We start from the raw sequence: 72,089 nt of genomic DNA on the forward strand, positions 1-72,089 counted from the left end.
CATCTTGTTCATTACTTAACAGATTTTTATATTAACCTGTGCACATTCATATATATAATTTTTTTTTTTTTTTTTAAACAAGCAGGCCTCAATATTTTTATGTTATTTTTATTTTTTTTACAAACAGGCCTCTAGTTTTTTATATTTTTTTTTGGTTTTTTGTTTTTTTTAACAAACAGGCCTCAATATTTTTTTTTTTTTTTTTTACAAACAGGCCTCTAGTTTTTTTGTTTTTTTACAAACAGGCCTCTATATTTTTTAAAAAGAAAAAAGAAAAGGCCCAGAATGGGGTCAGCAAACAAGGAAATGAAGAACATGATCAATGTTTTTTTGGGTGAAAAAGGGCATTTATATTCTCCCCAAAACATTGATCATGTTCTTCATTTCCAGCTGCATACGATCCAGCCAATTACGCATTAAATCAATATCCCCATTCCAGGCCCTTATCTGACCAATTAGGCATTGTGCACTGTCTGTGCTAAACGGTTCAACCAGACCTAAAATTGAAGTAAAAAAAGACGTGTTTAGAAATATGCAGCCATACATAGATTACCTTACCATAAGCTGGTGTGTCAGACACTCACCTGGTGGGGTGCCCATGTGGCATACTTCGTAAACATCCTTGGGGGTGGTGCTGGTGCTTGATTCTTGCACAAACAGATCACCTAAAATAGATGTTAAAAAATGTATTGAAAAATATGCAGCCATACATAGATTACCGTAAGATGGCGTGTCAGACACTCACCTGGTGGGGTGCCCATGTCGCCCACCTCTCCTTCCTCAACTTCCTCTGTGGGGCTTGGACTGATTTCCCAATTCGGGTGTTGCGGTCGGGGGTCACTGGGTTCATCTTGTCTGAGTCTTTTCTCCCCTATGTGAATGAAACAAAAGATATATTTAGCACACAGATATTTGAGTCCAGGAATAGTAATCTTAAATATTGTAGTGAAGTGGTGTACAAATTGTCTGTTTGGGCAGAGTTCCTAGTTGAAGACATAATAAAAATTAAGTTTGAAATATCTAGATATATAAAGATATAGGTGTGTGTATATATGTAGCGATGTTTAGTAAGATCGTTTTAAACAATCTAAACTCGTACGTTAAAGAAAAGCACATGGAGCAGTATACAAGGTAATAAACAGAATATGAACACATGACAAGTACTTACTTTTTTTAAGCACTTTACGGATCCGTCTGTACTGATCCGGCTCCCGGAGTTTGAGGTCGGACCATCTTTTCCGAATCTAATCTTCCGAGCGTCGTACCCCAAAAGTAAGATGCAATGTCTTCACCACCTTCGCCATTATTTTTGCTTTTCGGAAATTAGGCTGGGAGTACGGTCCATACTTCCCTTCATAGTAATTTTTTCTCAAAATTGCCACCATCTCTTTAAAGGCCATATTGGAGGCCTTAAATCTCTGCTTCCCAGATCAGGACGTTCCGGGCTCTGGGCTTTCGTCACTACCTGAGGTAGTACACACCTGATGTGTCTCCGCCATTGTTCCTCCCACTATGCACCGTAGAGAGAAGGGGCAGAGAATATTCGTTAAAAAAGAACGTATGGGGCGGGCGACACAGGCGGAGTTTCACGCATGCGCAGTGTATAAAAAGAGGTATTACGCATGTGTCGTACGTACGTTCTGTGCGTAGAGACAAGGGGTGGAGAATATGCGTTAAAATAGAGCGTCAGGGGCGGGCGACGCAGGCGGAGTTTCAGACATGCGCAGTGTCAAAAAATAGTTATTACGCATGTGTCGTACGTACGTTCTGTGCATAGAGGCAAGGGGGCTGAAAATATGCGTAAAAAAAGAACGTCAGGGGCGGGCAAAGCAGGCGGAGTTTCACGCATGCGCAGTGTTTAAAATGTTATTACGTATTGTATCGCACGTACGTTCTGTACGTAGATGATAGAGGACCGGAACGCCATAAACGAAGGTAGTTTGAATTTTTAATTATTTTTTTAACTTTGTAGCAAACAGCCTATACGGCTTTACAGATTAATGAGGCCTATGTTGGGATAAGATGATGAGGGTTTAGCTGAAACATTAATGTTTTTGTCTTGTTTCTTCATCTTTTACAGAAAACATGAATGCAAAATTTAAAGAGCCTGAATTTCTGTCTGCATTTATTGCCAAGTACAGGGAGATGAGGAATCTGTGGGAGGTGAAACACCCTCAATATTACCTAAAACACGTAAGGAAGTCAACGCTGGAGAGACTTCTGACATTTGTCCAGACATTCATCGCAGAAGCAACCATGGAGATTTTGTTACAGAAAATTGGGATCTTGAGAAATATGTATAAGAGGGAGCATAACAAGATCCAGAATTCCCTGAGATCAGGAGCATCAGCAGATGATGTATATGTACCCAGGCTGTGATACTACAATAAACTACGTTTTCTTGATGACCAGACTGAAGCCAAGGCATCACTTCCAACCCTTCCATGCACCCTTCCCTCCACCCCAGCAGAGGCTGATGAGGATCAAGCTGGGTCTTCCATCCTGGAAGAACCGAATGTGACCATCTGGAGTCAGGTAAATTAATTTTATAAATATTTAGTGTCCTAATATTTTAATGATGTTAACTAGATGTTATAATTGATTAAGAATTTTATCCTCAAAATGATGTATACATATCAATTGACAGTAGTGGCCAAAAATGTTTTTCACATGCTTTAAAAAGCCACGGATTGGCTTTCCTATACCGCTCCTGTGTGTCCTAGCTTGCCATCGCCATAGTAATTGTGTCTTTTATGCATTTTCTCTTAATAAATCCTTTATACTACACTATGGGATCCCTTTGTTGCTTTCTCCCGTGAGGACTATGTTGTCTGCTGGCAAGGTGGAGCCCTAATTTGAGTACATTCTGGAACCCCAGTGACGAGACATACAGCTGGCGGAGGGACAGACGATCTAATATAGCTACCCAAGTAGAAAACCTGGATAGAGCTGCCCACTCTATGCCTATTACCCCTGTAGAAAACTACATCCGGTGAGTGGGGACACATTGGGGGAGCACCAAGTCACCATACCTGATGTGCACAAAAGTCACCTGATCCTGTGGAATCTGTGGAAGGCTTTTCCCTCCAATATATTGCGCTTATTGCTTTCAAGCTATTACGTTTGTTCAAGGACTTGGACTATACACTGGACACTTACTTATAATATGCAATCATTGTGGATATTTTACATATATATTTTTTGCACGTTTTATTAGGGTGTGCACATATCTTTAGTGCTTACATCTAAGGTGGAGAGTGCTGTACTTTAGATACTTACTTCTTTCATTGTAGATTTGCACTAGTGTTTTATACCAGGCACATATTTCCATCGTTTGGATGGATGGATGAGTGTGGATTTGCATCCCACAGTGAATTTAGTGGAGTTGCATCCCAACACTTCTCATCGCTATCCTCTTATTACTGTAGTAGTTCCTAAACTCACATACCTTATGAGCATCTACAAGGTGCCACCTTTCTCTTTTCTTTTGTACACGATATTTGTACATGATTTATTACACAATTATATTTAAGGATCACTTTGTTTACACGATTTACGTTAAACGATATTTTGAGACCCACACTCTGATTATATGAATTAAGCTTGGAGGTGAGCTGGAATATTTTAAATCCTAAATTAAAGCCACAGAGGGTAGCGCCGTTTCCCCAAACTACTCTATATTATTCTTGTAAGTTCCCTTGGGAACCCATTAGGGGAGGCTGCAACCTATTTTCCTAAGCACGGATTTTTTGATATAAATAATAAGATCCAGAATTCCCTGAGATCAGGAGCATCAGCAGATGATGTATATGTACCCAGGCTGTGGTACTACAATAAACTACGTTTTCTTGATGACCAGACTGAAGCCAGGGCATCACTTCCAACCCTTCCCTCCACCCTTCCCTCTACCCTTCCATGCACCCTTCCATGCACCCTTCCCTCCACCCCAACAGAGGCTGATGAGGACCAAGCTGGGTCTTCCATCCTGGAAGAACCGGATGTGACCATCTGGAGTCAGGTAAATTAATTTTATAAATATTTAGTGCCCTAATATTTTAATGATGTTAACTAGATGTTATAATTGATTAAGAATTTTATCCTCAAAATGATGTATACATATCAATTGACAGTAGTGGCCAAAAATGTTTTCCACCTGCTTTAAAAAATGATGGTGTCAGATTTCTATACTCTTATTAATATATGTATTAACATTTAATTTGCAAGTCATGAGAAGAAAATTGTGTGTCATTGATGAACCAAAAACAAAAATATAAAACTATGTCCCTTTTTTATACACAGGATGAGGTCAGCCAGGAGGAAAGTGGGGAAAGTGGCAGGCAGGAGGAGGCCGGGCCCAGGGACAGCCAGGAGGAGGCAGGACCCTGTGTCATCCAGGAGGAGGCCGGGCCCAGTGTCATCCAGGAGGAGGCCGGGCCCAGTGTCAGGCAGGAGGTGGCCGGGCCCAGTAGGAGCCTGACACAATCACAAGTGGCTCTCCTCCGCCTTCCTGCAAAAAGGGCCAGGAAGGGGACGGTGACACAGGAGGCATCACTGCCCCTAATGAGAGAGGCAACAAATTTTCTGAAGAGCCCCCCTGAAGCTGAAGAGGCCTATGGGTGTTATTTAGCCAGCAGGCTGCTTCAAATGGAGTGGGGCCAACGCCTCATTTGTGAAAAACTTTTTGCTGATACTATACACAAGGGGCTGAATGGCGAACTAACTGCCCACACCCAAATAAATGAGGCAGCCCCTCCTCCTCCTTCTCCTCCTGCCACAACTCAACCACCAGAGCCACAGCCTACAAGGAAGGCTGCAGGGAAGTGTGCAAGGCAACGTGGAGGGAAGGCTGCAGGGAAGAGAAGAAAGTGATGACCTGGGTTCAGTCTGCTGCTGCTCTTGATCTCTGGGATTCCTGGACCAGATTGTGCTCCTTCTTATATGGACTCCTCAAGATCCCAATTTTCTTTTCCACAGACTTTTGCCAGCGTTGACTTCCTCTTTATTTTCTTCTTCTTTACCATAAATAAATGGATATTTTAGTTTATGAAAAGACTTTATGTGTTTTAATTAACATCATTTATTTAGAGACAATGTCAAATTAACAAGGGACAACAACCTCCTTGAGGTTGCAAAAACACTTAACAAAAATATAATGTTCTTGTGGTAACGTTACCAAAATAAATTAAAAAAATAGATAACCAAAAAAGGTTCTTTGTGTGAACTTTATATACAAACAAAAATTAAACATTTCCAAAAGTAATGGTTCTTTGTGGTAACTTTACCAAAAAACATAAAAAAAAAAAAAATTATTTGTGGTAAATTTAAGAACTACAAAAAAAAAAACAACAAAATACTAAATGGTTCTTTGTGGTAACTTTACAAACCAAAAAACAAAAAAATATGGAGATAAAGATAAAATAATTTTGCCAATAATCATAACAAAAAATCTTGATGAAATCAAAAATAAAAGATGACTCAAAAAAAAAATTGTGTAAACATTAGTATGGAGATATGGCTTTTAAAAGAAACACAATATCATTCATGAGATCAAGAGAAATAATCCAGAAATCAGTTTGGGAGAACTCTGTGTGAATAGGTACAGCAAAACATCTTCGTTCTTATAGCATTATTAAAGAAGACAATTAATGCGCTGCATTCAATGATCACAGAATTTGCAGCGTGAGGAATGTGCTACCTACAATACGAACACTAGTTTTACTAGACCGAGTGCTTCCGTTTAGTATTTGCTTCTGAGCATGCGTCATTTTTTTGTCCACCAAACTAGCATACAGACGAGCGGATTTCTGGGTCCGGCGGAGTTACGACGTAAAGATTTGAAGCAAGTTCCAGTGGAAAAGTCTGCTGAAAGTCTGGTGAAGTCCACACACAATCGGATTGTCTGCCGGATTTGGTCCGTCGGCGTCCATCGGACAAGTCCGGTAGAAAAGTCCGACCGTGTGTACGCGGCATAAGGGTGTAAGTGTTTGATTTTACTTCTCACTGTCTATCACAGTTTCGGAGGCCGTGAAATGCCAAGATAGCACAAGACCCCCCCCCCCCCCCAAATGACCCCATTTTGGAAAGCAGACACCCCAAGGTATTTGCTGAGAGGTATGTTGAGTTTTTCTGCAGATCTCTTTTTTTGTCACAAAGTTTTGAAAATTGAAAAAAGAAAAAAAAATTTCCTTTTCTTTCTTCATTTTCAAAAACAAATGAGAGCTGCAAAATACCCACCATGCCTCTTAGCAAATACCTTGGGGTGTCTACTTTCCAAAATGGGTTCATTTGGGGGGGGGGTTGTTTGTGCTATCTTGACATTTCAGGGCCTCCGAAACTATGATAGGTAGTGAGAAAGTGAAATTACCATTTTACGCCCTTAGAAAGCCTGAAGGCAGTGATTGTTTTTTGGGGTCCTGTACGTGGCTAAATGCCCAAACTAAATTGACGTCCTTTTTTTCCCACAAATAGAGCTTTCTTTTGTTAATATTTGATCACCTCTGCAGTTTTTATTTTTTGCGCTATAAACAAAAAAGAGCGACAATTTTGAAAAAAAAACATTATTTTTTACTTTTTGCTATAATAATTATCCCCAAAAAATATGTAAAAAAAAACAAATTTCTTTCTCGGTTTAGGCTGATATGTATTCTTCTACATATTTTTGGTAAAAAAAAATCGCAATAAGCGTATATTGATTGGTTTGCACAAAAATTATAGCGTCTACAAAATAGGGGATAGATTTATGGCATTTTTATTATTATTTTTTTTTTTTATTAGTAATGGCGGCGATCTGCGATTTTTATCGTGACTGCGACATTATGGTGGACACATCGGACACTTTTAACACCATTTTGGGACCATTGTCATTTATACAGCGATCAGTGCTATAAAAATGAACTGATTACTGTGTAAATGACACTGGCAGGGAAGGGGTTAAACATTAGGGGGCGATTAAGGAGTTAAGTGTGTCCTAGGGAGATGTTCTAACGTCAGGGGGAAGGGGCTACCACTGACATGACAGCAATCACTGCTCCCGATGACAGGGAGCAGTGGATCTCTGTCATGTCACAAGGCAGAACAGGGAAATGCCTTGTTTACAAAGGCTTCTCCCCGTTGTGCCTCTTCACACCACAATCGGGGGCCGCCAGAGAACATCAAGTTTCTGGGACCCCCAGGCATGCTCCTGCGGCATGCAGCGGCACGCACGCACCCGATAGGCGGCAAATTCAAAGGGAAGAACAGGTACACCCATATGCCTGCCTGTGCCATTCTGCCGACGTACATCTGTGTGCGGCGGTCGGCAAACAGTTAAAGCCAAACACCAGCTAACACTTTATAATCAGTTACATCAAACAATTTTTTTCTTTTGGGATAAGGGTTTTACATAAATAAATAAAAGCTGATCACTTAAAGTGTTACTAAACCCTGGACCCTGCATTCACTATATCTGGTCTCCCACAGTACACAGAACTCGGAAATGCAATAGTTTTAGTAAACATAAATTGCTAAATACCTTTCCTCATCAGCAGTTAGAGCAGTCTTTTGACTTCTATCAGTGTCCAGCAGAGCACTGGTTTACCTTTTCTCATCAGCAGTTAGAGCAGTCTTGTGACTTCTATCAGTGTCCAGCAGAGCACTAGTTAAAGCTTGTAGGAGGAGTTTTCATTCTCCCCTGATTGTCCTATGACCCGTGACCCTCTGTCTAGACAGTTCTGATTGGCCCTGTGCTGATCACATGCATTCTCCCAAGAAAAATAAAACTCTCTAACAATACACACCAAACCGAGCACGTGTAGCTTTGGTTTGGGCACTGTAGAAGAAGGGGAGGATCAGAGAAGACAAGATTAAACAGAATTTTTACACAATGCAGAGGAGTAACCCCTTAGGTTCCACAGTGAGTGTAACAAGCATGCTTTACTGCATATACAGACTGATTTTACTGTTGTGGGTTTAGTAACACTTTAAGAACCCCTGGCAGTGTTGAATGGTTAGTCTCATCCCTGTAAAAGGATACATCTGGAAGAGAGTTTGTTCTTTTTGAAAAACAAACCTACTGGCTGGATTACCAGATGAAAATAGAAGAAAGAAAGCCTAAAAAATAAACTAATGCAGACATCATATCTTATGCCGCGTACACACGAGCGGACTTTCCGGCATACTTGGTCCGGCGGACCAGAGACTGCCGGACAATCCGACCGTGTGTAGGCTCCGGCGGACTTTTCCGGCAGAATTTTTCCCAAAAGCCCGCCGGACGTAGAATTGAAACATGTTTTAAATCTTTCCGTCGGACTCAGTTTCTGGTGGAAAGTCCGCTCGTCTGTGTGCTGGTCCGACGGAAAGCCCACTCGTCTGTATGCTGGTCCAACGGACCAGATACGACGCAAGGGCAGGGTATCGCATTTCGCGCTCGCTGCAATAGGAAAAACAAATCACCCAGTGACCACGCCCCCTAAAACCGTCACAGTCCCAGCATGCCTCAGAGAGCAGTCCAGCCGGAGAGAGCGTTGTGTCAACATCTGGAGAAGAGAAGAGGGAAGAAGACAAGAAGCCCAGAAGTCCGGACATCTGCTGGCAAAAGAGCGGCCTGAAGACAGCGGAGGAGCTGGCCGAAGAACTGGAACACCGGAAGAAGAGGCCAGAGAGAGCGGAGAAGAACCAGCCGGACGCTGAGAGAAGAGGAACCGGAGGGACCCCAGAAGCCGGAAGAGGACCCCTGAAGCCGGAAGAAGACCCCCGAAGCCGGAGGAAGACCCCCCCGGAGCTGTTTAATAAATTATTTTAAAAATCTGTGTAGTGTGTTTTATTATTGACGCTTTTTCCCTAGGTGAATGGGAAGGGGTACCATGTACCCCATACTCATTCACATAGGGTGGGGGGCCGGGATCTGGGGACCCTCTTATTATAGGGGGCTCCCGGATTCCGATAAGCCCCCCCACCCGCAGACCCCGACAACCAACGGCCAGGGTTGTCGGGAAGAGGCCCTTGTCCTCATCAACATGGGGACAAGGTTCTTTGGGGTGGGGGGGCCCCGCAGGGCGCCCCCTCCCCCAAAGCACCCACCCACCCCCCATGTTGAGGGCATGCGGCCTGGTACGGTTCAGGGGGGGCGCTCGCTCGTCCCCACCCCCTTTCCTGACCGGCCGGGCTGCGTGCTCGGATCGGGGTCTGGTATGGATTTTAGGGGGGACCCCACGCCATTTTTTCGGCATAGGGGGTTCCCTTTCTAACCCATACCAGACCTAAGGGCTTGGTATGACCCGCGACGGGGCTCGCAAGGTGTCAATCTCGCCGATAAAAGCGGCAAGATTGACTTCCTTTTCTAGTCCCGTCGCACCTGAGTCACGTTCAAAATGAACGGACTTGTCCATGTGTGGGCAAGTCCGTTCATTCTGAAAGTCCGCCGTAACTCCGGCGAAAGTCCGTCGGAAAGACGGGTGGATTTAGCCCGCTGGAAAGTCCGGTCGTGTGTGGGCAAGTCCGTCTGTTTTTAAGTCCGGCGCACCTGGCGGACAAAGTCCGTCGGAAAGTGTGCCGGACCAAGTATGCCAGAAAGTCCGATCGTGTGTACGCGGCATTAGAATTGGTAAACTGCAATATAATAAATGTTATCTTTTGGGTTTAATACTGCTTTAAGACCTTGTTTAATCGGCCAGCAGATTTTCTGCATATGCCTCTTTGCCAGCCTACTGTATATGTAAAAATTACCACCACTTTCCTTTCTGTGGAGGAATTCTGGATCTTGGATGCCTTTTTTCTATCCGTGGATACTCTCCCTAAACATATGGTATGACAGAGCCCTTTTGCTATGCAGGCCATGAGTGGCTACCTCTCTCCCTATCTAAACATCCCCCTGTGCCATATGATCTAGTGCCTTCCTCTGTGGTGCTTCCTCTACCTCCTTTTCCCATGATGGAAGTATGTTATTGATACCAATAGGCAGGGCCTTCTTTAATATTGATTGGATCCTGGGCAAACATTTTCCCCCTTGCTGAGGCATACAAAAAAATAGCAGGTAGACTCAAAATCAGTTTACTGCAGCAGATCACACAGTGATTGCAATTGGTTGCCAGAGGTCACAACCTATCATTACTGCTCACTGATTGGTTGCTAGAGGTTACAGCGCATCTTTACTGCTAATTGATTGGTTGCTAGAGATTACAGCAGATCACTATTGTTCACTGATTGATTGTTAAAGGTTACAACACATCACAACTCACTGATTGGCTGTTAGAGGTTACAGCACATCATTACTGCTGATTGGTTGCTAGAGATTACAGCAGATTACTACTTTTCACTTATTGGTGGCTACGGTTACTGCACATCATTTCCACTCACTGAGCAATGGAGCAATCCCAACTAATTGAGCAAGTAAAGCAGGACATTAATACACATACTACAGGAGATGGTCAGAGACTGCAGACATACTACAGGAGATGGTCAGAGACTGCAGACATGCTACAGCAGACGGTCAGAGACTGCAGACGTACTGCAGAAGTCGGTCATAGACTGCGGACATACTATGGGAAATGGTCAGAGACTGCAGACATACTACAGGAGACTGTCAGAGACTGCGGACATACTACAGGAGACTGTCAGAGACTGCGAACATACTACAGGAGACAGTCATAGACTGCGGACATACTACAGGAGACAGAGATAGCTGACATACTACAGGAGATGGTCAGAGAGTGCGGACATACTACAAGAGACTGTCTGTCAGAGACCTTTTTCAGAACTGCACAGTTTTGCAGTTGAACAACAGTTGAACAACAGCTCAGGATTTAGAATAGCAGTCATGCAGTCTATGGGGAAAGTACATACCTGGCCAGCCGAGCTCATCATGCAATTTTAGAGGTCTTGGGGCGGGGCTCCCACTCAAATCTCCTGCTCTCCTTCTACAGTCGCTCCTTCCCGAGTACACAGGCTGCATGGGGCAGGGTCAGAGCATCAGTGGAGCTCCTGGCCCTGCCCCCTCTCTGCTGGCTGGGTAATACAGCGCTACTTCCCGTGTCCTCAGTGCGCTTTTTGGTACCATCATTGGGGCCCTAATTTGCAGACAGTGCGGGTCAAACAGGGCAGAACTTTGACAAAGCGCAGGCGCGTGAAACATGTTAGTCACGGTCGCCACGGCAACACAACGGAGCTTGCGATCCGCCCAGCATTTGGTCTCTCCTCACTTCCGGCTCTGATCGTGTCCTCCGGTCCTCGGATTCACTGTGTACCATCCAGAGCGCTGTTCAGGAAGCCAGGTCCCAGCTTGGCTGGTCAGCCAGTCGGACCGGTTGAATCATTTGATGCGATCTACAGGACACCTTCTGGTCACAGTGAGTCTGGCATTCCACGTTTAGCCACCTGTTGCACTTTAGAGAGCGGTGTCCCTCCCATTACATTTTTTGTGCACACTGGAGTTACAGAGTCTGCTACTGAGGCTTGATATACAAAGCACACTTGCTGACATTAACCCTTTGTTATCTGGAGTTACGGCGGCATCGCTTACACTAACATTCGGAGTACTTCAATCCTGACAGTGATTTGTTTTTAATCAGTTCGATTTCACCTTTTTATCGCCAGTTGTTTTTTTAATTTTGATGTGCATCCAATAAATGAACTTGGTTGTTTACAACATTTATAACAATCTTTTATTGCTAGTCCCATAGAGCGCTACATTTTTGTCTATTCAGCTGCTTTGGGCCCCCCAACAAACACTAGGCCTGGGGAAGTTGCCCTGTTTGCCCAGCGTTAAAGACTGCCCTGCCAATAGGATCTCTGGTGCACCCGCTGCCAATTACAGTATCCAAAATGCTCTGGAATATACAGTGCCTTTGAAAAAGAATTCATACCCCTTAAAATTTTCGACATTTTGTCATGTTACAACCAAAAACGTTAATGTATTTTATTGGGATTTTATGTGATAGACCAACACAAATTTGTGCGGTAGAAGGTAAATGATAAATGGTTTTCAAAATTTTTTGCAAATAAATACCGTATTTATTGGCGTAAAACACGCACTTTTTTCCCCTTAAAATCAGGGGAAAATCGTGGGTGCGTGTTATATGCAGATCCCCACTCTCTGTGTGTCAAAAAACAGCGAGCGCCGCGAAAAAAAACGAGCGCCAATGGAAAAAAACGAGCGCCGCCGAAAAAGACCGAGCCAAGTATACTGTGTACTCGGCTCAGCTCGGCTCGGCTCGCAGTCCCGCCCAGCTCCTATGATGGACATAACACTCTGTCCAATGGCAGGACTGGGCGGGACTGCGAGCGGAGCCGAGCTGAGTACACAGTATACTCGGCTCGGTCTTTTTCGGAAGCGCTCGCTTCTCATCCTCAGCAGGGAGGCGGGGCGGCGTGACGAGCGGCAGATTCAAATGGCGCAAAAGGCACACGGCATTGGGCAAGGCTGCACTGGGCAAGGCTGCATTGGGAAAGGCTGCACTGGGCAAGACTGCACTGGGCAAGACTGTACTGGGCAAGGCTGCATTGGGCAAGGCTGCACTGGGCAAGGCTGCACTGGGCAAGGCTGCACTGGGCAAGATTGCACTGGGCAAGGCTGCACTGGGCAAGGCTGTACTGGGTAAGGCTGCATATGACTAAGGGCAAGGCTGCTTATGACAATAGGCAAGGCTGAAAATGGCACTTAGCAAGGCTTCAAATGGCACTGGGCAAGCTGCAATGGACACTGATCATTCTGCAATGATGGACAAGGCTACAGATGAACACTGATGAGGCTGCATTGATAGGCATTTAAATGTACGTTTTTTTTCCTTAAACTTCCCTCCTAAAAGTTTTTTTCCTTAAAATGCCCTCCTAAACTTGAGGTGCGTGTTATACGCCGGCGCGTGTTATACGCCGATAAATACGTTAACTGAAAAGTGTGGCGTGCATTTGTATTCAGCCCCCCTGAGTCAATACTTTGTAGAATCACCTTTTGCTGCAATTACAGCTGCAAGTCTTTTTTGGTATGTCTCTACCAGTTTTGCACATCTGGAGAGTTACATTTTTGCCCATTCTTCTTTGCAAAATAGCTCATGCTCTGTCAGCTTGGATGGAGAGCCTCTGTGAATAGCAATTTTCAAGTCTTGCCACAGATTTTCAATTGGATATAGGTCTGGACTTTCACTGAATCATTCTAACACATGAATATTCTTTGATCTAAACCACTCAATTGTAGCTCTGGCTGTATATTTAGGGTCATTGGGGGTTATTTACGAAAGGCAAATCCACTTTGCACTGCAAGTGCACTTGAAAGTGCAGTCGCTCTAAATCTAAGCGGTAGATCTGAAATGAGTCTAAGCTCTGCTGATTTTATCATCATGTGCAAGCTAAAATGCTGCTTTTTATTTTCCTTGCATGTCCCCCTCGGATCTACAGCGACTTTACCTCCAAGTGCACTTGCAGTGCAAAGTGGATTTTCCTTTAGTAAATAACCTCCATTGTCCTGCTGGAAGGTGAGCCTCCGCCCCAGTCTCAAGTCTTTTGCAGACTCTAATGCCGCGTACACAAGGTCGGACTTTTCACCTGCAAAAGTCCGACGGACGCCGCCGGACCAGGTCCGGCGGACAATCCGACCGTGTGTGGTCTCCATCGGACTTCCGACGGACCGTTTCGGCCGGAAATCCGACGTACTTTAGATTTGAAGCCTGCTTCAAATCTTTACGTCGTACCTCCACCTCCGCCGTCGACCACGCCCCCTAAAACGTCACAGTCCCAGCATGCCCAGGGACTGTGACATCATATGGGGGCGGGGTCTCCGCCTATATAAGTCACAACGCAGCCCTCAGAGACCAGTCCAGCCGGAGAGAGCGTCGTGTCAACATCTGGGGGAAGAGAAGAGAAGAGAACACAAGAAGCCAAGAAGCCAAGAAGCCAAGAAGTCCGGACCTCCGCTGGCAATAGAGCTACCTGAAGACAGCGGAGGGGCCGGCCGAAGACCTGGGACACCAGGAGAAGAGGCCGGAGAGCGGAGAAGAACCAACCGGACGCCGGGAGAAGATGAACCAGAGGGACCCCCGAAGACGGAAGAAGACCCCCCCCCCGGAGCTGTTTAATAAATTATTTTAAAAACCTGTGTTGTGTTTTATTATTGACACTTTTTACCTAGGTGAATGGGTAGGGGTACCATGTACCCCATACTCATTCACATAGGGTGGGGGGGCCGGGATCTGGGGGCCCTCTTATTATAGGGGGCTCCCGGATTCCGGGGGGCGCTCGTTCGTCCCCACCCCCTTTCCTGACCGGCCGGGCTGCGTGCTCGGATCGGGGTCTGGTATGGATTTTGGGGGGACCCCCACGCCGGTTTTTCGGCGTAGGGGGTTCCCCTTAAAGTTCCATACCAGACCTAAGGGCCTGCGACGGGGCTCGCAAGGTTTCAATCTCGCCAAAAAAAGCGGCGAGATTGAATTCATTTTCTAGTCCCGTCGTACCCAAGTCACGTTCAAAATGAACGGACTTGTCTGTGTGTGGGAAAGTCCGTTCATTCTGAAAGTCCGGCGGAAGTCCGTCGGGAAGACCGGATTCCGGAAAGTCCGGCCGTGTGTAGGCAAGTCCGGCCGTTCAGAAAGTCCGGCGGTAGTCCGCCGGAAGTCTGGCGGCAAGTACGTCGGACCTAGCTTTCTAGAAAGTCCGACCGTGTGTATGCGGCATAACAGGTTTTCTTCTAAGATTGCCCTGTATTTGGCTCCATCCATCTTCCCATCAACTCTAACCAGCTTCCCTGTCACTGCTGAAGAAAAACATCCCCACAACATGATGCTGCCACCAGCATGTTTAAAGGTGGGGATGGTGTGTTCAGGGTGATGTGCAGTGTTAGTTTTCTACCACACATAGCATTTTGCTTTTAGGCCAAAAAGTTACATTTTGGTCTCATCTGACCAGAGCACCTTCTTCCACATACTGCAAATGGGACTTCTTATTGCTTTCTTTCAACAATGACTTTCTTTTTGCCACTCTTCCATAAAGGTCAGATTTGTGGAGTGCACGACTAATAGTTGTACTGTGGACAGATTCTCCCACCTGAGCTGTGGATCTCTGCAGCTCCTTCAGAGTTACCATGGGCCTCTTGGCTGCTTCCCTGATTAATGCTCTCCTTGCCCAGCCTGTCAGTTTAGGTGCATGGCCGTGTCTTGGTAGGCTTTTATAAGCTAACCCTGCTTTAAACTTCTCCACAACTTTATCCCTGACCTGTCTGGTGTGTTCCTTGGCCTTCATGATCCTATTTGTTCATTAAGGTTCTCTAACAAACCTCTGAGGGCTTCACAGAACAGCTGTATTTATACTGAGATTATATTACACACAGGTGGATCTTATTTATGAATTAGGTGACTTCTGAAGGCTATTGATTCCACTAGATTTTGGTTTGGGTTTTCAGAGTAAAGGGGGCTGAATACAAATTTATTCCACACTTTTCAGATAGTTAATTTTTAAAAAAATGTAAAACCATTTATCATTTGCCTTCCACTTCACAATTATGTGCCACTTTATGTTTGTCTATTACATAAAATCCCAATAAAATACATTTACGGTTTTGGTTGCAACATGACAAAATGTGGAAAATTTCAAGGTGTATGAATGCTTTTTCAAGGCACTGTACTATGTCATCTTTGGCTCCGAGACTTTTCCCCTCTGCTTCTAGGATTACTCCCCTCAGCCCCAGGACCGCAGTTTGGAGACCATTGCTCTAGAAGCTCACACTTTGAGATATCCACTTGCAGCACCCGAGTGAGCAATACATCTACAGTGCATACAAACTGCCTGTTTGTTCTATTATTATATTAGTAATAAAGTTGGTGCCCTTGGGTTTGGCTGAATGTGATGCAGTCCCTTTGTTTCTGTTTGCAGCATTATAATGGACTGTAACGTTTAGAGACACCTTCGATTATTTTTCTATTTATGACCCAGTAGGTTGTGTGCCTTTTTCTGTTTGGGGATCCAAGCATCCCATTGGGGTGGGGTTGCAGTTTGGTGTTGGGGGGTTCTTTTGTTGTGGCACTGCTTTAGAATGTTTACATTGTTTATATTCCTTTGCGATTTTGTCAGTCTACAATGCAGTGGATACTTGTTACCTACAGGTAGTCCTGCTCCCTCTGGGTCTTGAAGAGTTCACTCTCCTTTTGTTTTGGAATGTCTTTCTTTTAATGTTATGGCTCCTTTAACAATAGTTTCATGGAATGTTTGGGGCCTTAACGCTAATGTAGCACCCTTTAGTGTGCTACTAGTGTCAGAGTAGGTAAAACTACTCTGACTCATGTTTAAACAGTCTGTAATTGGGTCAGGGTTACTAGAGTTCAGGGCAGCATGACTCATACAGGCAGCTCTCTAGTGCCTCTCCCTGGTTCTGGAAAGTTGGAGAACATTCTGGAAACTAGAGAGAGTGGAGGCTAGAAGGGCATTTCTGCATATTTAGGGGTGCTTAGCCAATCCCCAGGAGATGGGACTGGCAGGGGCCTAAGTGAGCCCTTAAATAGGAATGAGTCATGCTGGGAGGGGAGTCAAGTGGAAGATGGAGATGTAATGCTGAGGAGGCTGTCGGTGTCCCTTGAGGTGAACCCCCTAGTGTAGGGGGGTGGTGCTCTGCCTCGGACCGGGGCTTGGGAGCTGGCCTGGGAGGATCCAGACAAGAGGAAAAGCTTGGAAGGAGTCTTCCCTGAGAGGTAGCGGGGGCGAGGAGGACAGTGTGAGTACTACAGCACGGTGCAGGGATCTACAAGGGGAGAGACTCAAGTTGTACAAGATAAAGGAGCAGAATCACATGGAGCTGTGTAAATAGGGAGGAAGCTGTCCATAATTTTGTCACTATCAAGTTGGGCATCCCATAATTCCTATCCCTATCCAAGTTATTACCCCCCAATAAAACATAAACTGTGTTCAGATGAAAGCTGAAGATGCTGTGCCTGGCTGTGCAAAAGTGGGGAACCCTGTTATCTGCAACTCCTAAGGGGGTAGTGCTACACTAAGAATAAACAAACTCTAGTGTTTAAATATCGTAAAACCTACTGTCCCTACATTTGCATACTGCAGGAAACCCACCTTGCGGGCAGTAGGGTACTCAGCCTAAAAAAGCTGTGGGTCGGCTATTCATCTTCTGCCACTTTTTCCTCCTATGCTAGGGGGTCCATATTCCTAAGTTCCTGGCTTTTACACTCTTGAACTTCACATTAGACCAGGAGTAAACATACCTTTTAATACGCGCCTTAATTGTGTTGCGTAAAAGTGTTGATATGTTAATACTTGGTAATACTTGGGGTGTACATTCCTTTGCCAGCCAATGTTGCCCACTTTAGTAGGTTAATATCTCTGATCTCTACTTAACCAACAGATAATGTAATAATTGCAGATGATTTTAATATGCCGTCCAGTTTATGGACAAACTTGCCTCAGATGCTGCTGTCTATTCTGATCTAAATGGGTAAGTCTGTTTGGCTTACAAGATGTCTGGCATTGGAATCACCCTTCTGCAAAGGGGATTACCTGTCACTCTTCTATGTATAAGATCATGTCTCACATAGAAATTATTTATGCTAGCAGTGTGATAGACCTAGCCGGGACAGGGGCTTTTGGAGAGAACTGGGAAACCTTTGTTTCGGCTCCCCATGTCCCCCTTATGTATAGGTAACCCTATGTCTATTAGGGGCACAGGGTGACCATGCAAATAATGGACAACTACTTAACCACTTGACGTCCGGGCCATAGCCGAATGACGGCTACAGCGCGGACCTCAATTTCTGGGAGGCCGTCATATGACGACCTCTCCTTTCCTCTCTCCCCATGCGCGCTCACGAGCTTGGACACAGCCAGTCACAGATCGCTGTAAATGGCAAATCACAGCGGCCGTTTACAGCACGATCGGCATGGCCAATGAGAGATGAACTCAAATGTAAACATGTTGCCAGCTCTCTCTCCTCACACAGAGACTGCGTGTGAGGAGAGAGAGGATCTGACAGCGATCTGTGTTCCAGTGAGTGTTAACAGAAATTACAGTGCTAAAACAGTGCCAAAACAGTGCCCAAACAGTGTCCCATCAGTACAGTGCCTATTTGGGATCTGTGCCCACCTGTGCCAATCTGTGCCATCGGTGATCAGTGTCCATCTGTGCACATCTTTGCAGTCAGTGCACATCTGTGCCACCTCATCAGTGCCCACCTGTGCCACCTCATCAGTGCCCACCTATGCCACCTCATCAGTGCCCAACTGTGCCACCTCATCAGTGCTCACCTGTGCCAATCAGTGCCCATCTGTGCCGCCTCATCAGTGCACATCTGTGCAATCAATCAGTGCACATCTGTGCCGCCTCATCAGTGCCCATCTGTGCCACCTCATCAGTGCCCATCTGTGCCGCCTCATCAGTGCCCCTCTGTGCAATCAATCAGTGCACATCTGTGCAATCAATCAGTGCACATCTGTTCCGCCTCATCAGTGCCCATCTGTTCTGCCTCATCAGTGCCCATCTGTGCCACCTCATCAGTGCCCATCCGTGCTACCTCATCAGTGCCCATATGTGCCACCTCATCAGTGCATATCTGTGCCATAAATCAGTGCTCATCTGTGCCGCCTCATTAGTGCACATCTGTGCAATCAATCAGTGCCCATCTGTGCAGCTTCATCAGTGCCCATCTGTGCCGCCTCATCAGTGCACATCTGTTCCACCCATCAGTGCCCCTCTGTGCCACTTCATCAGTGCCCCTCTGTGCCACCTCAGTGCACATCTGTCCTCATCAGTGCCGCCTCATCAGTGCCCATCAGTGCAGGATTAGCACACACCTGTGTAGTCGCATCACCACTAGCAACCATGTCCAAAAGATGCTTTTCCGCAGAGGGGGCGTACCAAATACTTTCCCAGGCCGACAAGAGCAACGGGGAGCTCTCTTTTTTGGATTCCAATTCAAACACAGATTCTGAGTCGGATGTAAATTATGAGCCAGTCCTCAGTAGTGGAACACTGAGTGACTCAGAGGAGGAAGAAACGAAGGCATTCTGGTGAGGAGGCAGTGGTATCCACCAGCACCGCAGTGCCATCTACCAGCACCGCAGTACCTCAGCAAGAAAGGCCAAGGACCCATGCCAGCCTTCCCTATGCTATTCAGAACCCCTTGTGGCTTCCTCCTAATTCAGGAGAACAACATTCCTCCTTTCAGTGCCCAGCCAGGAGTCCAGGTGGACACGGAGAATTTTTCCACAATCAATTTTTATAATTTAATTTTTACAGAGGACATGCTATCAACAATTGTGGCCCAGTGCAACCTCTATGCACAGCAATTTATTTTAAATCCAACGTCCTATTATGCCCTTCCCTACGAGTGGAGATGCCTAACGGTGGAGGAGTTGAAGGTTTTTTTAGGCCTCACATTTTGTATGGGACTCACCAAAAAAAACACTTTGAATTCCTATTGGTCAAGCCACCCCATCCACCACATGCCAATCTTCTCCAAGGTAATGCCCAGAACCGGATACCTCATGATAATGAGGTTCCTCCATTTCACTGATAATACCCAGTGCCCTCCCTGAAATGAACCAAATTATGACAGGCTTTTCAAAATTCGGCCACTACTAAATTATTTTTCTGAAATATTCCCCCAGCAAAAGGGCCCGCTATGGGGTGAAGGTATACAAATTTTGTGACCGAGTCACAGGGTACATATATGCCTTCAAAGTGTACGAAGGGAAGGACACCCAGCTACAACCCCCTAATTGCCCAGACTACTTGGGATCAAGCGGGAAAATTGTTTGGGACCTCATATACCCCCTACTGGAGAAAGGCTACCATTTATACGTAGACAACTTCTACACATCTCTGCCCCTGTTCCACAACCTTCACCGGAATAAGACGCCAGCATGTGGCACCGTAAAAAAGAACCAGAAGGGCTTTCCTCAAAGACTTGTCAATAAGAAGTTGCTAAAAGGAGAAACGGCAAGTCTGCAAAACAAGGAGATTTTGGCAGTGAAGTGGAGGGACAGAAGGGATGTCTACATGTTGTCTTCGATCCACAATGATACCTTCGTGGAAATCACCAGAAGGAATGGCCCTATCCAAAAACCAAAATGCATCTATGAATATAATTTGTTTATGGGGGGAGTCAACTTCAGTGACCAAATGCTCGAACCATACCTTGCCACAAGATGGACATACCATTGGTATAAAAAAGTCGCAATTTATTTTTTTAAATTGGCCATATACAACTCATATGTCATTTACCGCAACTCCACCCAAAACCCCAAACGATTCCTTGGCTACCAGGAGGAAGTTTTCACTGCCCTTATATTCCCGAACGGCCCACCAGAAAACATCCGATCAGATGTTCTTAGTCGACTCTCCGAACACCACTTTCCAGATAAAATCCCTCCCAGACCAACAGGCCAACGACGTAAAAAAAAATGTAAGGTGTGTACCAGAGCAGGAGTCAGAAGAGACACATCTTATTATTGTGCCCAATGTCCTTCCCAACTAGGCCTCTGTATAGGTGAATGTTTTCGCCGTTACCATACTTCAATAAATTATTAGTGAAGTATGGTATACGCAATCCTCAGTTCCTGCCTTCACACATCTTTACACCACTTATGCCGCTGCCTGCTCTGTAACTGACCCTGGCTTGTTATTTGACCACGCTTCTGTCTGCCGATTCTGTACATACCTCTGCCTTATCTGGAACTGACCCTGGACTGTTAGTCGGCCATGCTTCTGCCTAACGATTCTGTACATACCTCTGCCTGATCTGGAACTGACCTTGGACTGTTTGACCATGTTTTTTGCCTGCCTCATTAACTGATCTTGTACCCTGCTACTGGACTAGTGGGATTCAACACAGGGGTCTCACATATGTGAGGGGCTCCAGAATTGTTTTCTGGATGAAGAAAACAATTTTTTTTGTTTTCTCATTCCTAGATTACGGTCTGGACTCTGGAGACTTGGAGGCTTCAAAGAGATTTGGGTGGGAGAAGCCTCTACCCCGTCCCCATTCTGTCCTGAACGAGGTCCTACTTCTGCCTGCTGCCTGTAGGACTTACTGCCATTATGTCTCTGCCTGTCACACTGACAACACCACATGTTCCTGCCTACTACCAGGACCAATATTTTTGGAACTTCTGACAATATCTCTGCCTGCACCGACCCTGGACTGTATATTGACAGTATCCCTGCCTGCTGCCTGAACAATTGTGTTCGCCATTGCTGACTAAGTCTCTGCCTGCTGCCTGGACCAGTGCTATCCTCCTGTGTACAAATGCGCTACTACAACCACAGGTAATCTTTTGTTTACGCTTTGCTCAGCATAATGTATTTTGGGGTGTAATTCTTGGTATGTGCATGCTATGTGTCTCTGGAACACCTGACGGTGTTCCTTGCATGTTGGATCTCTGTATGTGGCCAGGCTGTGGTAGAAGTCGCACACATGTGGTATCGCCATACTCAGGAGGAGTAGCAGAATGTATTTTGGGGTGTAATTTTTGCTATTTATATGCTATGTGTTGGAGATATCTTATAAACGGACAACTTTGTGTAAAAAAAAATTCTGGAAAACTTCTGGAAAAAAATGAACAGTTCAAAAGACTCATTATGCCACATAGATTATACGTTGGGGTGTTAGCTTTCCAAAATGGGGTCATTTTGTGGGTGTTTCCATTGTCCTGGTGCTCCAGGGCCTTCAAAATTGTAATAGGTGGTTGAGAAATGAGATGTCTAATTTATGCTCCTAGAACACCTGATGGTGCTCCCTGCATGTTGGGCCTCTTTATGTGGCCAGGCAGTGAAAAAGTTGCACACACAGGGTATCGTAATACTCAGGAGGAGTAGCAGAATGTATTTTGGGGTGTTGTTTTTGCTATCTAAATGCTATGTGTTGGAAATATCTTATAAACCGACAACTTTGTGTAAAAAAAAATGCGTTTTCATTTTTTTTCCACATTTTCCAAAAACTTCTGGAAAAAAATGAACCGTTCAAAAGACTAATTGTGCCTCATAGATTATACGTTGGGGTGTTAGCTTTCCAAAATAGGGTCATTTTGTGGGTGTTTCCATTGTTCTGGTACTCCAGGGCCTTCAAAAGTGTAATAGGTGGACCCCCCGCTGGACTTTTGGAGTGGTCTCCAGTTACGTACCTTTCTTCGCACGTGTCTCAGGATACCAGGCATATCTCGAGAGCTCACGGAATTGGAAAAAAATTGTCACCGAGGGGAGCCGATCCGCCATAGTCTCTCAACAATCTACTCTCTTCTGATTCGACCTTGACCCCCTGTTTCTGTCCAGATGGGAATCGGACCTAGATACCCAATTCACCGAGTTCCAGAAAGAGAAGATCCTTCATTTTGCACAGAAGTCCTCCATAGCTACTAGAGTCCAAGAGACGTGCTACAAAATTCTGACTTGGTGGTACAGAGTGCCTACCACATTACACCAATTCTTCCCCCAAGTTTCTAGCCTGTGTTGGCGCTGTGGCAACACAGAGGACGCAGCCTGTTTGCTTCATCTTTCACCGCGACCGATTAAGAAATACAAGGCTTCTCTCACAATCCAACTACTGAACGCAGCTAAGGCGTGCATTCCCCTCTGTTGGAGATCAGAGAAACCACCATCCAATGCTCTGTGGTTTTCTAAAGTTAATGAACTAAGAGATATGGAAGATCTCACCGCCATCCTGCACAACCGGGAGGAGACCTTTCGTGAAACCTTGAGACCCTGGCACTACTTTAAGTATACTGACACATATCTCCAGGAGGTATTGTAATTTCTGCAGACCTCCTGGATTTAGCTCTAATCACCGGGGCGAGAGGCACCTATTACCTACTATCCGCTCAATTTCTCTCTTTCCTTCTCCTTCACCCAGTTCTCCTTCCTTATTAGGGACAACTGCTATACTTTTTCCTCTCCCTGTTAATTAATCCTCCCCCCACGCCCCTCCTTACTCAAATATTGCCTTAGTTATAGGTATCACTTTTTCGAATTCTTTTTTCTGTCCCTCTTCTTTCCCTTGTATGGTATATTTTATTTCCACCTGGCCATCGGGATGCATAGCATCCCGATACTGTTTGAACCTTATTTCTAGCATAGCTTGACATTTATGATTTTCTGCTAGGGTCACTATTATGGTCATTTGTGAATTCCCTCAGCTTTACCTGTTGTCCATCATTTTTCGAAAACTAGTATATCTTATGTTGCTCAGCTGAGTAGGGTAATGCTGGGACAACTGATTTGTATATTGGCTGCTGTGACCCTATTGTTTCTATTTCATAATGGTATTATATGTTACATGTTTATGTCAGTTACTTGGGATTTATACCTTATCCTCTTTGAAAAATAAAGGAATTACAAAAAAAAAAGTGTAATAGGTGGTTCAGAAATGAGATGTGTAGTTTATGCTACTAGAACACCTGATGGTGCTCCCTGCATGTTGGGCCTCTGTATGGGGTCAGGCAGTGAAAAAGTCCCACACATGTGGTGTCGCTATACTCAGGAGGAGTAGCAGAATGTATTTTGTGGTGTCATTTGGTATGCACATGCCATGTGAGAGAAATAAGCTATTACAATGACAATTTTGTGAAAAAATAAAAAATAAAAATCTTAATTTTGCAAAAAATTGTGGGAAAAAATTACAACTTCAAATAACTCACCATGCCTCTTACTAAATACCTTGAAATGTCTACTTTCCAAAAATGGGTTATTTGGGGGGCATTTGTACTTTCCTGGCTTGTTAGGGTCTCAAGAATAAGATAGGCCGCCAGTACATCAGATGTGATACATTTTTTATGATTTGAACCATAGCTTGTAGACGCTAAAACTTTCACACAGACCTAATAATTTCCACTAATTTTGGGTTATTTTTACCAAAGATATGTAGCAGTATAAATTGTGGCCAAATTTATAAAGAAAAGTTACTAATTTGCAAAATTTTATCACAGAAATTAAGAAAAATTTGTTTTTTTTTCAAAATTTTCGGTCTTTTTTCATTTATAGCGCAAAAAATAAAAAACCAACAAGTGATCAAATACCACCAAAAGAAAGCTCATTTATAGCGCAAAAAATAAAAAACCAACAGGTGATCAAATACCACCAAAAGAAAGCTCTATTCGTATGAAAAAAAGGACAAAAAAATCATTTGGGTACAGTGTTGCATGACTGAGTAATTGTCATTCAAAGTGTGAGAGCACTGAAAGCTGAAAATTGGTCTAGACAGGAGGGGGGTTTAAGTGCCCAGTAAGCAAGTGGTTAATGGACACTGAGAAACGGTTTGGATTACTTCAGATGGGACAGTAATATTTATCAACAATATCCCTCAAGAAATCTATGATACATTATTTCCACTGTATTAGAATGATGGAACATTGTATGAGCTTTGTCCCAGACTATTGTTGGTAGGAGCCAAACAGTCTGCTACTGGGTCTCCTGCTATTGTCTGAAGGTGTTTTGTGTTTATACTTATGATAATGTGTATTGTCTGTAGTGAGCTTCAAGTTGACAAGTCTGACCTGGAATGAAACCTCTGAGTCATCCAGGTGTCTAATTAACGTAATGTTTATAGTATGTCTGTTGTTGTAATTATATTCCTGTGTGCAGTTTGTATTGTTAGGGTAATATGATCAGGAAGGGGGATGTCCTCCTGTGGTGTATATATTTTGTATTCTTGTTCAGATAAACAGTTCTTTTTCTGGTTTACTTCAAAACTGGTGTTACCTAGTTCTTGGGGTAACTATAGCCAGTGTCAGGAAAGGTTCCACCCGCTAATGCCACTTTCTGACTTTTGGCGTGCAGTACTGATGTCCACCAGCAGGTGTCTCCTGGCAGTCTGGAACTGTTAGGGGAGCTTTCCCCTGCTGGTGGTACTATGTGATCTTTGGGCCGCACTACTGGCCTCCACCAGTGGGTGGTTACTGGCAGTGTGGAGCCGACATCATCTCCTGCGATCAGGCGTCACCTGAGCCTGATTGCAGGAGATGTGTAAAAATACCCGGCAAGCACACACACACCTTGCCTTAGTATCTTCCTTGCGCCCTGACCTGATTGTGTGAGCTCTTAACCTGATCCTGTCTCTGAAACTGATCCCTGTACCTGAACCCTGTGCCTTGTACCTGAACCCGTCCCTCCTGTGGCTCTGTTATCCTTACACTTGCAGCCTTATCCATCCATCCTCTCCTTGTCCTGTTTGTTCCCTGTCCCCATCTGCTGACCTCCCGTTGATGACCCTGGCCTGGCTACGTTTATGATTCTGGTATTCCCCATTTTGTATATATATATATATATATATATATATATATATATATATATGATTATTATTATTTGTGGGTCTCTGTATTTGGTTGGTTGTACACTGTATTGTATTGGAGGTGGTTGTGGTTTTATGTTTCACTTATATTAATAAATCATTATATTTTCACTTACATACCTCTGGGTTCCTCTGTTGCTGTCCACACAGTTCTGGTCACATCTGATATGTGACAGTATACCAAGGCCATCCCTGAGCAGAAGTGTCTGCACAGATATACCATCTTGGTTCTATTGGCTTTGCTGAGATGAATCCGGATGTGATTACTTATTATGCTCTGCTGGCATCAGAGAGTGGCAAATATCTCCACCAGACACTGAAAGAGTGGACCGGTGACCAGCTGCTAGAAATCATTTGTTTGGCTCACTCCCTGATTGATCAGGGCTGTATGTTGTTTGTGGATGTGCAGCCTTTAATCCAAATGTGTGCTGAGCTAGCCCTGTTCTGTGTTCCAAAGGGCTGTGATGATTTCTCTGCCCCTTTCAGTGTTGATCAGGTGGAGTCTCTGGTGTGGCTGTTAGAGGATGATTCTGCAGACTTTTTGAGCGCTATTCAGCTTGTCCTCAACAAATGCTTATAGAATGTATTAACTCAGTACAGACCCTTATTAGACAGGCAGCATGTGAGCCGTTCTTTGTCTGACTCCAACCGGTGTTTCAACCATGGTCTAAATATATTACAATCAGCCTCAGCCAGCCCACAACAAACCTATTCTGCTACCAGACACCTGCCTGGTCAAATGTCTTCTCCCCCATCACCCGTAGCAACCTCAGTTTCAGCCCAGTACACTCTGCTTCCCACCAAATACCAATACCCTGTTTCTACTCCCTGCACTTATCCCTGCTCTGCTGCCCACAACAACCCCACAGAAAATTCCCCTAGCCACTGTTCCCTCTTCCTTGCCATATTCCAACCCTCCTCTCCAGTCTGCTTCATCCCTTACCTACAGTCCTGCTGCTATCTACAGAACTTCAGTAACTAAGCCGAAGAAGAAACTGAAGTTCTTTCCAACTCACACGATCCTGCCAGTAACCCAACCTGCCACCTCACCAGCCAATTTGCTCCAGCCTGCCTCCGCACCAACCGACCTGCTCCAGTCTACCACCGATGATACTGAACCTAACAACTTTCCGCCTGCTGTCCAGCCTGAAGTCCCGGTGCCTGTGTCCCAGCCTGAAGTTCCAGTGGCTGTGTCCTAGCCTGAAGTTCCAGTGCCTGTGTCTCAGCGTGAAGTTCCAGTGCCAGTGTCCCAGCCTGAAGTTCCGTGCCAGTGTCCCAGCCTGAAGTTCCGGTGCCAGTGTCCCGGCCTGAAGTTCCGGTACCAGTGTCCCGGCCTGAAGTTCCGGTGCCAGTTTACTGGCCTAAAGTTCCGGTGCCAGTTTCCCGGTCAGATGACCCGGAGCCTGCTACCCAGCCTGATGTGCCTCTGCCTGCTGCCCAGCCTAATGTGCCTGCTGCCCAGCCTGATGAGCCTGCTGCCCAGTTTGATGTGCTTACTGCCCAGTCTGATTTGCCTCTGTCTGCTGCCCAGCCTGATGTGCCTGTCTGCTGCCCACTCTGATGTGCCTCTGCCTACTGCCCAGCCTAATGTGCTTGCTGCCCTGCCTGACGAGCCCGCTGCCCAGTTTGATGTGCTTACTGCCCAGCCTGATGTGCCTCTGTCTGCTGCCCAGCCTAATGTGCTTTCTGCCCAACCTGACGTGCCTCTGTCTGCTGCCCAGCCTGACATGCCTCTGTCTGCTGCCCAGCCTGACGTGCCTCTGTCTGATGCCCAGCCTGACGTGTCTGCTGCCCAGCCTGATGTGCCTGCTGCTGAGCTTGTTATGTCTATGCCTGCTGCCCAGCTTGAGGTGCCCGTTGCCCAGCCTGATGTGTCTGTGCTCGCTGCCCAGCTCGATGTGCCCGCTGCCTGGCTTGATGTGCCACTGCTCGCTGCCCAGCTTGATGTGTCACTGCCCACTGCCCAGCCTGAGGTGCCTCTGCCTATTGGCCGGTTTAAAGCCATGGACCTTCCACATGCCCAGCTTGATGTGACTCTGCCCGTTTTAAAACCATGGACCTTCCACATGCCCAGCTTGATGCGACTCTGCCCGCTGCCCAGCTTGATGCCTTGGAATTTCTTCTCGCTCAGTTAAATATGCTTCTGCCCACTGCCCGGCTTGATGCCATGGACTTTTCCCAGCAGCGGCTAGTTGGAGCGTCTGGAGGCTGCTCCTTTGAGGGGGGTACTGTCAGGAAAGGTTCCACCCGCTAATGGCACTGTCTGACATTTGGCGTGCAGTACTGATGTCCACCAGCAGGCATCTCCTGGCAGTCTGGAACTGTCAGGGGAGCTTTCCGCAGCTGGTGGTACTATGTGATCTTTGGGCCGCAGTACTGGCATTCACCAGCGGGTCGTTCCTGGCAGTGTGGAGCCCACATCATCTACTGCGATCAGGGGTCAGCTGAGCCTGATGGCAGGAAATATATATAAATACCTGGCAAGCACACACACACCTTGCCTTGGTATTTTCCTTACGCCCTGTCCTGATTCTGTGAGCTCTGAACCTAATCCTGTCTCTGAACCTGATCCCTGTACCTGAACCCTGTGCCTTGTACCTGAACCCGTCCCTCCTGTGGCCCTGTTATCCTTACCCTTGCCCTGTAGCCTTATCCATCCTGTCTTTGTCCTGTTTGTTCCCTGTCCCCATCTGCTGACCTCCCGTTGATGACCCTGGCCTGGATACGTTTATGATTCCGGTATAACCTATTTTGTGTATATATATATATATATATATATATATATATATATATATATATATAGTGACAGTAGGAGATGCTGTAACGGTAAAATTGATAGTTTGGGGGACACAGGGTGTGCACATTTGCTTGGTGCAAGACTGCAGAGCATAGATGTGGACTGGAGAAAACTGCTTTCGCAGCTTTCTCTAGGTTTTGGTATTCCTGCATGGGGCTCTGTAGTTTGGAGATTCCATAGTGTCTTCGGTGGGACAGGATCTCCAACCCTGTGTCCAGACTTTGTAGATTACCAGCAGGGTGTGTGCTCAGGTGAGCACAGCACTTATAATGAGGGTATGGGAAGACCTCAATGTTCCCAGTTTGAGACTGCTCCACACCCAGACAGACAGGAGGTCTCCAGGAGTCAGAGGGGCTGCAGGAGGCAGCCAGAACGTGTGACTGCAAGAGGCAGTGCAACAGCCTGAGGACTAAGGCCAGAGCGGAGCTGTGGGCGCTAAAGTAAAGCCATCCACATTGAGGAATCCTGTGGTCTGATTGACCAGGATAAAGGGCAGAGGTACTGCTAAAGAGAGCCAGGTGGGCTAGCATCTTTTGTTGTGTTTATTTGCTGGAGAAGAACCCCTGGGAAACCTTTATGTTACAGACTTTTATTTGCCTTTTTAATAAAAATGGGCTACCATGCCCTTAAATATAGTTCCTGACTGGCTTGAATCACTGACAAATAATGCCCATCTGCCACGAGAACTAATGGCCGCCGATATTATAATATATATATATATATATATATATATATATATATATATATATATATATATACACAAATCTGTCTGATTATTATTACTATTTGTGAGTCTCTGTTTGTATCTTGTTGGTTGTGCACTGTTTTGTATTGTTGGAGGCGGTTGTGGTTATATGTTTCACTTATCTTAATAAATCATAATATTTTCACTTACATACGTCTGGGTTCCTCTGTTGCTTTCCACACAGTTCTGGTCACACCATATACGTGACAGCCAGATTCACTGGTCTCGCGTTCCAGAGCTTGGGGAGCAGCTTCTTGGCGGAGATACCCAGTCAGGGTGTCCAGGTTCCGTCACAAGCAGTAGGGTCCTTTCTAGGGTGAGGGAGGTCTCCACCATTCCAAGGGGGATCTCAGATCATGCTCCAGTATTGCTGAGCTTATACACCGTTTGTGCCTCCTTTGATAGGGTGTATAGACTTTCTTGATTCTGGATATTAGATGACAGTTGACAACCTCTGGTAATCTCAGCCTTCCAGGAATTTTGACCCCTAAACCAAAATTCTGCTGCACCTATAGTTGTATAAGACACCTTTAAGTCGTATGTTGGGGCCAAGCTCTCAGGTTCGTTAGGAATCCAGAGCCAATCTGGAAAACGCTGAGACCAGGGCAAGCAATAGCCTATAATCCCTGTGCTACCTACCCAACAGGATGTATTTTATAAATCTGCAGCTCTGCTATGTTGCCCAAGCTCAGTTCCTGACCCCTATTACTCTGGCTTCACATACAGTGCAGAGTTTGTTGATATCTGCTGATATAAATAAACCCCTTTTCTTCTCTATATCGACATCTTTCCATTGTTGATACCTCGAAAGTTACTCAAGTCTTTCAGACATGGCAACAGGCCATTTGCACACTGTCAGGTGATGATTAGGAAGAAGGTATGCAACAGTACCTCCTTCTTATGATTTCAGCTAGTGACTGGTATGTGCAGATGTTCTTACCATGTATATTACTCACCTCAGATGCTTTTGGTGATCTGCAATACTGCAGATGCAACATGTCCTAAATACCGTACTGAGACTGGTACCTTTATTCACATGGTGGGGTCTTGTTCATGTATACAAGACTTTTGGAGGGTGGTTGTGGCTTATATTAACCTCCCTGGCGGTATGATTATTTCAGATTTTAGGTGCTGAATGTGGTACCATTATTTTGCACAGAAATTTGGCGTTTTATATTGTAGGCTTGTAATTCTTAGGAATAATTCACTTAAATCTGTCCAAACCAGAGCCTAGTAGACATCTCGGGTATGATAAAGTTTGAAAAACTAAATAAAAAATTATAATATAATAAATAACTATAAATAATTATAACAAATAATAATATAATAATAATAAAAATTATTCAATAATGTAATCAAATCAAAAACACTGAAATTTGCTCAGTTGCAGAATTGTCGCTTTCGTTACTTTTAGTGTTTGATAACGGATTTTCCCACAAATTACTATCACTCAATTCTACAAGTGATTCTAATTTATTATCGCTGTTTTCTAGCTGCTCTAAAGCCACTTTTGATGTAAACGGACAGTTTCGGTTGCTATGGACAATCTCCAGTTTCCAGGCAGAAAGAACAGTATTTATAATATAAAAGTGCATGCAGGACACTGGACAGACCACTAGGGACAAAGGGGATGTGTAATTATTTGATACAGTACTGTAATCTGTAAGAGAGGGGATCATACTCTGCTTCAGTATGTCACAGTACATGTTGGCATTCATGGTTCCCTCAATGAACTGTAGCTCCCCAGTGCCGGCAGCACTCATGCAGCCCCAGACCATGACACTCCCACCACCACACTTGACTGTAGGCAAGACACACTTGTCTTTGTACTCCTCACCTGGTTGACGCCACACACGCTTGACACCATCTGAACCACATAAGTTTATCTTGGTCTCATCAGACCACGGGACATGGTTCCAGTAATCCATGTCCTTAGTGTGCTTGTCTTCAGCAAACTGTTTGCGGGCTTTCTTATGCATCATCTTTAGAAGAGGAATACTGGGGCAACAGCCATGCAGACCAATCTGATGCAGTGTGTGGCTTATGGTCTGAGCACTGACAGGCTGACCCCCCACCCCTTGAACCTCTGCAGCAATGCTGGCAGCACTCATACATCTACTTTCCAAAGACAACCTCTGGATATGATGCTGAGCACGTGCACTCAACCTCTTTGGTCAACCATGGCGAGACCTGTTCTGAGTGGAACCTGTCCTGTTAAACCGCTGTATGGTCCTGGCCACCGTGCTGCAGCTCAGTTTCAGGGTCTTGGCAATCTGCTTATAGCCTAGGCCATCTTGATGTAGAGCAACAATTCTTTTTTTCAGATACTCAGAGTTCTTTGCCATGAGGTGCCATGTTGAACGTCCAGTGACCAGTATGAGAGAGTGAGAGCGATAACACCAAATTTAACACACCTACTGTCCATTCACACCTGAGACCTTGTAACACTTATGCCTCGTACAGAGGATCGCACATTCTGACAACAAAATCCATGTTTTTTTTTCCGACTTATGTTGGCTCAAACTTGTCTTGCATACACACGTCATGTCAGAAATTCTGAACGTCAAGAACACGGTGACATACAACACGTACGACAGCACTATAAAAGGGAAGTTCAATAGCCAGTGCGCCACCCTTTGGGCTCCTTCTGCTAATCTCGTGTTAGTAGAAGCTTGGTGAGACACGATTCGCATTTTTCAGCCTCGTGCTTTTCAAATCGTTACTGCTCTTCAGTTTGTGCTTGTGGATTTGTATCTGGTTTTTAGTGCATGTAGTCAGTTCGCATTTGTTTTTCAGTGCGTATTATTATAGTACGTATTTGATTTCGAGTGCGTTCTTGTCCGCTCGTTTCTGATTTTCAGCTCGCTCTTCACAGGCCTTTCTGTTTTTCAGTGCTTTCTGTTAGTTCGTTCTGACCAGCTGATCGTTTTGAAGCCATGAGGACCCTCACCCCGGACCAGAGGGTTTTTAACTACCACCTGGCCAGAGCCAGAAGAGTGGTGGAGAACGCTTTCGGGATAATGGCCAGCCGGTTCCGCCTATTCCTTACGGCAATCAACATGGTGGAATATAAACTTAACCATATAATCCTTGCATGCTGCATTCTCCACAACTATTTAAGGAGAAATTCAATGAACTATGTGGCCTCAATTGGGCCTGAGGCCGGACTTCAAGAAGAAACCCTGACGGCGCTTGAAGCTGGCCGTCATGGCTTGCCCCCCCAGAGCGCCCGCGAAGTAAGACATAAGTATGTCGAGTACTTTGCGGGTAGGGGGGCCATTGATATGCCAGAAAATGTTTAAGAAACATTTTAAAAATAAATATTTTAGTTAAACTGAAATAAGAGTTCCTTTGATTTACTGCTTGTGTTCCTTTTAGCTGTCTCCTAGATTATCCAATGGGCTTTTGTTTTTGGCCGTTTTCTTCAATAGTGCAAATGTAATTTATTTGATACATGAGGTGACAATCTCTTCTTCAGTGAACTATTATGTTGTGGGTCTGCTACACACACACACACCTTGTTTAGGTTGTTAATGTATGTAATGCATTACTGATAAAATATGCATAATTTTCAGCACCATGAATGAATTTTTGGGAGTCACGAAAATGGCCTGATTGTTGCAAATTAGAAAGCACTGTGGAAGTTATTTACTAAAGGAAAATCCACTTTGCACTCCAAGTGCACTGCAAAAGTGCACTTGAAACTGCACTGCAAAAGTGCACTTGAAACTGCACTGAAAGTGCACTTGTAGTGCAAAGTGGATTTGCCTTTAGTAAATAACCCCCACTGTCACTATAAACACCAACTTAGTCCAAAAACTACTATTGAGCATTGAAATAAGAAGCCACACATTGTGGAAAACTTTTTACTCTGTGCACATTCACATGTGCGTTAGAAAAGGGTTTTTGAACATATTTTTGTAATAACATTTTTGGTTTTGACAGTACAAATAGCCTTTTTTGTGTTAAACAGGCATGTTTAAAACCATAAAACAATGCACAACTCAGGAAAGTTCAACTTTGATCATTTGAAGGCAATATCAGACATTAGTATGTCCAAACTGTGTTGATATTGCCTTCATCAGTTGGGGTGATGTCACCCCTGTGAAAGCCAAATTTTGAAGATGCACACAAATTGAGAGTCAAAATGGGAATTTCTTTTCTGATCCCATGCCTAATGTCAACATGTGCTAGCTCCCATCATGGGGGATCAATGGATGTGTTTCGGGGGTGCAACCCCTTCCTCTCAGCTACTTGAGTTGCGAGGAAGGGGTTGCACCCACAAAACGCATGCATTGATATCCCGTGATGGCAGATAGCACATGTTGACACACTGTGTGCATCTTCAAAATTTGGCTTTCAATGTACTTCAAAAAAGATTCAAAAATTTTAAAAATATCAACAAATGGAAGAATTTAGGTGTGTTTTAGATTCTGCCTAAAACATCAATGATGTTTTTGAATCTTTTTTTCAACATCATTGATGTCTTCCTTGATCTTCTGTAAATCCTGATTGCACACCATGATCTCCCAGATGAGGACGTGTGCACTTGCACTTGTGAAGTGAGTTTCTTCTTCCACAACATCCACATCACCTAATATTAAAAAAAACACACCAAGGGGGTTATTTACGAAAGGCAAAACCACTTTGCACTGCAAGTGCACATGAAATTGCACTGAAAGTGCACTTGAAAGTGCAGTCGCTCTAAATCTAAGGGGTAGATCTGAAATGAGTGGAAGCTCTGCTGATTTTATCATCCAATCATGTGCAAGCTAAAATGCTGTTTTTTATTTTCCTTGCATGTCCCCCTCGGATCTACAGCGACTTTACTTCCAAGTGCACTTTCAGTGAACTTGCAGTGCAAAGTGGATTTTCCTTTCATAAATAACCCCCCATGTGTTATAAATATGCAGGCATACATCTATTACCTGAAGCTGTGGTCTCAGACACTCACTATTTTGCCCACTTCATAAACCTCTCCTTCCTCCACATCCTCTGGTTGTGGTGTTGGTATTTCCCCTTCTTTAGGAGGTGGGGGGTCCCTGGTGTCCTCTGATGTCCTGAGTCTTTTCTCTCCTATGTGAATAAAAAAAGGTATACTTAGCACACAGATATTTGAGGCAGAAATAGGAATCTGAAACATTGCTTGGAAGTGTCGTACAATTGTCTTTTTGGGCAGAGTTCCAAGCTGAAGACATTTTTTTCCCTTTCTAAAGCTGGAATACTTACCTTTTTTGTACAATTTTCACACATAAAGACACCCCTAGTATCCACTGGAGCACCTGTGTGGTGTCCTACACCAGTGCTCCTGTATCCAGATGTGGAAACAGCTACTCAGTGTCCTCTCCTTACAGTGAATCGAGTTTACATTTTAATTCTAGTTACAAACCCATCTAGACAACAATGTACTAAACTTCTTTGAATACAAATAGGCCTGAACAAATGTAGTTAACCTGTATCTGCCAAAAACATCGTATTAGTGGGGGAACGAACAATGTTTACAACAAACGATTACTGTGCCCACGAACCTGAAAGTTGCCATTTTAAACTGTACAACAGTAAAGAAAAACACATGGAGCAGCATGAACGTAATAATAATAATAATCATGTTATGAAGAAATCAACCGCGCTTAAGATAAGGGTAGGAGAAAAAAGGTTGCTGCCTCCCCTAATAAAGCTCCCCTAGGGGAACTCCCATTAGTGAAAAAACAAACAGATGCAGGGGGTGTATGGCTCTACCTAGTAGCCAAGGGCCCACAGGTGTGTATGGGGAGAGTGAGAGGACTGCACCATGAGTGTAAACGCCTCACCGGCGTACTTCTCCTGAATCCCCAACCTAGGATAAAGAATTAATACCTCATGTGGAGGTGGGGGGTCCCTGGTGTCCTCTGATGTCCTGAGTCTTTTCTCTCCTATGTGAATAAAAAAAGGTATACTTAGCACACAGATATTTGAGGGCAAAAGTAGGAATCTGAAACATTGCTTGGAAGTGTCGTACAATTGTCTTTTTGGGCAGAGTTCCAAGCTGAAGACATTTTTTTCCCTTTCTAAAGCTGGAATACTTATCTTTTTTGTACAATTTTCACACATAAAGACACCCCTAGTATCCACTGGAGCACCTGTGTGGTGTCCTACACTAGTGCTCCTGTATCCAGATGTGGAAGCAGCTACTCAGTGTCCTCTCCTTACACTGAATCAAGTTTACATTTTCATTCTAGTTACAAACCCATCTAGACAACAATGTACTAAACTTCTTTGAATACAAATAGGCCTGAACAAGTGTAGTTAACCTGTATCTGCTAAAAACATCATATTAGTGGGGGAACGAACAATGTTTACAACAAACGATTACTGTGCCCACGAACCTGAAAGTTGCCATTTTAAACTGTACAACAGTAAAGAAAAACACATGGAGCAGCATGAATGTAATAATAATAATAATCATGTTATGAAGAAATCAACCGCGCTTAAGATAAGGGTAGGAGAAAAAAGGTTGCTGCCTCCCCTAATAAAGCTCCCCTAGGGGAACTCACATTAGTGAAAAAACAAACAGATGCAGGGGGTGTATGGCTCTACCTAGTAGCCAAGGGCCCACAGGTGTGTATGGGGAGAGTGAGAGGACTGCGCCATGAGTGTAAACGCCTCACCGGCGTACTTCTCCTGAATCCCCAACCTAGGATAAAGAATTAATACCTCATGTGTAGGTATCCCTATGTGATATAAATAAGTGTAATAATAAAGGGCACACGCACTGTCAGATGTGTAAGTGAACTACAGTGCAAGTGCACCCCTAATGTGGAAGGTAAAAACACGGTCCAAAATTGCCTAGTACCTCTGCAGGCCTGAAAACTAAGAGTGGCATGTACATCCTAGCAACTACATACCACAAGTGCATAACAGGTAATACACACAAAACAACAAATATAACTGTTGATTCTAAGTGATATTACATCTGACTGTCAGAATAAGAAGTGAAAAATAAGCAAAAAGATATAAACAAGTGAAAGCACATCCAAAGGAAAAATGTTTGTATCAGGTGGTCACAGGTGTGTTAACCACATTATAGGCATGTAGCACAGTCCAGAAGGGTTAAACCACACTACAAAGGCATATATGCGCCCGTATGCATAATAAGGAATCAGTCCTCATATAAATTGAAAAAACAGTTCGTATCTGGTGTAAATCTGGTAATGCTCAGGTGTATGGCAGAAAAACTATAGGTGACTTGAGTGCTCGCAGTGTCCTCAGGTGACTTTTGTGCTCCCCCTCAAGGGTCCCCACTCACCGAATCCAATCACCCCAGCAGGGGCAACACGCATGTAGATGTAACCAATGCGATCAGTTCCCCACTGTGTCTGCTGTAACTGTTCCCAAAGCATTCCTCTGTCTCCAGGTAAAACAGGAGTGATCCTTATTAAACTACAACTGCAATCAACAGGTGGCCTGGAGCAGACCAAAAAAAAAAAAAAAAAAAAAAGGTTTCCTGATCTTTCTGTACTGATACTGCTCCCTTAATTTCAGGTCTGACCATCGTTTCCTCAGCTGATCCTTGGATCGTCGTACCCCAAAATTCTACTGCAGACTTTTCACAACTTTAGCCATGATCTTGGCCTTTCTCACATTTGGGTTTGGGTAAGGTCCATGCTTCACATCATAGTTGGCCCTCTTCAAGATGTCCACCACCTCAACCATCTCGACAAAGGACATATTTGAGGCCTTAAATCTCCTCCGGGATCGGGACGTTTGTGGCTCCGGGTTTTCGTCGTTGCTGCTCTCCTCTGCATGCACTTGCTCTTTCTCCGCCATGTGCTCTCCCACTGCGCCGAAAAAGAAGGGGTGGGGAATAGACTAGAAAGAAAGTCAGGGGCGGAGTTTCACGCATGCGCAGTGTATTTAAAGCGTAACACGCGTGCGTCGTACGTACGATCTGTGAGAGGGGGAAGGAGTATCGGAAGCGACGATCGTTAGAACAAAGGTACAATTTTAACTCGGCGCATCAGTGGCCTATACTGCCTATAGATTGAGGCCTATATTGGGACAAGATTAGGAGAGTTTAGTCTGACATTAGGGTTTGTCTTGTGTTGTGTCTTGCAGAGAAAATGGATCTATTGAATGATCAGGACTTCATCCCCATATTCATTGATATGTACAGGGAGCTGCCCTGTCTGTGGCAGGTAAACCACCCCTTTTATAACAATAAAACAAAGAGGAAGGCAGTGCTGGATCAAAGATCAAAGTGCTGGATCAAATAGGGAAGACATTCCCTATTTGAAGGCCCTAATTGGTGGCACGAGGAGCGCTTATAATAGGGAGCGCAAGAAGGTCCAGGATTCCCAGAGATCAGGAGCAGCATTTATGTACCCAGGCTGTGGTATTATGACAGACTGCATTTTCTGGCAGATCATACTGAACCCAGGCCAGCACTCTCCAGTCTTCCTTCAAGGCTTCCATTCACCTCAGCTGAGGCTTCCGACGTCCAACCTGGGCCTTCCAGCCAGGAAGAAGTGAAGGAGCCCAGCTTGAGCCAGGTATAGCATTGTTGAACATATTTCTAGTTAAATAATTAATGATGTTAACTAGATGTTATTATTGATCAGTAATTTCTGATTTTACAAAGTGTTTTACATATCAATAGACAGTAGTGGCCACAAATGATTGGGACAAGAATGAAAAATGCTGGGGTCAGAATGATAGTCTTTTCTATTTATTAACATTCAAATTGCAAAAGTCATGAGTGATTGATGAACCAAAAACTAAAACTATGTCCCTTTTTCATACACAGGAAAGTCTCAGCCAGGAGGAGACTGGAAAGTGGCAGCCAGGAGGTGGCGGGGGTAAGTGGCAGCCAGGAGGTGGCCGGGCCCAGTAGCCTGCCCGAATCCCAGGTCCCTCCCCTCCGCCTTCCAAAAAAAAGTCCCAGGAAGAGGAGTAACCTGGAGGAGGCAGCACTTGGCCTATTTTGGAAGGCTACTGCGGCCCTCAGAACCCCCCCCCCCCCCCAATAATCAAGACGACTATGCCTACATGGCAGCCTGCAAAATGCAGGAAATGGAGGAGGGGCAACGCCTCTTATGTGAGGAAGTTATGTTACAAGCCCTAAATAAGGGGTTGAGGGGCAAACTCACAAGCCAAAGCCATGTTTGTGAGTTCAACCACGATCCTCCTCCTCCTCCACCTCCTGCCACAACTACAACACCAGAGCCACAGCCTGGAAGCAAGTGTGGAAGCAAGCATGGAAGGAAGACAAGTAAGTGTTGGCCTGGGTTCAGTCTGGTCTGACAAAAGACGAAGGCTGTGGTACCACAGCCTGGGGACAGATATGTCATCTGCTGCTGTTCCTGATCTCTTGTAGTCCTGGACCGGATTGTGCTCACTATTATAAGGACTCCTCAGGCCACCAATTTTGACTGTAAAATAATTTATGTCTGCCCTGGAGTACAAAGGCTTCGCAAATTTCACCAGTTTCTCCAGCGTTGCCTTCCTCTTTATTTTGTTATGACCCATAATAAATGGCTATTTATTTTTCACAAATACTTGCCTATGTGTTTTACTTCAAAAAGGACAGTTTGTTTGTGAGTAGGCAGGTACATTTCAAAAATACAATGTCAAATTAACAAGGGACACCAACACCAACCTCCTTGAGGTTAAAAAATACAAGATAATAATGGTGTTGTGGTAACTTGACATAAAATGAAAGAAAAAAATTATGGAGATCACTATAAAAGAAATAAAAATAAAATAGGAGATCTGGATAAAAAAAAAATCAGAAATCAGATTGTCAGAACTCTTTGTGAATATCAGCAGCAAAACAACTTCATTATTCTAGTGTAGCACTGACCCCCAAAGGAGCTGCTGATTTAAATTTGGTTGTTGCCGTCACCCCTTACCTGTAGTTTTACCACATCAGGAACTTAGAGTCTATATTGGGCCCTGCGCCCACCAATGTATGCCCCAGTCACTTAGTTCTGTTTCCAATGCTTTATTACAAGACAACTTGAAAGAAGTAGCAGTAAAGAGGTTGAAGGGGAGTTGCAGGAGAGTTCAAATACCTTTTGCAGATCACTGAGGAATTTAAGATCCTGAAGACAAACACACCTTCCGTCTAAGGATCTTGCCCACCCGGATAGGTCTCTCTCACTGACCTAGCAGCCGGAATGGCGCACGGATGAAAAGTCTCTGCCACAGACTTGATAAGAACAAAATGGTTGTATGATTCTCTGCCACAGGACGTAGTATTAGATGAACAATCCTCTGCCACAGGATTTAATATTAGATGAACAGCAACACAGTACCAGAACCTTTAAGCCGACCCGGCAGTACTGTGCGGTAGGTTAGAGATAGGCGCGTCCTCCAAGTAAGTTACCAGACCCTTCTGAGAGACCAGCCTTCATCCTGGCTCTCTCCAGCAAGGGTCCTCCCCTGGATCTCCTCAGCTTGGCTCGGCTTCTTCCTAGCAGGCAAGATAGCCTAAGGACCACCTCTGCGGTAGTAGGCCCCAGACAGGCTTCTGGGCCTACTTGCACAGCTGCAGGGACATATCCTCCAGCCCAGAGGGCCACGAGGTCAGGACTCCTCTCAGCACATGGCATCTGTCCCATAAATACTCTCTCCCATAAGGCACAGCGGCAGGAACCTCCCACTGGGCTGTTTCCAAAAGAAGAATATTCATAAAGGTTTCACTAGGTTGTTATTCGCACACCGTCCCATGGTACCAGTGACACCTACTGGCAACAGTGGGAACTGTACAACCAAGTTAATTCCAGAACAGATCCAGTAAACTATATTCATTCAATCTGAGCTGTTTACAGCTCAGCCAAAAACTAAATTTACCTGCGAGCGCCTGGTCAACAGGAGCAGGGCGCTACATACTCCCCCCCCACTACAAAAGACGATGTCCTCAGCGTCTGCAAAAAAAAAAATGACTCTCAAGCCTGAGAGTAGGTATCTGAACCCAAACTTGGATGGGAAAGAAGAAAGACATCAAGGAAGAATGTTACAGTTTCAAATATTAATCAACAGTATATTCACATCAAACATGTTACAGGAACCTCACTATCTAACTGCCACACCACTAACAGCTTGATAGATATTTTGTTACCTGAAGTTATACATACAGAAATCACATAACAATGTTACTCATCAATTTAGGAGCAAAGCCTCACTCCCAAGAGAATGAAACTTTCTTCCACACATTTTTAAATGCAAAGTAAACTAAATGTAACTTAAAAGTCCATCCCTATCTATAAGTAGCTTCCACCATCTAGCGCCCAGTAACCAGTATGGCAAAAGTCCTTAATAGCAGAGTATTGAAGTTACTGTACACAGTAAAGAATCTTGACCACGAAGTTCTCTAAACCTATGACTACCTGGCTATGTACCCCATAGTCCATTTAGAGCAACAAACTTCTCTTTTTCTCTTTCAAAAACTGAAGACTCTTTTTCTGTAGTTTAAACAGGAACAAACTATTGCTTTATAGTAGAGAATGACATTTTCCAACTGAACTATGACAGTCCCTTTAAACAGTTACCAGTAGAAACGAGGATCTGGCAAAGTAACTGGTTTCCCTTGGTTATCCACAGTAGTGACAAAGTAAACAACATTTTCTTTTCCAGGTCTGCAGATGACCACTTTGTCAGAGTAGATATGCCGGCCATAGTTCCATTGAAAGCATGCATCCATCATAACGCTCATCCATGACAGACGAATAGCCAGCTTTTCTGAAAGGCTTTGGTACAAACAATAGTCCCAGACAGCATCACTGCACCATTTAGGGAAAGTGAAGGCAGAAGCAACATCCTCACTATTAGCCCACAACAGTTCTTGTGACATAGATTCAAACAGTTCATCATCACCAGATAAATCATATAAGGAATCCAGCTCAGAATCCCTTAATTCTTCAGCAGGCACATATCTACACATTGACCCCACTGAAATATTTGTCCCAGATTTCTCACCAGTTCCTGACGTGGATTTTCCAGGAGTAATGCCTTCCTTGAGCTCCGGTCCTGGTGGTCTCTGGGGTAGGCCTCGACCGCGGCCGCGGGATGCCTTTACATAGCCCACCTTCTTCTGTACAGGTATAGCGGGCACAGTAGCAATGGCGATGTCTGCTGATGGCACTTTAGAAACAGTAGCAGCGACATCATCAAATGGAAAACTCACAGTAGCAGGCGCGGTGAATATAGATTTTCCTGCAAGAGTAAAGGCAACAGCCTCCGCAGTAGCATCACCTGTGGCCCAATCAACTCTGTAGGCCCGGGGCAGCATGGTAGGGTGTTCCACAGCAAACAGGTACTCCCCGCAGTGCAAACAACAAACAAACGGACGGGGGTGTATGGCTAGTCCTTCACACTTGTGACATAACATACCCAGCGCTTCATGGTCCCCCGACGGTATACAGCACAAACCGACCATGTGGCTTCAGGCGGATGCCGGTTTCTGTTATCAGGGTTCCGGACAGCATAGTACTTGCAGCGGTGCTGGCAGGAAACATCTTGGACCCCACTGCAGTTTGCACAAGAGAAAATTCAACCATAGCTGGGCTCTGATCTTGCCTGTAGTAACAGCAAACTTTCTCTCTCTTCAGCGCCAGACACACACACAGCGTCTCACGCAGCAGCAAGCATGTGTAGCTCCTCCCACTTGCTCCTCTGATCACGTAGCTCCCGGGCTTTTACTTCTCCACCCGCAGCCTACGCAGTCAGAAATGTGATCTTGCAATTTAACCCTTCTTTTTCCTGGAGAAAGTGACAAAGTCCAGGAACCCCTCTTTTAGCATAGACTCTCGGTGAAATACTTCTCATAGTTGTTCAGGGCAACGGCAAACAACCCTGGACGATGCCCCCACATGTATCACTGACCCCCGAAGGAGCTGCTGGTTTAAATTGGGTTGTTGCTGTCACCCCTTACCTGTAGTTTCACCACATCAGGAACTTAGAGTCTATAATGGGCCTTGCACCCACCAATGTATGCACCGGTCACTTAGTTCTTTTTCCAATGCTTTATTACAAGACAACTTGAAAGAAGTAGCAGTAAAGAGGTTGAAGGGGAGATGCAGGAGAGTTCAAATACCTTTTGCAGATCACTGAGGAATTTAAGATCCTGAAGACAAACACACCTTCCGTCTAAGGATCTTTGCCCACCCGGATAGGTCTCTCCCACTGACCTAGCCGAAATGGCGCACGGATGAAAAGTCTCTGACACAGACTTGAGAAGAACAAAATGGTTGTACGATCCTCTGCCACAGGACGTAGTATTAGATGAACAATCCTCTTCCACAGGATTTAATATTAGATGAACAGCAACACTAGACCTAGCAATACCAGAACCTCTTCAGTACTGCGCGGTAGGTTAGAGATAGGCGTGTCCTCCAAGTAAGTTACTAGGCCCTTCTGAGAGACCAGCCTTCATCCTGGCTTTCTCCAGTAAGGGTCCTCCCCTGGATCTCCTCAGCTTGGCTTGGCTTCTTCCTAGCAGGCAAGACGACCTAAGGACCACCTCTGCGGTAGTAGGCCCCAGACAGGCTTCTGGGCCTACTTGCACAGCTGCAGTGACGTAGCCTCCAGCCCAGAGGGCCACAAGGTCAGGACTCCTCTCAGCACATGGCATCTGTCCCATAAATACTCTCTCCCATAAGGCACAGCGGCAGGAACCTCCCACTGGGCTGTTTCCGAAAGAAGAATATTCATAAAAGTTTCACTAGGTTGTTATTCGCACACTGTCCCATGGTACCAGTGACACCTACTGGCAACAGTGGGAACTGTACAACCAAGTCAATTCCTGAACAGATCCAGTAAACTATATTCATTCTGTTTACAGCTCAGCCAAAAACTAAATTTACCTGCGAGCGCCTGGTCAGCAGGAGCAGGGAGCTACACTAGTATTATAAAGAAGAAGAGAATGCGCTGCATTAAAAGATTTTAAAATTTGCAGCGTGACAAATGTGCTATCTCCATTACAAACGCTAGTTTTACCAGAACAAGCGCTTCCATCTCGTACTTGATTCGGAGCATGTGTGGAACTTTGTGCGCCAGAATTGTGTACACACGATCTAAATTTACGAGAACGGATTTTGTTGTCGGAAAATTTGAGATCCAGATGGAAAGATGGAAATTCCGATGCAAAATGTCCGATGGAGCCTACACACGGTTAGAATTTCCGACAACAAGCTCCCATCAAACATTTCCCGTCGGGAAATCCGACCATGTATATGCGGCATTACGAGTCACATGACACCGGGGAGGGAAAATGGCTAATTGGGCCCAATTTGGACATTTTCATTTAGGGGTGTACTCACTTTTGTTGCCAGCGGTTTAGACATTAATGGCTGTGTGTTGAGTTATTTTGAGGAGTAGCAAATTTACACGGTTATACAAGCTGTGCACTCACTACTTGACATTGTAGCAAAGTGTAATTTCTTCAGTGTTGTCACATGAAAAAATATAATAAAATATTTTCAAAAATGTGAGGGGTGTACTCACTTTTGTGAGATACTGTATATACAGTATATAAAATAGGAATCACTTGGATTAAATTATGTAAGGAATGGAAATACAGAACAAAACCAGAGAAAATTCCCAGCTCAACTTGCCAACCAGTCTGCTACCAACCAAATTACCCTTTCTAACAGTTTGTGTTAAAAAGAGGAGTTTAGCCTTTGACTAACTCGAAGAAAGCGACCATTAGGGCATGGGAAACCACCACCACTTTGATGTCCCCTAGCTATTTGGGAGTTACGCCATCAGCCCCACTGTGGATGAACCCAACCCTCCCTCATTTCTACTTACTCCCAGCTCCTATGATATGGGTGTGTGGGGGTGTTAAAGTGTTAGGAGATATCATTAGAGAAGGAGAGCTTTGTACATTTGACCAATTAAAAGCCAGACATAACTTACCAAACTCCTTGTTCTTTCACTATTTGCAGCTGCGCCACGCTTTTCAGGCGCAGTTCAATGGCCAAAGAATTGAATTCCTGCCATCAGCCCTGGAGATTCTTTTGTCTGAGGAGGAGTTGGTTAAACCTCTGTCAACCGTGTACAAATCTCTCTTCAAAAATACACCACTAGGAGTAACCAAATGCAGGGAGCGTTGGGAGAAAGAAATTGCAGATATACAGGGGAAAGATTGGGAGGATATGTGGGACCTCCCTTTCCAATATTTAGTGTCCGCAAGAGACCGCCTGATTCATTTCAAGTTCCTTCATTGCATTTATTTTACCCCTGCCAGGTTATCCTGCATATATCCATCTGTTAGCAGTCAGTGCTGGAGATGCTCCCATTCCCCAGCTGACACGGAGCATGTCTTCTGGAGTTGCACACATATTCAAACTTTCTGGTCTGGTATTACTGAATGCCTCTCAGAGCTACTCAGCATCCCAGTTCCTATGACCCCAAGAGTCTGTCTAATAGGGTTGGTGGAGGAAGTTGTTCCATCCAGGGCGCACCTTGTTGAATATTGCGTTATTTTATGGTAGAAAGGCTATTCTATTAAAATGGAAAAATCAGCTGCACCCTTTTTATCGTATTGGAAAGGTCTGATTAATTCTGTAATACATCTATACAAAGCAACGTACAGGTCCAGAGGCTGTGAAAAGAAATTCAAAAAGGTATGGCAAGCTTGGCTGGACTCTTCAGATACAGTGGGCTAAATATGAAAGAGTAAGTTTGTTTGCATGAGAAACATATGACACATAGATAATATCGACAATTCTAATTGGTAAGATACCCCTCAAGAGACATAGACAGTGTTCCCACTTACATGATCAAGCAAATATCTGTCCCATAGGGGGCATGGTATTAATGTATAATAATCTTAAGGTGCACATATGTACATCTACTAAACATGGCCATTGGTCGACTGGGAGGGGGGTGAGGGGTGGGGGGGGATAGATTGAACTATGTTAGTTCCTTGTCGATGGCCCTGCGCGGCTAAATCTGGGTGGTACGTTGCCCACTGGGTTAGTGGTTGTTTGATGTTTAAATGTACTATTTTGTATTGTGTGCAAAAAACTTAATAAAAAAGAATTAAAAAAAAAAAAAAGAGGAGTTTAGTTAGCACACATTTGCAAATGCATGCGTAAGCAGCAGAGCCACTTCATGGCACCCCAATATTTCTGCAGTCCTAACTCTTGTAAATTTGTAGGAGTCTCCACAGTGGAATCACATGCATTCTAATAGATAGATGGAGGGCAGGTGAGCCAGAGGTAGCCCACCCCTCCCTAAAGGCACAGGGGCACACTGGACACCCAGCACATAGAACAATGGCAGCAAAGGTGACCACTGTGTCCCCTCACCAGTATAACATCAGTAACAAAGAAATCACCACTGCCCCCACCTATAACTGGCCTTCACAGCAAGGACCACATGAAAACCAGAGAAAACTCCCAGCTTAACTCACAAGCCAGTCTGCTGCCAAACAAATTAGCCTGTCTAACTATTAGGTTAATTCAGTTGGTGAGTTGAGCTGGGAATTTTCTCTGGTTTTGTTCTATATGCGTTGCCCTTCCATGTGCTCCTTGCTGTGAAGGCCAGTTATAGGTGGGGGCAGTGGCCATTTAGTTTGTTAAGGAATGGAAATAGACTTATGATACAAATTATGAATTGAAAGAAAACAATATATAAAAATGCAGAATCATGTACTGGGTAATTAAATTATATTTTTATATTTACCATATTTGACCTAAAAGGCTGTTTTTTAAGAATTAGGAACGCCACTGTTGTTTTTCCATTTAGATCAATTCATCCATTACAGTAGAGGATTCATTAGAGATAGATTGGAATATATGGGGAAAATGGATGGAATTTAAAAAAAATTTGAGGGCTGGAGGAATTTGATGGAGGTGTAAGGGTTCGGGGGGAGGGGGAGGAGGGGGGGTCCTTTTTTTGGGGCGGGGGGGGGATAGGGAGAATAATTGTTTTTTGTAAGTAATCTATGTAATAAGGTATTCTGACATAGGAATATGATTTTTACTATATGTATTTGTATATTTTTGTTCATATAATAAAAGAGAGAATAATTTAAAAAATCCATGCATTTTACCTGCCAAAGAATTTGTAAATGTGTTCCACCAGTTTTTGGAATAATGGTGTGATGAAATAGACATAATTCGCTTAGATTAAAGCACACTGCGAAGATTAAGGGCTCATGTTGATGAGTGGTCTTGTCAAATGCTGCGTTTTCTATTCAGGTGAAAATGTATGCTTTAGCATGCCAAACCCATGCCAACTAAAGAAACACAGTGTAATGCAAAGCAGGTAAAATACTGTCTCTGAACCTCCACATGGACAGAGCAAAAAAAGAGATCAAGATTTTGCTGATGGGTGTTACAAACACATGTCAAACACAGTAAAATGCCACCTGTCGACATGAACCCAAACTTTTAGTAAAGCACAGTTTGGAAAATTGGGGTTACTTGGTCACTTCTATGTATCTTTTTCCTATTAAAATGCCTGTTTGGTCCTGTTATCACTCCATTGATTGCTATAAAACAGGTCCTAGTCCTCTCACTGGCTACAGCTTGCCTGCAGAAATGAGAACCCCTGCTTGGCATTGCACATAAAGTCAAATCTGAGTTTTCGATCTGGACAGATTAGCGGATTAGAACCCCTGTCAACTTTATATTCCTGTCTGTGTCTTGGTAGATGTACTCTCTTTTGTCCTGGTGACTGTTGTCTCCAAGACAGAAAATTATGAAAAATCTAAAATTGTACAGTTGTCAGCAGAACAAAAGGTGAAGGTAAATCTTCCAATGGGTATATAGTCCCAGTGACAACTGTCTAAAAGGGGAATTACCCTCACTTTGCAAAGATTTCCCAGTTCATCTGCAGGACAGGAAGTAAAGAGAAATCTTCCCAAAAGGATACAAAGAGGAAACCAGCAAGGGCTTTCTATACTGTATCCAGAACTAAATACTGTATAAATACTTTTTAAGATGCATTAATATGCTTTCTGAGATGTGCTTCAAGAGGACCTTAATCCTCTCCTATAAATTTGCTTTATTTGTCTCCTTCACCCTCTCTTTTTTTACACAAAGGGATACTGAAAAAAAATCTCTTGGGGAGGGGGTTTAAATGTGTTTTTTTTCCTGGTCCCCACACTTACTACTTTCTCACCAAAGCAAGGATGACATTCCTCCTGTGCCCAAAGCTTCCTAGGAAACCAACGTCACATCCCAGGAGGCTTCAGGGCAATTTGCACCGCACTGCACATGTGATGGGAGCTCTCTGATGGGGTCATACGAGAAGATGGCATCATGGGATCCGGAGTGCTGAGACTGAGCAGCAGTTTACACCAGAAATAGCTGGATTCACTGGCCTGGTGAGTATGTCTTTTGTTGAAAACAAAATGTTCAAGGTAAGAGGGTAAAAAAAAAAAATATTGTAAAGTGGGAGGGTAAAGTTTCTCCCTAGTCTGTTTTTTTTTTTTTTTTTTTTTAAGGTCTCCCCTTAAAAACCTCTCTGGTAAGAAGGTTTTTTAAAAAAAAATATGCAGTTTGCCTGTGGCTTTTGGATAGATCTGGAAGGTATAACGGAAAATTTATATCAAATACTTACCGTAATTTTCCTTTCCTGATAGGCTCCATGGCAGCATACGTGTGGGTAGGCTCCGCCTCCATAACTACCCAATAGGACCCCCTCTCCCATAAATCTTTGCTCTAGGCTGCTATCCATGTTCCGTAACTAGCCTACTCCAGACATTTTGGGAGGGACTCCTGCTGCCATGGAGCCTATCAGGAAAGGAAAATTACGGTAAGTATTTGATATAAATTTTCCGTTTTCCTGACAGGCTCCATGGCAGCATACGTGTGGGAAATAACTCGCCCAAAAATACACACGGGCGGGCAAAAATGTTTGAGCAAAGAAACCAAATTTATTTTACATTGTCAGCCGACAATACTTGTAAACCAAAATTAATAGATGACAGAGCCGCAGGCTCAACACAATAATGAGAAACAAATGTGTTTATAGAAGACCAGGAAGCCGCTCTACAAATGATTTCAGGCGCGACATGCCTTGAAGCTGCCCACGAGGTCGAGATACTTCTGGTCGAATGAGCCGTCACTGCCTCTGGAGGAGCCAAGCCCTTTGCCTTGTATGCCCTCTGAATGGTCTGCACAATCCAAGAAGAGATTGATCTGACCGAAGCTTGCTTTCCTTTGTTTTTGCCATGAAGAAGAACGAAGAGGAATTCCGTTTGTCTGAATGGACTTGTGACCTCCAGATATTGCTTTAGAGTGTAGCCTACGTCAAGTGGATGAACATCCTGATCGTCCGATGATCTGAAAGTAGGAAGTACAATCTCTTGATTTTCATGAAAGACTGAGGTCACTTTAGGGTTTGACCCAAGCATGGGAATCAACACTACCCTATCTGGAAAAAAGGTTAGGAAAGGTTCTTCTGAGCCTAAATTTCTAATCTCTGATACTCTTTTAGCCGACGTCACGGCTACTAAGAAGGTGGTCTTGAGCGTGAGATCTCTCATGGAAAGAGGTTTGTCAGGATCTGATCCGAGATTGGAGAGAAAATCCAAGACAATAGGAAGGTCCCATTTGGGGAACCTAGGTCTTCTCTGAGGTTTAAGCCTGATAGCTCCTTTAAAAAATTGACGGACTAATGTATGATTAGCCCACGATACTCCTGTGAAGGCCGAGATGGCTGAAACTTGCACTCTTAGTGAGCTGACTGCTAAAGATAGGTCCAGCCCTGATTGGAGAAAACTTAGAATGTCTTCTACTGCTGGAGACTTACACGGATTTGACCGGGAAGACATGTGATCAGAGAATTTAGACCATATCCGTTCATATACTCTGTTCGTACTTCCCCTCCGGGCACTAAGAAGAGTTGGAATAGCTTCTTCCGGACAGCCTAGGGATTCAAGCCTTTCCCTCTCAAGAACCACACCCTGAGGTGTAGGCAAGATGGGCATGGGTGTAACCTCGAGCCTTGCGACAGTAGATCCGGCCTGAGAGGAAGGGGAACTGGGTCTTGATAACTCAGGAGTGATAACAGAGGAAACCAAGGCCTGTTGGGCCAGAAAGGAATCACTGCAATGATCTCCACCTTCTCTGTTCTGAGCCTCCGGAGGAATTGCAGAATCACCGGTACCGGAGGGAAGGCATAAGCCTTCTGAAACTTCCAACGCTCTGAGAGAGCATCTATCCCGTAAGCCTGAGGGTCTCTGAACCTCGAATAATATCTGGGCATCTTGTGATTGCATGGAGAAGCAAATAGATCGACCTCTGGAAGTACTCCCAGGGTCAGAAGCCACTCGAACACCTCTCTGTGGAGAGACCACTCGTTGTTGTCCATTTGTACTCTCGAGAGGAAGTCTGCCTGTACATTCTGGACCCCCGGAATGTAAACTGCCGAGATGTTGGACAAATATTTCTGAGCCCAGCTCATTATTGGCTCTACTTCCTGTAGCAGCGACCAGCTGCGGGTTCCACCTTGCTTCTTTATGTAAGCCACCGCGGTTGTATTGTCCAACCTTAGCATCACAGATGAACCTTCTATTAGGTGACGAAATGACAGGAGTGCCTGAAAGGCGGCCTTCAGCTCCAGGATGTTGGAGACAATCCCCCGAGCGGAAAAACCCCATCGGCCTTGCGCCACTTCTGAAAGGCAGTGAGCGCCCCAACCTCGACTGCTGGCATCTGAGGTTAACGTGACCCATGAGATGGGCATGATTAAATGGTGATTGGGCAGATTCTTCCCTTGAAGCCACCAAAGAAGAGACGTCCTCATGGATGACGTAAGGTGTATGCGCTGGACTTGGCTGGAAGAATCCCATTGCTGAAGGAACCCTTTTTGGAAGGGTCGTGTATGCCATTGGGCCCACTTCACCATAGGAATGGTAGCTGTCATTGTGCCAATTACTTTCAGGCATTGGAGAGCTGAGAGGTGAGACGACGCTAGGGCTGCGTGTATTCTGTCCCGAATCACTCCAATCTTCTCCTCTGGAAGGGAGATGGTGCCTTCCAATGTGTTGAAGTGAGCCCCTAGAAACACCAGAGATTGTGTTGGCTCTAAATGGCTCTTCTCTAGATTCAGAAGCCACCCGAATTCCTGCAAGGTGGAGATGACTAAGCTCCTGTGCTCTAACAGTTGATCTTCGTTCTGAGCTAGGAGAAGTAGGTCGTCTAAATAGTGGTGGAGACGAACCCCTTTGATACGGAGTAGAGCCACAACTGACAACAGGACCTTTGAGAAGACCCGAGGTGACGTTGTTAGGCCGAAGGGTAGACATGTAAACTGCAGATGTTGATTGCCTACCGCAAAGCGGAGGTACTGCTGAAATTCTGTTGCAACTGGCACATGAAAGTATGCATCTTTCAGATCGATTGAAATCATCCAATCTCCCAGATGTATTGAGTGTTGGATCGTAATTAAAGATTCCATTTTGAATTTTTCTTTTCGGATAAAAGAATTGAGATGTGTCAAATCTATTACTGGCCTCCATGTACCGTTTTTCTTCTGTATCATGAACAGAGGAGAATACATGCCTTTGCCTTGTTCGTCTTCTGGAACAGGGACGGCTGCGCCTTGATCCAATAAACAGCTCACGTAGGTTAATAGGACCTGCTTTTTCTCTTCTGAACCTGGAAGAGCTGTGGGAACAAATCTGAGTCTTGGGGTATTGCTGAAAACCCACTTGTGACCGGAGGAGACCGTCTTGACGGTCCAGTAATCTCGAATTGAGGCCGCCCAGACATGCCCGAAGTGGCGAAGACGAGCCCCCACCTGGCATGCCTGAGCGGGCCCAATCTCAAAAGGACTTTGTGGCGTCCTGGTTACCAGAGGAACCCCCTTTTACGGGTTTCTTGAAAGAAGACTGCCTGGCTTTCCAGGATCTAGAGAACTCCCGACCAGGTCTGTAGCTGCGCGCATCCCTAGCGCGATCAGAGTTTTGTCTTCTAGGAAAATTGCGTTTCTGATTTTGTAGGCGTCTGTCTTGAGGGAGGAAACCAGACTTCCCACCTGTGGCCCGGGTTATGGCACTATCGAGTTTATTGCCGAACAGTGAAGAACCTTCAAACGGAATTCGGCACCAAGCTTGCTTGGAAGCTGGGTCTGCCAACCACGGACGGAGCCATAGGGCACGACGAGCTGAAACAGCTGCCAACATAACCCGGGACATCAGGCGGATGACATCAATAGATGCCTCCCCAAGAAAAGCTGATGCCAGCCTGATCTCTTGGATAGGAGAATCTTTAGCTGTTTCAGTAGAGATACCTCTTAAGAACTCATCCACATTATCAGACCAAGATTCCAAAGCTTTGGAAACTGCAGCTATTGCAAGTACTGGCTTACATGCCATTCCTGACGTCAGGTAGATCTTCTTTAAATCTGCATCAATTCGCCTTTCCAAAGGATCTTTAAAAGATACAGTGTCTTCCAAGGGAAGCGTTACATATCTTGCTAGTCTCATTAAAGCCGCATCCACTAATGGGGCTGATTCAAGGTGCTTTACTTCCTCTTCCTTGAAAGGATATAGTTTCGAGACCTTTGACTGCATGGAACTTTTCTTGTCCATTTTGCTCCATTCTTCAGAAATGACCTCACCTAGCTCAGAGAGAAAAGGAAAATATTGTCGCTCCTTATTGAGCTGCTTAAAAAACTTCCTCTGTTTTGGGGGGGAAGTAACTGGATCTTCCCACTTCAGGGCCTCCTTTACTGCCTTTACCAAAGAAGGAACTAAAGCGTACTCAAACCCCACGCCAGGATCTTCCAGATCCGATTCGCTGTCTGAAACAGGAGCAGAAGGGTGACTTGGTTGGGAGGAATCCCATGTCTCATGCACAGAACCTTCGCCCACTGGAGGGCATAATGGGTCTGATGGGGAATCACGGGGCTGCTGGGCTTCTCTCTCCTGTAGAGATTCTTTCACAACCCGCCTAACCATAGATTCCAAACGCTGGTCTGCACCATCCCTCTCATCTGCGGCTTTAGAAAAGCAGTGATCACAGAGAGATTTGTCTGTTGGAACAGGCATCCTACATCCCCAGCATGATTTCCCTGAACTCTCTTTAGAGTGAGATGAAGGGGGGTGAGAAGGATTCTTATTGCGCTGTTCAGATCTGGAAGATTTATGATGGCTAGACCTGGAGGAAGATTGCCGGTGGTGTGATTTTGATGATCCACTTCCTTTATGAGAACTACGGTGTGGATCAGACCTAGTAGGGCTGTGAGGAAAGAAACACAGAGAAGATAGAAAAGAAAATCAGCTGGTGTCCTACTCTCAATCCTTGTACAGGCAGAAAGGCAAAACTGCAAACATACCTGCTACAAGCGGGCTGGCCACTAGGGGGCAGTGAGGAGTCCATAATGTCAATACAATAGGAAGCTGCAGAGACAGATTCACAGGATCAGCTGACTGACAACAGACCTCCAACCCCAGACAATAGAGATTGTCTTACCTTGAACCGCCAAGATAGTAGCCCCGGGAAGTCGCTGTATCCCCCACGATCATTCCCAGGGCTCTGAAAGCTTCTCACAGCTTTTAAAAGTGGCGCCCGTGACGTCATCGCCGACGTCAGACGCGAGACGCTCGCGCGCATGCGCGAACCAAGCCTCGACTTCGTATTGGGTCCGCGCATGCGCAGAACGCACGCCGGTACCCGGAAGTCACAGAGAGAGCGGCTGCTGGAACGCAGAGAGCGTCAGCGCCAATCTAGGACACCAGGAAGCAGGAAGAAAACACACAGAGGTATGATACACATAAACACTGCTGCCATATGTGAATGAAATAAAAAAAAAAAAAACTTTACCACTCCACCTACGATCACCTGGGCCGAGGAACGCCTTCCATACACATACACACCGGACTTGGCAGCAGATAATGGTCGCCTGAAACATTAGGCAATAGACCGTGCGCACATAGACGAACCGATCCAATCTTCAGCGCTACTCTGCTTTACACTCCATACCCTGCTTAACAGTCAGGGCCTATCGGAGGAATCTTAGGCACTCGGCATCATCGATCGTAGGGAGGATTTATCTTCAGGTAGGAGAACCAACACCTGGTCCTACGGAGGAGGACAAAAAAGGAACATGGATAGCAGCCTAGAGCAAAGATTTATGGGAGAGGGGGTCCTATTGGGTAGTTATGGAGGCGGAGCCTACCCACACGTATGCTGCCATGGAGCCTGTCAGGAAATTATATTTTCCAACATTCCCACATGTCTAATACCGAGCCAAAAGGGCCCACCACTTACAGCAATCAGAATTGATAGCTTCTCCCATTGAAAGTGAATCTGAACTTTTTGGCACTGGATTCAGGTCTGTCTTACCAATATAAAAGTGATAACAAGAATTATAGCCAACAGTCTTCAGCAGCATAAAGGATGAGTACCAGTGCTGAGACAAGGTCTCTTAGCACCCAAAGTCAAAAGGCCAATGTGTGCCCCCTAATGCAGCGTAAGTTGCAGGTCCTGCTCTTTTTGCACCCCCTTTCTGCTGAAACACCCAAGGTGGCCATCTCTTCCAACTACTCATCAGCGTGACCCTGGTCAGTACACCCAAAACTGGTATTACACTTTGGGTTGATGGTGCTACTTCACTAACATCATCTGTGCCCTGGAGTTCCCAGCAACATCTACTTTCTAACCCAACAATGAGAAGTCTTCAGACTGTTTAGTATTTTCTTTTGTTTGTAGACAATGCAAAAGAAGGAATTAAACTCCATGGTGAGAAGAGGCAGAGTCAGGAACTCCAGTGGTGAGCTTTTGGAGTTAGCAACGGTTATAAAAAGTAGATGCGTGCAGGGTCGGTGCTACCACTAGGCAATCTAGGCAGCCACCTAGGGCGCACTGCTGCCTAGGGTGCCTGGCCACTGGTGTTTCTTTTCTCTTCTCTTTGCAGCAAGCAACTAAGTCTCAGCATCAGCAGGCAGCTGCCGTGCCGTTCGCACATAGTGTCAGAGGTGCAGCGGCGGCGAAGGACTGTGTCTGTGTCCTGACTCCCGAATGAATGGAAGCAAGCAAACATTCATTGATGGGCACTGGTAGGCTACATTGATGGCCGCTGGTGAGGCTCCATTTGATGGGCGCTGGTGAGGCTGCATTTGATGGGCGCTGGTGAGGCTGCATTTGATGGGCGCTGGTGAGGCTGCATTTGATGGGCGCTGGTGAGGCTGCATTTGATGGGTGCTGGTGGGCTGCATTTGATGGGTGCTCAATTAAAAAGGTGGGGTATACATGGGCAGGGCAAAGGGGGTGGAGCCAAGGGGGGGTGGCAAAATTAGGTTTTGTCTAGGGTGTGAAAAATCCTTGCACCAGCCCTGGATGCGTGTGTCATTTCATCAGAACCTACATAAAACTAACTATCAGTTTTGGGTGGACTGACTCTTTAAGAACACTAATCACAGTTCCTTGTCATTGCCGGATAATTTTCCCAGAAGACACGCAGCGCTAAAACAAGGATAAAGCTGTAATTCTCTGAATGCCTCATTCTCTTTCCAAACCTTACTTTAACAAGGCCGCTTATGTGAAAGTGTCTTTTAATATCGATGGCAGCAAATCCCTGGATAGCAAACAGCCCAGAGTTATTAGGCTGAGCCTTGAGCTGGAGTTAGAAGCAAACAAACAGAAGATGCGTGTACATAGACTGTAGCAGAATACAGGTCAGGTGTTGTAATCTGAGTAGGTTTACACAGAGGAACTGCTGTTTGCAAAGCCAGAGCAAATCTTGGATACTGGATATAAATGTAAGTCTCTTTTCAAGAATAAACTGAAGAAACTGGTCTTTAGAAAGTTATGCTGTGGAAATATGACTCTAGTGTGTTGCCAAACACAGGACTATCGTCTTTAACACATCTTGTTTTGGATTTAGGTTGAATCTGGTCTGATACATAAAAATAATACCCTTCAAATTTTTGGAGCACAAATGTATCTCAAGTAAAAGCTTTTTTGTTTTGGGTAGGTTAGGAAAGCATTGGAACCCCTGTCCATTTTTTTATGTCTGTGTCCATCTGGGAAGATCTTGTTTCACTTCCTGTTCTGGAGACATAATAGGAAGAGAGTGGAGGAAATCACCTTTACAGCATTTGTCAATGGAATACTGTAGATGTCTCCCAAGCAGGGACACAGACAGCAGTAAAAGCCTTACAGGACACCTAAATATTGTTGTAGATATGCTTTAAATCGGTGGTTAGCAACCTTTCGGACCTCAGGGACACTAAACTCACAATTTTTAATCCCACAGACCACTAACATGAATTTTACTTGCCTTATACAGACAATGCTCCAGTTCTCTGCCTCTGTCCCCCTGGATCACACACCTTCCTTATACACACAATGCTTTGGCTCTCTGCCCCCCCCCCCCCACACACACACACACACACACACACTCTGCATCACACTACTGCCTTACACAGACTCATCATTGGATCTCACCTCCTTATTCAGCCATGTGCTCGAGCTCTGTGCTCCCTCCCACAGTCTGTGATTAGCGCTGCCATTGGAAGTCCCCTCCTGCTCTCTGCACAACTCGCGGTGCCTCCCTCTGAGCCTTTACACTTCATACTTCACAGGATCCAGGAACTACAGAGGAGGCATCAGGTATCAATGTGCGTGGACATTATTGACTGTCAGCGCACCTTGAGAACAACCCTGGAAACAACATTGGGCAGTATACATCTGCCATAATGTTGATTTGCGGCAAAACCCCTGGTGACCACCAAATTTTCTCGTGGACCATCAGTGGTCCACGGAGCATTGGGAGCATTGGTTGGTGACCGCATGATACCAAAATTTAAGTGTGGGAAGTGCAGAGGATTCGGTTCAAGATAGGGAAACTGGGAAATATGAGGTTATGTGAGATTTTGGTCGGGTGAGGCTATATAGCATGCTTTTTTTAAATGTCAGCTATAGAGCTTTAAGCAAATCAACCATGGTATTTGCATTTCTCTTATGACAAATTTCCTTTAAGGTGTAATGCAAATCAAGCCATGCTGGGCATACATGGGTCAGTTTTTTTTCAATCAGCCAGTAGGCTGATTGACAAAACTAAACGGATTCCCCCATCCACACAAGCCAGTTGGAAAGAGGAATCCTCCCTACTGTGTTATTGTATTCTGACAGCGGAGACTCAGAATTCTGTCAGAGTTCACTGATCAGCACTGCAGCCAATTGGCAGCAGCGCTGATCAAGCAAAATTCTCCAACAAGCCCATTTGTGAGAAGTCAATCATTAGATCAATTTTTCATGAACAGGAATGACCACAGATAAATTGAAATTAATCTAGTCACTGCTGAACCAGCTGCATTGCTGAACCAGCTGGCCAGCTTTAGGATTTACATTAAAGCAGACCTTGCAATAAAATGCAAGTTTTGCTTATATAGTCCGAGCCCCCTCCCCCTGTATAGGTCACTAGCAGATAATAGGTCAAAAACATACCTGTACAGGAAAAAAGTTAGTGGATGGCTTTTCAGAGGTGTTTTATAGGCATTTCTTGAAGCTATGAGGTTGATTTACTAAAACTGGAGAGTGAAAAATCTGGTGCAGCTGTGCATACAAGCCAATCAACTTCCATGATTTTTTGTCAATGCTTAAAGTGGAGTTCCACCCACTTTTAGAACTCTTCAGCATCCCTCACTAAACTGTGCACTGTAAACGAATTGGATATTTCAATTTTTTTTTCTCAGCACCTACTGTATATCTGCTGTATTCATTTTTCACTTCCTCCTCCCTGGCCGTGGCTCATCGCATCATTTCCTGTTTGCAATGTCTTCTGGGAAGGGGCGGCAACTTCCTCTGACACTGCCGTTGCTACGGAAACCTGACCTGAAACCTATTACACTGCTTGTGCTGCACTGAGCATGTGCGAGATCTGCAAGGATGAGATCCAGGAAGAAATACTGTCTGGCTTCAGATGCCTACACTTAAGATGGCCACGGCCTGCTGTAAGTTTATAAAATAACAAACTACTGCTATAAACTAACAAAACAGACCTTAGTTTACAGACTAACTTTACTAGAATACATTAAGCTTGTGTATTATAGGGGTATTTTTATTTAAAAAGTATAATTTCGGCCAGAACACCACTTTAATTGAACAAGCTAAAGTTAGAAGCTGATTGGCTACCATGGACAGATGCACCAGATTTTGCACTCTCCAGTTTTAGTAAATCAACCCCTATGTGTCGCCTCTTTGCTGCTTGTTTTAAACCTGTAAATACCACCATGATGCAACTGCATGCCGTAAACACAGTTGCAGGGTAGTTGTGGTATGGTCCCATTCATTTGAATAGATAGCATTTAGTGGCGGTATTAACCTCTGAGCTCAACAGTGGGTATAATTTTAGTTGCAGCCGTAGTATGTGTACACTCCCGTCTGCCTATGCCACATAAGGAGGGGGCAGTTAAGGGTGGTAAAAACACATCTGAACCGGTTGTTTTTACTGCTCCAAATCAAAATGGTAAGCAAGGTACACTTTTGTGAGCAGCAAAGTGTCCATATTCATTTTTTAAATATTGCTACCTATACAGTGGCCCAGGAAACCTGGGTTAGGGGGCATCTGCTGTGATCAGGGATGGCTTATAGACAGACAAGTGTTCTGTTCTGAGAGGGCAAATCACAGTGGCCCTTTATCACATGATCAGCTGTCAACTGATCACGGGATGTAAACACAAGCCGGTTATCGGCTTTTCTTTCCTCACGCTGACAGCTGACAGCGTGAGGAGAGAAGAACAAAGCGGATAACCAGCTTCTGTTATCAGGGGATTGCGAATTCAATGCCAAGATCCTGCAGGCTATACGTCCAGCTCCCTGTCTGTACTGAGGTAGAGAGCTGGAGGAAATGTCAACGAGACTACGAATGTAGTGAGCACCATACTTGTGTTCCATGCAAAACTACAAGTCTGTCACAGTGGGAGACTAGACTTGTAATTCATTCATTCTCAGATCTCTATAAATTACAACAATGACAACAGCTATGAGGGAAGAAGAACCCCTGTTTGGGGGGGCTACACTCTAAATATGGGTGTAACTTGTGGCATGGTGCATGCAAGTTAGCCTTTAACTGACATCATATACAGATGTAGATGAATAAACTGAGTAAATACAATGTGATAATTATGAATCACACATGCCGCGTACACACGACCGGACTTTACGGCATACTTGGTTCGGCGAACCTGAGTCCGTCGGACAATTCGATCATGTGTGGGCTCCAGTGGACTTTTTTTCCCCAAAAGTTCGACGGACCTAGAAATGAAACATGTGTCAAATCTTTCCGACGGACTCCAGTCCAGTCGAAAAGTCCTCTCGTCTGTATGCTAGTCCGACGGACAAAAAACAACGCTAGGGCAGCTATTAGTTACTGGCTATAAACTTCTTTGTTTTAGTCCGGTCGTACGTCATCACGTATGAATCCGTCGGACTTTGGTTGATCGTGTGTAGGCAAGTCCGTTCATTCGGAAAGTCCGTCAAAGTCTGCCGTAAAGTCCGCTCGTGTGTACGCGGCATTAGAAGAAGTTCTGTTTTGATAGCAGTACCTCCAATCGCTCCTTTAGAAACAGCAAGTTAGCACATATGGTGGGAGAAGCAGCAATAATGGAAGAGAGCCAATGCATACTATGAATGCCCTCTTTACCTAGATGACGTTTTTTGGACATAAATAGCACATCCAATGTCTAAAAATGGAAATACATCCTGTCATAGTAAAGTGAACACATGCATCAAGCGCAGGCACCTAGAGGTATTTACACATATCTTCAAAAATAAACAAAAGTTACTTTAGTGCGAATTGACTGTCATGAAAACAAAATAATTCAAGCCTCATGGACACTATTGCAGATGATAACTTTAGGGCCTTTTCACACTGAGGCGGTTTGCAGGCGCTATTGCGCTAATAATAGCGCCTGCAAACCGACCCGAAAGTGCCGCTGCTTTGTCTCCAGTGTGAAAGCCCCGAGGGCTTTCACACTGGAGCGGTGCGCTAGCAGGACGCTCCTTCATACCGCTGCCTTACCGCTCCAGCCCATTGAAATCAATGGGACAGCGCGGCTATACTGCCGGCAAAGCGCTTTCGGTGGTTTTTAACCCTTTTTCAGCCGCTAGCGGGGGGTAAAACCGCCCCGCTAGCGGCTGCATACCGACGGTAAAGCGCCGCATATGATAGCGGTGCTTTACCGCCGACGCCGCCCCCGCCCCAGTGTAAAAGGGCCCTTAGAGTATCAGAACACTTTTCAATTTATGTTTATATGACATCATCATATCTAAAAGGATGCAATGACAATTGCAAGAGATATAGTATAATATACATGTATTATTATGATTATGAAAGTGGGAAATTGTTATGTTTTATAATAAATGACTCAAGAGTAAGACTGAAAATCATAAAATGTTACATTATCCAGACACCCTGAAGGAGTAATAATTAATACCTTAACATGGATTGCTGGATACAATCACGCACCTTTAGCCAGTGTTACATGATTAGGATGATAATTTATTGAAGATTAATATTACAAATAATATTAAAACACCCCAGAGGAATATAATTATACAGCCGAGATGTAAAAAAGATATATTTAGAGTAATCTAGGGATAAAACTAGTATATCCCATAAAAGATTAAATTGAATAAAATCCAATTTTATTCCAAGAAGAACCAATATAGGGTCTTTGAGTGTCATCTGGTTGGCAAGTGAAACCGCTGACTGTTCAGTAGTTAAGTAGTTAATTGGTAATATTATTCCCCAATCATAGGTGAGTAAATATTCCAAACTACACCCTCTGAGGTGGTCCCTAGATAAAATAAATTTTGTGAATAAAAAAAGGTAAATTCAGAGAGAAAAGGGACCCATCCATCACCTTATATCACTATCACGATCTCCATATCCATCCGCCATCTTGATGTCTTCAGCTTCATCTTCCTTGATCATCATCATCCTCATCATCATCTTCTGCGATCGTACACTTTAGTACAGCACGCTCTCTTGATCTGAGTCGCTTATTCCATTTCCCTGAAGATCCTACCAGGATGTGGCTCTTAATTCAACACCAATCACTTTCTGGGTAATGTATAGTTATCAGAAACTATGAATCAGACCGAGACAGAAGTACAGTTAATCACACTTGTTTAATAATAATAAAAAGGTAAACAGAGTAAGCGTAGTCAATACATAGCCAGAGTTCAGTAACCAGATCAGGTAGTCAGCCAATGCCAATGTCAGGGAGCCAGAGATCAATGTAGTAGTACAGCAAGCATGATCAGGAGCCAGAAGGGACGTCAGCCAAGCAAGTCTTCAACAGGAACGCAGGAGATGTGACCAAAGGCAAAGGCAGAGATGAAGTGAGCTAGACAGCTTTAAGTAGCCAGGACTGACGAGCAGATCATCAACAGCTGAGTCACTGTGGAGAGAAAGGAGCTGGCAATTAGCCAACAGCTGGGCAGCCAGCTCAGAGAAGGAAGGGCTGAGCCCAGCCCTGACAGTACTCTCTCCTCAACAACCTCTCCCCCTCGGAGGACCACCGGACTTGAGGGAAAAACGTCTATGGAAAACACAGAGGAGGACAGGGGCATGTACGTCCGAGGATGAGACCCAAGAGCGTTCCTCCGGACAGTATGCCTTCCAATGCACCAGGTACTTTATGCGCTCACGGAACCTACGGGAGTCAACAATGGATTGTGCTTCATACTCCTCATGGTTCTCAACCTCTATAGGGTGAGGACGTGGTACTGAGGTGGTAAAGCGGTTGCAGCCCAAAGGTTTCAATAAGGAGACATGAAACACATTAGAGATTCTCATACCAGGAGGAAGGTCCAACGCGTAAGCCACTTGGTTAATTCTGTGAAGGATACGGAAAGGCCCAATAAACCGAGGTGCGAACTTCAAAGAAGGAACATGAAGTCGTAGGTTGCGAGACGACAGCCAGACTCTGTCCCCAATCTGGTAGGAAGGCGCAGGCAGGCATCTGCGGTCAGCATGGAGTCTGTACCTATTCGTTAGCATGTCTTAAAGCCTCCTGGACTTGTGCCCAAGTGGAACAAAGGCCACGGAGATGCTCCTCTAATGCAGGAATACTCTGCGGAACAAATGAGGCAGGCAACACGGAAGGTTGGAAACCATAGTTCACCATAAACGGGGACAAACGGAAAGCTGAATTCAAGGCACTATTGTGAGCAAACTCCGCCCAAGGTAAGAGGTCTGACCAGTTGTTATTATGGTCAGAAATATAGCAACGTAGGAATTGCTCCAAGGACTGGTTGGCTCGTTCTGCGGCCCCATTAGACTGCGGGTGATACGCAGAGGAGAAAACAAGCTGAATACCCAACTGTGCACAAAAGGCTCGCCAGAACCAGGACACAAATGGACTACCCCTGTCTGAGACAATCACCTTGGGTAGCCCATGTAAGTGGAAGATCTCCCGAGCAAAAATAGAAGCCAGTTCCTTAGAAGTAGGCAACTTCTTGAGTGGAATACAATGCGACATTTTCGAGAACCGGTCAACCACCATAAGGATAACTGTGTTGCCCTGGGAGTTGGGTAACTCCACAATGAAATCCATAGACAGGTGGGTCCAGGGCCTCTCTCAATTGGGTATGGGTTGTAGGAGGCCCACTGGAAGGTGTCGTGTCAAATAACTCCGTAATCATTGGGATAGGCATTCTTAATCGTGAAATGATTGAGACCCCTATAATCGATACAAGGTCTCAATTCACCACTCTTCTTCTTCACAAAAAAGAAACCAGCACCAGCAGGAGACGAGGATTTGCGGATGAAACCTCGAGAAAGTGCGTCTGCAACATACTCCTCTGCAACATGGCCTTATTCTCCAAGACCGACAAAGGGTAAACCCGGCCACGAGGGGGTATGGCACCAGGTTGAAGGTCAATTGCGCAATCATACGTCCGGTGTGGAGGTAAAGTACCAATTTGACCTTTGTCAAAGACATCGCTAAAATCGTGGTACTCCTCCGGCAGGGAGGGGAGTGAAAAGGTGCACAGGACGTTGGTTACCTTCTGGAAGCATCTCTCACTGCACTGTGGCGACCAGGAGAGAACCTCAGCACGGAGCCAATTGAAAGAAGGGTTGTGCCTCTGTAACCAAAGATAACCAATAACCAGTGGAAACTTAGGTGAGGAAATAACTTGGAATTGGATTATCTCATGGTGAAGGGCCCCTACGGCCATGGACAGCGGAACAGTCTCATGAGTTATATGGGCAGGCTGTAGAGGTCTCAAGTCAAGAGCCTCAATGGCAAGGGGAGTGTCAGGCAACTGCAGCGGAATGGAGGGCTTCGATACAAAGGCAGCATCAATGAACAGGCCTGCAGCCCCAGAGTCGATTAGAGCCTGTATCTCGATGGATGACTCAGCCCAAGACAGGGTAACCGAAACCAGGGGCTTATCTTTCTGGGAAACTGGGGACGAAACAACGCCACCTAAGGTCTGTCCGTGACAGGACCTCAAGGTTTGGGCGTTCCCTGGACGGGTAGGACAAGACTTCAAAAAGTGACCAGCCTGGCCACAATAAAGGCACAATCTCTCCCTCCTCCTAAGGGCTTGTGAAGCCCAAGTGCATGGGTTCATCTTCACAGACCGACTCGGTACCAGGAGGCATGGGAGGTGAGGGAGGCAAGGGTGGGCCTGCAAAGCTCGGAGACAAATGTACAGGAGGCTTGCGCCAGCGCTCCTTAAAAGAGAGTCTTTCACTGAGTCTGGAGTCAATGAGGATGGCAAATGTGATCAACCTCTCCAGCTCAGTGGGTATATCTCAGGCTGCTATCTCATGCTTGATGTTATCCAAGAGACCATGAGACCATGAGAGAAGGCAGCCACGGGTTCATCTTCACAGACCGACTCGGTACCAGGAGGCATGGGAGGTGAGGGAGGCAAGGGTGGGCCTGCAAAGCTCGGAGACAAATGTACAGGAGGCTTGCGCCAGCGCTCCTTAAAAGAGAGTCTTTCACTGAGTCTGGAGTCAATGAGGATGGCAAATGTGATCAACCTCTCCAGCTCAGTGGGTATATCTCGGGCTGCTATCTCATCCTTGATGTTATCCGAGAGACCATGAGACCATGAGAGAAGGCAGCCACGAGGGCCTCATTGTTCCAAGCAACCTCTTCTGCCAGAGTACGGAATTCAATGGCGTAATCGGCAACAGTTCTCGTACTCTGTTTGATGGACATGAGGCTCTTGGCAGCAGAAGCGGAGCATGCGGGAACGTCAAATACCCCTTTGAAGGAAGCCACAAATTCTGGGTAACTCAGGACCATGGGTTTTTGCGTCTCCCATAGAGGGTTAGCCCAGGCCAAGGCTCTCTCAGAAAGCAAAGATATCACGAAACCTACTTTGCTTCTGTCCGTGGGAAACGCCTGGGGCAGCATCTCAAAGTATATCTCAACCTGGTTGAGAAACCCTCTGCATTGAACTGGATCACCCCCAAATCGCTGAGGAACCAGACATGCCTCTTATAGAGGTAATACTCGAGGCAGGTGCCTGCACAGAGACTGGAGCAGCAGCAGGGACGGCCCGAAACACAGGTTGTACCGGAGCAGCCATAGTGGAAGATTCCAGGTGAGCCGTGTGACTCAGAAGCGTTTGTAACGACAAGGCAAACTGATCCATGCCGTGATCCTGGTCATCCAATCTGGAAAAAATATTATCAACAAGTGGACTGACTGCATCTTCTGAATACATAGCCAGAGTTCAGTAACCAGATCAGGTAGTCAGCCAATGCCAATGTCAGAGAGCCATAGATCAACGTAGTAGTACAGCAAGCAGGATCAGGAGCCAGAAGGGACGTCAGCCGAGCAAGTCTTCAACAGGAATGCAGGAGAAAGTCTCTGAGATGTGACTAAAGGCAAAGGCAGAGGTGAAGCGAGCTGGATGGCTTTAAGTAGCCAGGACTGACGAGCAGATCATCAACAGCTGAGTCACTGTGGAAAGAAAGTAGCTGGCAATTAGCCAACAGCTGAGCGGCCAGAGAAGGAAGGGCTGAGCCCAGCCCTGACAATAGTTTGATTATTACCTTAACATATTCCATATTACTCTAGAATATAACTTGCATCGATAGATTTCCTTATTGTGTGTTAGATTTTGGCATTAACTGCCACTTATGGTATCCTAATCCCCTAGGGAATATATAATCCAAGCAGTATCATCACAGCCTGTAGATAGAATCGACCCCTTTAATCTGCTGCAGAGGAAGCAAAGGGGATGGTATGATAAATGCAGACCTAGTTGTCTGCTGGGTCAGTTTGATTATTGGAACTTCATACCTTGGTTGTGATAACTATGAGTGGACAGTAAATTATCCAACTTTGTATATTATTATGCACAGAATGTTAGCTGTATAAGTCGTGGTTTTATTTGTAGAATATAAATATGTCTATGTCATACTATTAATCCTGCTGCTACTGTATACGCGTGAGTGACTTAATTGCTAAATTAATCTTAATGAATTTTTCTATTTTCGTAGTCCATACTTTCACACAATTTTATTTTGCTTAAAAATATTTGCATAGCGCATGAAATCAAGGAATAGCTAATTTAGTCAGTGTAATTACATTTAATAATTTATTTTTTTTTGGAGGCGCCTTCCTGGGCTCACAATTTCAAGTCCTGAGCTGCTAACCAGGCCTTAAGAGTTACTCGCCACCAGTTGCCCAACCCAACTCTACCCCTGCCACCCCTAATTCCGCCGCTAAACACACCCTCGTAAACTCATTAAATTATGTTGTTAAATATTTTTAATGCAGAATAATTTACAAAAATAAATATTAACAACAAAAACTTTAACAATATTAACATAAAGGATATCAGTGCCCATCAGTACAGCCTTATCAGTGCCCATCAGTGCAGCCTATCAGTGCCCATCAGTGCAGCATCAGTACCCATCAGTGCAGCCTCATCAGTGCCCATCAGTGCAGCCTATTAGTTCCCATCAGTGCAGCCTCATCAGTGCACAACAGTACAGCCCCATCACTGCCCATCAGTGCAGTATATCAGCGTTACCTGATCAGTGCAGCCTCATCAGTGTCCATGAGTGCAGCCTTGTCAGTGACCATTAGTGCCACCTCATCAGTGGCCATCAGTGCAGCCTATTAGTGCCCATCAGTGCAGCATATCAGTGCTGCCTTATCAGCACAGCCCCATCAGTGCAGCTTATCAGTGCCACCTCATCAGTGGCCATCAGTGCAGCCTATTAGTGCACATCAGTGCAGCCCCATCAGTGCGCTTCAGTGCAGCATATCAGTGCTACCTTATCAGCGCACCCTCATCAGTGCCCATCATTGCCACCTCATCAGTGCAGCCTCATCAGTGCCCATCAATGCAGCCTATCAGTGCAGGCCCATCAGTGCAGCTTATCAGTGCCGCCTCATCACTGGCCATTAGTGCCGCCTAATCAGTGCCCATCAGTGCAGCCTTATGAATGCCTATCAATGCAGTGTATCAGTGCCCAGCAATGCAGCATCATCAATGCCCATCAGTGCAGCCTATCACTAGCCATCAGTGCATCCTCATCAGTGCTTATCAATGCAGCTTATCAGTGCCCATCAGTGCAGCCTCATCAGCGCCCAATAGTGCAGCCTATCAGTGCCCATCAGTGCAACCTTATCAGTGCTTATCAGTGCCCATCAATGCAGCCTATCAGTGCCTATAAGTGCAGCCTCATTACTGCCCATCAATGCAGCCTATCCGTGCCCAACAGTTCAGCATCATCAGTGCCCATCAGTGCAGCCTATCAATACTCATAAGTGCAGCCTCATCAGTGCCCATCATTGCAGCATGGATCACAGGGAGGAATCGGGAGGATTGCTGGCCGGATCACATAGAGTGGGGATCTCCTGCTGTGACACAGCTTGTATATGAAACACCGTCCTCTGTCAAACAAAGTCCCGTCTCCTGGACAGGCATTATGTCTATCATAGGAGCCAGTCCAGGAGGCAGGACTTTGACAGTGACCGGTGTTGTTGTGTCACAGCAGGAAATCCCCGCTCTGTGTGATCCGGCCAGCAATCCTCCTGACAGTTTCCTGCCTGATCGCTTCTGGCAGAAGCAGTGAGTGTGGCCTTTTTTACAGGGCATCAGATGATCTATAAAAAGTCGGCACCGATTCTGTCCGAAGCGATCAGACAGGAAACTGTTGGCCCAGTCAGCCCCTGCTCCACACTTGCCCTTACCCATTTCTACTCGCCAAATACGAGCAGTGGAAATTTTGAGGCCTGATATATCGATCAATTGAATAATCAATATTGCTGTTTTAATTAATTGTTCAAACTTCCTGACAGTACACAAAACTAATGATAAATGGTAGAGGCAGGCATATTCATATTGAGAAATCTCAGCAAAGACTACATCCAAATGGGAGTATAGTGGTCTTAAAGAATCACCTATACTATGAAATTAATTGATACAGAATAGGGATGAGCCGAGCACCCCCCGGTTCGGTTCGCACCAGAACCTGCGAACGGACCGAAAATTCGCACGAACGTTAGAACCCCATTGACGTCTATGGGACTCGAACGTTCAAAATCAAAAGTGCTAATTTTAAAGGCTAATTTGCATGGTATTGTCCTAAAAAGGGTTTGGGGACCCGGGTCCTGCCCCAGGGGACATGTATCAATGCAAAAAAAAGTTTTAAAAACGGCCGTTTTTTCGGGAGCAGTGATTTTAATGATGCTTAAAGTAAAAAAAAAAAAAAAAAAGTGAAATATTCCTTTAAATATCGTACCTGGGGGGGTGTCTATAGTATGCCTGTAAAGTGGCGCGTGTTTCCCGTGTTTAGAACAGTCCCTGCACAAAATGACATTTTTAAAGGAATAAAAGTCATTTAAAACTGCTTGCGGCTTTAATGTAAAACGGCACGGGTACCCCCCAGTCCATTACCAGGCCCTTTTGGTCTTGTATGGATATTAAGGGGAACCCCGCACCCAAATTAAAAAAGGAAAGGTTTGCGGCCCCCAGGCCCTATATACTCTGAACAGTAGTATACAGGCGGTGCAAACAAGACAGGGACTGTAGGTTTGTTGTTAAGTAGAATCTGTTTGTAATTTTGAACTAGTACATTTTTAACGTGTTTAGCTCCAAAAAATCTATTTTTTTAAAAAAAATCTATTTTAAGCTTTTTGGAAAACATAGGGAAGGGTTATCACCCCTGTGACATTTGTTTTGCTGTCTGTGCTCCTCTTCAGAAGATTTCACCTCACTTTTTGTCCCAATGACAAATGTTTTTTGAAAATTTGGGGGTTTTAGTGAAACAAGGATTGGTGATAAAGCATCAGTGTAAAGGAGAAACGTTTTTCCCATATTAACTCTTACAGGAGAGAATTTTCCTTCCTAGGGGTAGATTTCATTTCACTTCCTGTTGTCTCCTTCCGTTTGCAAGTAGGAGTCATTTATAAGTTGGATGTTTGAAAGTAGGGGCCTGCCCTATATACTCAGCAGAAATTTGGGCCTTAGGTGTTGTTGTTGCCACAACACTGTAAGCCCTCACAGGGCCCTGCTGTGAAATATTAGATCAAGAATTGTAATTACATGCCCCTGTTGAACAGGGGCAGAAAAATTGGGCCTTTGGTGGTGGTGGTGGTGCTGGTGCCCCAACACTGTAAGTCCTCACAGTTACTCTTGGTGGGTGCAGAAACGGGCCCTGCTGTGAAATATTAGATCAAGAATTCTAATTACATGTCCCTGTTGAACAGGGGCTGAAAAATTGGACCTTAGGCACTGGTGCTGGTGCCACAACACTGCAACCCCTCACAGATACTCTAGTTGGAGCGCAGGAACTAGCCCTGCTGCAAAGAATTGCATCAAAAATTGTAATTACACGCCCCTGTCGTCCTCTTCCTGTGTGATCGGCGGGCACACAGGAACACTGTCTGGAGAAAGGGGGCCTTGAGAGCTAAGGAAGTCCTCCTCTTCCTGCCTCTGTTCTGCCTCAAGTGCCCTGTCCATTATTCCATGCAGCGTGTGCTCCAACAGGTGGGCAAGGGGGACGGTGTCACTGATGTATGCACTGTCACTGCTCACCATCCTCGTAGCCTCCTCAAATGGTGACAGGACAGTGCATGCATCCCTGATCATGGCCCACTGGCGTGGGGAAAAAAAAATAAGCTCCCCTGACCCTGTCCTGGTGCCATAGTTGCACAGATACTCATTGATGGCCCTCTGCTGCGTGTGCAGCTGCTGCAGCATGGCCAACATTGAGTTCCACCTGGTGGGCATGTCACAGATTAGGCAGTTCTTGGGCAGGTTAAATTCCTTTTGGAGGTCTGCCAGCCGAGCACTGGCATTATATGACCGACGGAAATGCACACAGAATTTCCTGGCCTGCCTCAGGACACCCTGTAAGCCCGGGTACCTGCCCAAGAACCGCTGCACCACCAAGTTAAGGACGTGAGCCAAACAGGGCACATGGGTCATTTGTCCCTGTCGGAGGGCGGAGAGGAGGTTGGTGTCATTGTTGAAAACCACCATTCCTGCCTTAAGTTGGCGTGGCGTCAACCACCTCTGAACCTGCCCCTGCAGAGCTGACAGAACCTCTGCCCCAGTGTGGCTCCTGTCCCCCAAGCACACCAGCTCAAGCACCGCATGGCATCTTTTGGCCTGCTTACTTGCTGGTTCCGAGGACAAAGCACAGGAAGAGGCCATGGAGGAAGAAGAAGAGGAGGGGGTGGAGGAGAGAGGTGTGTCAGAATCACTAGTAGTGGCATTTTGGAGGCGTGGTGGCGGAACAACCTCCAACACTACTGCACCTTGTCCTGCATCCTTCCCAGCTGCCAGAAAAGTCACCCAATGCTCCGTGAAACTTAGGTAACGTCCCTGTCCATGCCTGCTGGACCATGAGTCAGCGGTAATATGCACCTTACCGCTGACCGCCCTGTCCAGCGAGGCCAAGACATTGCCTTCCATATGCCGGTAGAGAGCCGGAATCGCCTTCCATGAGAAAAAGTGGCGTTTGGGAACCTGCCACTGAGGAACCGCACATTCCACAAACTCACAGAAGGGGGCAGAGTCTACCAACTGAAAAGGTAGCAGATGAAGTGCTAGCAATTTAGCCAAGCTAGCATTCAACCACTGGGCATGTGGATGGGTGGGAGCAAACTTCTTTTTGCGGTGCAGCAGCTGGGGCAGGGAAATTTGCCTGGTACAATCTGACGTTGGTGTACCGATAGCAGATTGCCCGCAAGTACTTGGCTGTGACACACCTAATTCTACACCTTCATTGCTCTCAGTGCAGGTCTCAGAGAGTACTGAAGGTATAGTGGGGTTGGAGATCCCAGCTGATGAGGAGTAAGGAGAGGTCCTCTTTGTTTTTTGGTGTGGGTCTTTTAGGTACGCTTGCCAACGAACTGCATGGCAGGTCAACATATGTCTGGTCAAGCATGTGGTGCCCAAGCGGGAGATGTTTTGGCCACGCGAGATACGCTTGAGACATATGTTGCAAATAGCAGCGGTGCCATCTGATGCACTCGTCTCAAAAAAGGCCCACACCAAAGAACTTTTGGAATAATGTGCAGAGACAGCAGCGCCCTGCACATGCGGAACTCTGAGGTGTGATGCAGTCAGTGTGCTGCCCTTAGGCTGGCCCCAGGAGGGCATCCTGCCTCGTTGGTAATGTGCCTCCTCCTCCTCTCTCCTATCAGGTACCCACGTTGATTCAGTGACCTCATCATCCCCTCCCTCCTCATCACTGGAGCAAACCTGGCAGTATGCTGCAGCAGGGGGAACATGACTGCCAGATTGCTGTCCTTCTTGGGCACCCCCTCTGTCTGTGCTCACGTTACTGCCTTCATCTAGCTCAGTATCATCATCAGAGCCTTCTAAACACTGGGCATCCTCCTGGAGCATGTACCCAACACTGTGGTCAAACAGTTCGAGGGACTCCTTAGGAGGACATGGTGGGCTAGGGAACGAGTCACTGATGCCATTGAGCCGAGGGAAGAGGCAGCGTTGGCAGCTGCTTTACCAAAGAACTCTGAGCATGGGTGAGAGAGGATGAGGACGATGATGACGGCTTGGTCATCCACTCGATCAAGTCTTCCGCATGTTGCGGCTCAACACGGCCAGCTGCCAAAAAAAAGGCCAAGCGTGTCCTACGGCCAGGTGCTGATGAGGATGCACTGTGTCCACGACCAGCACTGTTGCCTCTAGACACATAGCCTGTTTGCCCTCTTTTATTGGCTTGCGACTGTCTGCCTCTCCTTGTTGGCCTTCCAGACATACTAATGGCCTGCAGTAAGATGTAGCTGCACTAAGCTGGGATATATATATATATATATATATATACACACTGCAGCTAGCAAAGTCAACTGCCTGCCTGTAGTATTATTAGTATGAGAACACCACCAATCTTCTACAGGTAGCTTTAGCTGAACACTGTGCAGAGGTCGCACTACACTAACTTGTAGCTTTAGCTGAACACTGTGCATGTAATGTAGCTGCCTGCGGTAGCGATAGGATCAGGAAAACACCACCTTCTACAGGTAGCTTTAGCTGAACACTGTGCAGAGGTCGCACTACACTAATGTGTAAATAATGTAGCTACCTGCGGTAATGATAGGATCAGGAAAACACCACCAACCTTCTACAGGTAGCTTTATTTGAACACTGCACAGAGGTCACAATACACTAATGTGTAAATAATGTAGCTGCCTGCGGTAGTGATAAGATCAGGAAAACACCACCAACCTTCTACAGGTAGCTTTAGCTGAGCACTGTGCAGAGGTCGCACTACACTAACGTGTAAATAATGTAGCTGCCTGCGGTAGTGATAGGATCAGGAAAACAACACCAACCTTCTACAGGTAGCTTTAGCTGAACACTGTGCAGAGGTGGCACTACACTAACTTGTAGCTTTAGCTGAACACTGTGCAGAGGTGGCACTACACTAACTTGTAGCTTTAGCTGAACACTGTGAAGAGGTCGCACTACACTAACATGTAAATAATGTAGCTGCCTGCGGTAGTGATAGGATCAGGAAAAAAACACCAACCTTCTACAGGTAGTTTTAGCTGAACACTGTGCAGAGGTCACACTACACTAACGTGTAAATAATGTAGCTGCCTGCGGTAGTGATAGGATCTGGAAAACAACACCAACCTTCTACAGGTAGCTTTAGCTGAACACTGTGCAGAGGTCGCACTACACTAACATGTAAATATCATAGCTGCATGCGGTAGTGATAAGATCAGGAAAACACCACCAACCTTCTGCAGGTAGCTTTAGCTGAACACTGTGCAGAGGTGGCACTACACTAACTTGTAGCTTTAGCTGAACACTGTGCAGAGGTCGCCCTACACTAACTTGGAGCTTTAGCTGAACACTGTGCAGAGGTCGCACTACACTAACTTGTAACTTTAGCTGAACACTGTGCAGAGGTCGCACTACACTAACTTGTAGCTTTAGCTGAACACTGTGCAGAGGTCGCACTACACTAACTTGTAGCTTTAGCTGAACACTGTGCAGAGGTCGCATTACACTAATGTGTAAATAATGTAGCTACCTGCGGTAATGATAGGATCAGGAAAACACCACCAACCTTCTACAGGTAGCTTTTGTTGAACACTGCACAGAGGTCGCAATACACTAATGTGTAAATAATGTAGCTGCCTGCGGTAGTGATAAGATCAGGAAAACACCACCAACCTTCTACAGGTAGCTTTAGCTGAGCACTGTGCAGAGGTCGCACTACACTAACGTGTAAATAATGTAGCTGCCTGCGGTAGTGATAGGATCAGGAAAACAACACCAACCTTCTACAGGTAGCTTTAGCTGAACACTGTGCAGAGGTGGCACTACACTAACTTGTAGCTTTAGCTGAACACTGTGCAGAGGTTGCACTACACTAACTTGTAGCTTTAGCTGAACACTGTGCAGAGGTCGCACTACACTAATGTGTAAATAATGTAGCTGCCTGCGGTAGTGATAGGGTCTGGAAAACAACACCAACCTTCTACAGGTAGCTTTAGCTGAACACTGTGCAGAGGTCGCACTACACTAACATGTAAATATCATAGCTGCATGCGGTAGTGATAGGATCAGGAAAACACCACCAACCTTCTGCAGGTAGCTTTAGCTGAACACTGTGCAGAGGTCGCACTACACTAACTTGGAGCTTTAGCTGAACACTGTGCAGAGGTCGCACTACACTAACTTGCAACTTTAGCTGAACACTGTGCAGAGGTCGCACTACACTAACTTGTAGCTTTAGCTGAACATTGTGCAGAGGTTGCACTACACTAACTTGTAGCTTTAGCTGAACACTGTGCAGAGGTCGCACTACACTAACATGTAAATAATGTAGCTGCCTGCGGTAGTGATAGGATCAGGAAAACAACACCAACCTTCTACAGGTAGCTTTA

General features: G+C 45.3%; 1 long non-coding RNA gene across 1 annotated transcript; it reads right to left on the reverse strand.

The window, feature by feature from the left end:
- Positions 1-32,731: 32,731 nt before the first annotated feature.
- On the reverse strand, positions 32,732-55,279 carry LOC141107241 (uncharacterized). Its single transcript, XR_012235833.1, has 4 exons — positions 55,171-55,279; positions 34,637-34,692; positions 33,709-33,856; positions 32,732-33,374 (listed from the first exon to the last, which is right to left on the reverse strand). It is a non-coding gene; the product is annotated as an uncharacterized lncRNA (long non-coding RNA).
- Between the last annotated feature and the right edge of the window lie 16,810 nt (positions 55,280-72,089).

This window comes from Aquarana catesbeiana, linkage group LG09 (genome assembly GCF_042186555.1).
Source record: "Aquarana catesbeiana isolate 2022-GZ linkage group LG09, ASM4218655v1, whole genome shotgun sequence".
Lineage (NCBI taxonomy): Eukaryota > Metazoa > Chordata > Amphibia > Anura > Ranidae > Aquarana > Aquarana catesbeiana.